Raw genomic sequence first — 72,089 nt, 5'->3', positions numbered from 1 at the left:
GAAATAAAGACATCAAATGTACATCATTGCTACACAGATAATCATCCAATCAAAAGGATGATGGCTCTATCAGAATCATCAGTCTACACTCAGACGATTGTCTGTCCTATGTACATGAAAATGAATTTATAGAGCTGAGCATGGGAATGCCCGCCTCAGCTAGATCATGAAAATATTATGAAGATAATGTATTGTATTGTATCTTATTACAGGTCTCCTCCCAGCTTGAAAGAACTTCGGATCCTCATAATAAAGCATTTCACCCGACATCAAAAGATTAACGACCTCATGCTTTAGGGGGCAACTGTTATAGACATTTTTGGGCACTACAACCCCAAGCATGAAATGTCCATAAACTAAGGGCTCCTAAGTCCCTAAAAGTGTTGTTCTAACCCTTAAAGGAACAAGGTCAAGAGATTACAGCTTCTCCCAGAAGTTCTCCATGAAAAACTGCTCAGAATTGGTCAAAACAGGATCATTTCAGCTGCTCCACTGGCCAAGTGCATTGCATCTCACCTAAATACACTGTGTGGGTGCATTTCATTTCAAAAAGCCCTTCTATGGGGTGCGATGGGCGAGAAATGACAAATGGCAATGTCATTCCGCGAGGTGGAGAGGCAATGGAAGCTTCCAGAATCTTCTCCTATGACACTTGCCTCTCTGAATTCGACCAAGGATGAGTAAGAGATCATCAATCTCCAAGTGGAAGCAAGAACTCTAGAGGGAAGACACTAATCAAATCATAAGCTGACTCATCTCCATTACAGATATCTATATATGGATCCCTCATCCCAGAGATCCAGAGGCTGGAATTTTGCATATTGTAAGGAATTGTTGTTGGTTTTTTGAGACGAACATCAAATTGTTGGGTGATCTAAGCTTTGTATGAGGTGAAGAGGGGCTTCCTTGCTGAGAGGTTGATGCTGGGTCAGAACAACTGGTTGTAACTCCTCTTGGCTCTTTCTTGTTTATCAATAAAAGCTATTCAAGTTTTCCTCCATGCTCTTGTGTCATTGATGTTTGCTACATTTGTATGGTCAATTTACATCTGATCCTAGATTGTTTATGATTATAGATCCATGTCTTTGTATAGTGCTATGCTACTGTGATCTTACAGGTACTTTGTGAAGCTGGGCGTGAAAGGGAGTAGGTAGCTAAAGACTATCAAAGAAGAGAGGAATCAAATTAGGAGATTAGCGCAAGACAGAGGTTGGTCTTTCTGTTCCTCTCTATCTATAATTCATAAAGGAAAAACGAAAGTAGCTTTTCTCTGTTTGTTTCTAAGGCAGTTGTCACACCTTAGTGGGATAGAGCAGTTCTATATAGACACTTTTCCCTGTAACAATGAGGTATCACACTCGGGATGTATTGCAAACAAGTTAGTGACAACTGCTTTGTTTTACGACGCCGGAACACGTCTATAGCCTAGAACCACTAAATGTTCTCGTTAATGACAATGCTCCATTAGGTAAATTGATATTAATTTTAAGTTCATATTGCTTAGGAATTTGCCTTTCAAGTTCATCACGTGATGTATTCTGAAATTCCTAGGAATGCAACTATCATGATAAGCATTCTTTCCATTCAATTTAACAATGAAAATCCTAGCTACTTAGGGATAGAGCAATCAAATTTCTTTTGATCAAAGAGCAAAGAGCACAATCTAAATGCAATTTCCCTACTATTCCTATCAGCACACACAAATTTTTTCAATGCAACATGCATGTATTTATTTTTGATTCCCTTAATGTGAATATGAACAAAAAGGAAATATGCACATACAATCAATCAATCTTTCATATGAACGAAGAGTTTTACGATAGTTCAAATTCGAAGGAAGAGAAGACTTTACGACACTTTCTTTCGAATGAAGATTAATCAATTATATCCTAACTTTGACTATTGATCGATAATGACAAAGAAAACATGAAGAAACATTAATCAATCCTATCAAAGTTGGGCTAGACCAGGAGATAAAAACTCTTTTTCTAAGACATAACATTCATTGATCAATCAACAAACAGTCAAACAGAGAAAATTTGGCAAAAAACTCTTTCCAAAGGTGGGAAACTGATCCTAGGAGGATCAACGCAGCCCAAAGTGGGAGACAGTGCGCTTCAGAGCACTGTCCCTAAGCCAGGGATGCTCTGCAGCGCACTGTGTCCCTCACAAGCCTGCGCTGGTGACAGTAAGCCATTTCAAGAGGCAATTTGACACAATTTTGACCAATTTTTCAATGTAAACAACTGAATTACAATCAATGAACACAAATAAAGTCTACAAGGATGTCTTAGGAGGTGGATAAGCTACTAGGAAAAAAGATTCTTCCCTAGCGGAGTCGCCAATTTGTTTTGGAGAATTTAGCATCTATGGATAAACACTAATTCACTAGACAAGTAGTTGTGCCTAGAACAACAGTTTAAAGTGTTTTAGACTTTTCCTATAAGCAATAGATAAGAAGAGAGGATAGAAGGCCTACCTGTAGTTCCGCTTTCCTCTCGTCTCCCTTGTATCGATTCCGTCGCTCCTTCCCGTACTTAATCCACTTGAAAAGTACCCTGTAAACATAGCAAAAGACAAAAACCGATCAAAGCATACGATCCATTGAATATAAATGAAAGGAATCAAAAGCAATTCATACATATAAGCATTATGAAAGAACACATCATATGGAAAAAGGTTCAAACACTTTATTAGATAGAAGACGGAATTACAACCATGAGTTTCTGATTCAAGGTCATTCCTTCAGCTTGGATCCCATCCACATCACATCAAAAACAAGACAAGCTTGTGGCATCACATCATTTTCTCCAAAGTTAAGTCTCATAGCAGCATTATTTCCTTACAATTCAACATAATCCAGCCCCTGATCATTTAGATGACTGGTCAATTTATAGGAAGATGAAGGAGGTTTTGTCATTAATGGTGACATTGAATGACCTTCCATACTTAGAATTACTTCCATGGAGGAAGGGATGAGAGGATAGGATGCTCCTTAACTCATTCATCATCCATTTTTGAGCTCATAGGAGTTGATAAGACAGGGAAACTTCTAGATGACTCCGAAAGATAAGAATATTCCCCAAACCCTATGTGAATTTCGTTGATAAGAATATTCCCCAAAGCCTAAGTGCTCTGCAGAGCACCCTGGCAGTGGACTTAACTGCTCTGCAGCGCATCTTCATAAGGGCTTACATGTGCTGGTCCCTCTAGAGGCAATTTCTGGATGTCTTCAAGTCATGAAACTGTCTAAGAAGGAGGCATTCAAAGGATTGACTTGTTTAGGGCATGAAACAACTGAATTTAGGGTTTGATGTGCCCTAAAACACTGATCTGAATGTTGGGATTTGACATGCCGAAATGGATCTGTAATAAGAAGGAAGGGTGACTTATCAGACATTTGTAAGTGTAGACAAGGTACAAAGAAGTGGTAGATTATTTTCATGCTTTTGGAGGACCAAAATCTCCTCAATGGGGAGGATTGATTTAGGTGGCTCAACACACAGGCAAAAGTCCAAGAGGACTCAGAAATGGTCAAAATTAAAAGTGGTCATACTACTCTCAAACCAACACCAGATCGAAGTGCTCTTCGCCTTGAGTCTAATGGTGTGAACAACACTCAAATCCAAGCTCATATGAGGGAGAAAGAGCTACTCAAAGTTTCGGTCAAAGTTGGGTTGTGGGCCAGGTTTAAGTGTCCTACAAATTGACCGAGTCCCGGACATGGAATCTAGATCCCGAGAGTAGGTGAATTTGTTGGATACTTAATTTGTCTAATATCCCTTATATTAGACAAAACTGAAAATGGTATTATTATCAACAAAAAATATATATATTAAATTAGGTGGCGGGTCATGACCCCTGCCACTTCCATCGGACCCCACATGTATTATTAAAAACATTTTCGATTAAAAACATGGGCCGACGGCCATGACCCCGCCGGAACCTCCAACTACCATACCCAAACTTCATTAAATATCAAACGAAGGTGGGTGGGCCACCTCCGGTGGACCCGGCACACGCCCCCACCACACCAAACATAACATATAAAAGTTATGGGTCGACAGGAATCGAACCCGCCCAGCCATGTGGTCGGCCCGCTCCACGGGCGGCCTAACCCAAACCATGTAAATCCAACTCAAAAACGTTACCATCAATGCAAACCACATTTAAATTAACACTTTGTTATAACCGTTGCAAAGTCGCGCGGTAAGATGCATATCATAACGGTTAACAAAATGTTATATTATTGCGTTCTATTTTGGAGAGGGTGAGGTTTGAACCAAACCCGCCTCCATGTCATCCGTCGGGAGTTACCAATGGCCACAAGGGCCACACCTTGTTTAATTCGCCACCCAGCTGGTATAAAAACACAACGTTTAATGCAACGAAAGGAGGAGGATCTACGGAGCAAAGAGTGCGCACTACAGAACCATAAGTGATGGAACCAGGAGCAGAAATCTGACACAGATGCCGAGGCAGAAACTTGACACGATTTTCGAGACAATATTTTTTTAATAAATTGCAGGTGGAACCATGAGTGTGGAAAAGAGGCAGGCAGAACCATGATTGAGCCCAACTTTCAAGAGGGCGAAATTTTTCCAGTGTCCAAATTGGACAAAATTTATGTCGATCCTACACCTCTCAGCGACACGAACCTGAAGGCATAGACAAAATTTTGATATGAGCAGCAGATCTTCAGATGACTCGGAGGAGGGAGTGTTTGAGGGATCTAGGGGGAATCTAAAAGATTCCTGTATCCCCATATTTTCACTTTGTTAGAATTCAGAAATTTGACAGTCGATTTTACACTATTCGATGCCACAAATTTGATGGTGTAATCATATTTTCCATTTGATCATTCAATGTTTCGGCCACTTTTCAAAGTGGAGTGCAGGTGTCAACATTCAATATGTGAGCAACCATTTCCATGATATTCGACGCCACGAGATTGATGGTACAGCCAGATCCAACAGTTTATCATCCTCTTCTTCAGATAACTCCTTGATGTGAGGTATATGCAGTGTGATCATGTACTTCTTTGTCTCTTTGCTTGAGATGCATTGTTTTGTATATATCCTTGTTTGATGTTTGATGTGGGATCTTATTTTTTTCTTGATGTGAGATGTACATATTGTCATGTTTTGATTGAGATCCCTTTGTTGCCATTTTGACGGGATACTCATGTTGTTGCCATGTCTGTTTGAATTGAGATCCCTTTGATGCCATGTTGGCGGGATGCTCATTATTATCATACATGAAATTATGTCATCCTGATAAGAGTCCTTTTGTGAATGAGAGTTCCTGCAGCAGAACATCTCGTGGAGCCACTCCTGCCTGAGGGCATACTCCTTGCATGATAGAAAACACATGCATGTGCATCATCGCTCTTTCCAACACTTAATGCAGCGGCCTACACCATCTTGACACCAGGCCTAGAGACGCAGTCCACATTGGAAGAACTTCGTTATCAACGTCTTGTGTTTTATGTTGTTGATTCTTGTCATGTTCTTTCTTCTTTACATCATGCATATATGTTCCTTTATGCTCTTTTAAATGTAATTCTAACAACATCACGGAAGTAAAAGATCTTGGTTAAATCCGGGAGTTGAGTCAATTCGAATCAATATACAAATCAGGAAAATATTGGTTCACAGTTGCATCACAAATATATTCAAAACAACACATATTGCACTTGCTATTTATCCATATCTATTACAATGACAATGCAACATAACCCATTAATTGGAAATAGTAATCATACAATATTTATCTTTTTTGTCTATAGTAAAACTGAATCTGACCCTCTATCCACATCCTCTCTTCCAAATGCCTCTCTTTCTTTTGGAGCAAGTTTCTTATCCCTCCATTACTACTGCATCCTTGCTCTTGCAATCAGTCCATAAATTTTGTTCCCTTTTGCTCCTTGTATTATCTCAAACAAGCATGGGCCTAAATATTTTCCTCAGACCATTTAATTTCATGAACCATCCCCTTTACTTCATGGACCACTCAACCTTTAATGTATATCGTCAAGTTCAGGTCTCTTCTTTGCATAATAAATTGTATCATCCCTACTAGGAATTCTCCATTCTTAGCTCTACAATCCATGTCCTTAGACTCAATGACCTTTTTCTTTTGTTATTCCAAATATTACAACATATGTACATTTTTTTACAATGTAGATCATACTGGAACCTTGGGTGAGACTGTCACATAGACAATAAAACTCCTGAAAACTAATAACCAACAAAAACCCTTTTCTATTGTCTATTCTTATTTGCTGATTTGATGCAAAGTGAAGCAAATGTCAAAATACTCTAACTGTTTACTTATTTGTTTTAACAAATAAATTATCTATCAAACTAATAACTGTAAATATCAATACACAACTAAACCAACAAATGTCATTTTGCAAAAAGATAGCTAAAAGTAATTATTACAAAAAAAAACTTGTTTTCTGTTATAGATCTGATATGAAAATAGATGATAATAGAAATAAACCCAAGAAATAACAAGATCTGAATATAAAAATCCTTAAGGTAGGGCAACACCATACAATCACTCTTTAAGGAAGGAGAACACTCCACAAGCCATATGCCTATTCATACAATAATCCTTGACATCTCTAAATGGGGAGTCTCTAGCCTCTATATAAGCCTTATGCATACAATACCATGGGTCATTACCATGGTTCCCTCAATACCATCTATTTAATACCATGGGCTTATTACATTATTGTTAATTACTTGTGGTCCCTTACATGATACGGGTTAACCACCTTATTTATTACTATGGCCCATCCCATTACTACATTATTCCCTTGGGTACCTCCCTCTGTATCCCATATTATCCCCCCTAGGTATACTACATTCTACCCCCTTAATATGTTTCGTCCCCGAAACATACGAAGAATACAAATAATAATATATACTCAAAAGAGTAGTCTACTGGTACCATGCACGTGCATCTAGCCATCCAAGAGAAAGGTGAACCCTTGATCTAGCTGGTGCCTCACTCACTTGAGATGGAAGTTGACCCTGACGGCTCTTCTGTGTTGATGTGTAGTAGGTGGATCGTCACTCCTCTCTATCTGTCATGCGGGGGTTGTTGTCCTTGTGGCCAATTCATTGCCATCTTATTGGTTGTTTTCTTGCGGGGTGATGTGGGTGGTGATATGCTAAAGTTTTAACCCACGATATCTTTTTCTTTAATTCACCACCTAATGGAGCCTGATTGGTAGCTGGTACATGTTGTGGCGTATTTTGTTGTTGATTATCTTCTAATATTACTTCAACCACTGATTCCGCATCTGATGTATCTATACTTGTAACATTTTCTGCTTCAGCCTCCTTGGACTCTACCTGTTTTTCTCGTACCTGGTTTGATGTTTGTGTTTGGTTGTCGACCATTAAAGGCTCATCATCTGATGTGTCAGTCCTTAGAACATCTTCTGCCTCAGCCTCCTTGGACTCTACCTGTTTATTGATGGAAATATCTTGTAATGTAATTTTCTTCCAAAGCTTCAGGAATTTCTTTTGCACATTAATATTGATAGTACCCACCGATTCCATCCAAGGGTATCCCAAAACAACATCCACATTAGCCATATCTAAAATATAAAAATCAGAATGCAATACATACTTGTCCATAGAAATATTCAAGTCGTTATAAACTTGCACCTGTTCATTATTAACCTGTGTGTGCTCCATGTGTTTTGCTGGCACTTGCAATTTTTTGCTAAATTGACATTTATGAGATTTTGCTTGCAACTAGGATTTATAGACACAATGATCTTCTCCTTCTGAATATATCCATGAACATGTAATAAGTAGATACCAGTAGAAAATAACCCCACATGTTTCTCATTATCTTGTTTTCTAGCATGAGACCATTGGTCTAAAATGAATTTTTCAAATTCTTCATCAGGCAGGTTGGAACACTTCTTTTTGTTAAGTAATTCCCACCATGTGGCCGCCTCATCTTTAAATTAGTCCACTACCCAAAATTTCCAATGTTTTCCCCATACTAACTTTATTTCTTTTATGTATTCTTCAATAGTAGGACCATCATCTTTTCCTGTAAAATATAGAATCGCCATGAAGGGTGTTTTGAAAAAAAAAATCACTTACTTGGCAAAAATTTGAAATGGCCACAATTTAGTCAATATTGCTCAGAATCCTTATTATGGCCTGTTTTCTGAAATGGAACAACCATTCTGCATCTTCCCACATGATAGAAATCCCGATCTAGGCACTGGAAATACAGATTCTAGCTGCAACAGTCCTGCCGTCACACAAAATTTCTTGAAAAAAGAGCTGATTTTAAATCAGTGATATCTCCCTTATCCGGACTCTGTTTCGGCCGATTTTTTTTCAAAGTGGGTATTTTTTCACCAAAAACCTAGATCTGCAATTAGATTTTGCAGATTTTGCACCAAAACATACAGATCTGATCTACAAACTCGCCGCCCCAAAAAATGTCTGCAACACCACTGATTTTTAAATCAGTGATATCTCCTTCATTCGGACTCTGATCCGACTGATTTTTTTTCAAATTGAATATTTTTCGCCAAAAACTTAGATCTGCAATTAGATTCTATAGATTTTGCCCCAAATCGTACAGATATGATCTGCAAACTCGCTGCCCCGAAAAACGTCTGCAACACCACTGATTTTTAAATCAGCGATATCTCCTTCATCCGGACTCCGATTCGATTGATTTTTTTTTTCAAATTGAGTATTTTTCCCCTAAAAACCAAGATATGCAATTAGATTCTATAGATTTTTCACCAGAACATACAGATTTGATCCCCAAACTCGCCACCCCGAAAAATGACTACAACACAGCTGATTTTTAAATCAGTGATATCTCCCTCATCTGGACTCCAATTCGGCCAATTTTTTTTCAAATTGGGTATTTTTTTGCAAGGAACTCAGATATGCAATTATATGCTACAAATTTTTTACCAGAACATACAAATATGATCTACAAACTCACCGCCCCAAAAAATTTCTGCAAAAAAAAAAATAAAAAAAAATCTCCGCTTTGCCCAAGAAAGTGCTCTGATACCACTTGTTATAGATCTGATATGAAAATATATGATAATAAAAATAAACCCAAGAAATAACAAGATCTGAATATAGAAATGCTTCTCTTCATTAATATCAAACCCTTAAGTTAGGGCAACACCATACAATCACTCCTTAAGGAAAGAGAACACTCCACAAGCCATATGTTTGTTCATACAATAATCCTTGACATTTCTAAATGGGGAGTCTCTAGCCTCTATATAGGTCTCATACATACAATACCATGGGTCATTACCATGGTTCTCTCAATACCATCTATCTAATACCATGGGCTTATTACATTATTGCTAACTACTTATGGTCCCTTACATGATACGAGTTAACCACCTTATTTATTACTATGGCCCATCCCATTATTACATTATTCCATTGGGTACCTCCCTCTGTACCCCATATTATCCCCCTTAGGTATACTACATATGTACATTTTTTATTCCAAATATTACAACATATGTACATTTTTTTTACAATGTAGATCATACTAGAACCTTGGGTGAGACTGTCACATAGACAATAAAACTCCTGAAAACTAATAACCAACAAAAACCCTTTTCTATTGTCTATTCTTGTTTGTTGATCTGATGCAAAGTGAAGCAAATGTCAAACTACTCTAACTGTTTACTTATTTGTTTTAAGAAATAAATTATCTATCAAACTAATAACTGTAAATATCAATACACAACTAAACCAACAAATGTCATTTTGCAAAAAAGATAGCTAAAAGTAATTCTTACAAAAAAAAACTTGTTTTCCCATTCCATGTAAATAAATACCAATAAAAATAGGATGAGCTAAAAAAAATGATATTATCAAAACATCATGTTTTTCTTCAATTAAGAACAATCTATAAAATTACACTTAGAAATTAAGATTCAATACTTTGAAATTAGAAACTAAAATGGAATAGTTTGGAATTAGTTTCAAAATACTTGGTCTTATTTTATCTTTGTTTTTAGCAATTAGTTAGGCCTAAACTTTCCTTGTATATATGAACTTGAGCTATAAATTCATCTTCTTCTTCACACATAACATTTTAACTAAATAAATTAAAAACTACATGCACACTAATAATGTTGCATTGTTTCTAATAACAATGTTTTTTTTCTAATAAAAATGTTTTTTCACCTTTTTCCATTAATATATTTTATTAATTATACTATTTTTTTGATAGTTTAATTATTTAATTGTTGCAAACTCTTTTAAAAAAAACCTATGTTATCATGTACCAATAGATTATAAGCAATTTGATTCTGTCTCCACTAAAGTTGTGGTACTTAAATCATGCATTTAATATAACTAAGTTATATGATCACATTCACCCCATAAAGGTTCTCTATTTTTTGCATAAGACGGATGTACTAAGTAGCAACACTGCATATTACACTTGCTATACCTGCCGAAGATAGCATATTGTAATAAGTTTGGGTCAAAATGCTTTGTCTCTTAATTAATTTACAAATTTTTAGAAACTATTTCCAAAGTTTTATATTGAAAATTACTTTTTGAATTTCTAATTTTTGATTGGTGGATGACTAATTTTATGTGGTTCGAAATCGATTTTTCACAATTAAAAATTGTTTAAAAAAAAACTTTAATTGCCAAGTGCCCTCATAAATTGATTATCTATTTTTTTTCAAATATATGATTTTTTACATAATTAATATTTCATTTTAAAAAAACATTTAAATATATGGATTTTTCTATAATTAATATTTTCTTTCTATTCATTATCATATTTATTTTTAACCATAAATATTTATTAACATATAATCATTTTTTGTTTGCTTTCTATTAATTGTTGTATTTTTTCTAATAACAATGTTTTTTTCCAATACAAATATAAAAATGTTTTTTTCACCTCCCCCGCCCCCCAACACACACACACACACACACACACATATATTTTATAGTTTAATTATTTAATTATTGCATACCCTTTTACTTAAAACTATGTTATCATGTACCAATAGATTATTAGCAATTTGATTCCCCCCTCCACTAATGTTGTGGTGCTTAAATCACACAATTAATATAACTAAGTTATATGATCACATCCACCCCATAAAGGTTCTCTACTTTTTGCTTAAAAGGTAGGTACTAAGTAGCAACATCGTATATTACACTTGTATATATATGTTGCAAGAAAGGTCCCAAATTGATTTGTATAAATTAAAAAGTGTTGAAAATTAGCAACTTACCAACTTTTAAGAAGTGGCAAAGAATAACCATGCTCAATTGAAAGAAAACAAACATATAAAATAATTTCTGAATGAGAAAACATTCACGTAACACAATTTCAAAAGTAGATTTTTGATCATTTGGAAAATATTACAAATCAAAGCCTCTAAGTTGTTTGATTTGAACATTGAGTTGACAACATGGATGGATAATCCTAAGATGCCTAAAACTTTTATGACTGTAAACAAAATATGTTGGCCTAAGCTTTATAGGGCATTGAAACCAAGATGTGCTTAATGAATTAGTAGATACTATATAAAGCTTAAAGGATCATATTGATGACTATACAACACATAATGAGAGGTTGATGAAAGTTCAAGAAGATAAATGTCAAATCAGTAATTAATTACATTAGCAGATTTTGTCATAAACACAAAGACAATTATAATAGAAGACTGAAGCCATCTAAGAGGATGGAAACAAACAAAGCACTAAAAGGAATCTAGTTGGAGATACCAAAGATCTTAGAGCAAACACTTATCCTTTGTTTTGACTCGTCACTCATCATCATAAGAGTCATAGAACAGGGAGACTTCCATATTAGAGGAATCTTATAACAAGTCCAATTCTTCTAAGGGTTGATACAAGGGAAAAAAGATCATCTAGATGCAAATTAAAAGAAACAAAATATAAGACCAATCCATCACCTTTAACATGAGGTGAAGATAGTCTAAGAGGTTGAGGCATGTCAACTGGGAATACGGTAGTATTTCCAATTATGTGATTGGGATGTACATGTGAATCCTCACTGTCATGGCCTCCGTTTGGTGGGATCATATCAATCAAACAAAGGGCATCTAAGATAAGAGATTCATTTGTGATAAGTACCATTATTTTTTTAGTGAAAACACTTGTCAATACCCCATTATAAGAAGAAGAGGAATGATGTCTATTATTTGAAACAAGCACAAATTTGGCTGGAGAATATGAGAAGAAGTTCATGGAATTTATAGAATATATGACCCACATCAAAGATGAACAACATAAAAATGAATTGATTACGAGTGGGTTAAAGCTATCTATGAGAGGCTAATCATAATATGGACCCAAAGATTTTGTAAGAAGTTATTCAAAAGAGTGAACATTGCAAGGACTATGAGTGAAACTAGTTATAATCCTAAAAGGGAATAAGGATTAATAGGGAGAGAAAAATGATAATCTAAACAAGAGTGATAGATATTTTTTTCCTTAATGTTACCCCTTTGATACCTTACTTTCTATTATTTTTAACACATAACATCTCAATTACGATGGATATGAGTACCCAACTAATAAAGTAATGAACCAAAATTTAGATCGCCATATAAATAACAATGTTCCACGAGAAGACGCCCCTAGGGAGGGCGACACCACCTCCATGTTTCCCACAGTTTGGGGATGAGGGGATACTTGGGGAAATGTTTCCCTATGTCCTCCTTTGGGGGAAACATTTCCCTAGTGTGGGGACATGTTTCCTCAAAAAAGGGATGTCTGGGCATTTCCCAGCTCTACAAGGGGGATGCTTGGGCATTCCCCTCTATATTTTTTGTCCAACAATCCATGAATATATAGAAAATATAGGGGATAGAGCTTTGAGGAGACAATGACCTAGGTAGTTAATTGTAATATTTAATTCTTAAAGTAAAAATGACATTCTCCTTTATCTTATTTTTCTATCCTTTTACTTAAAATTTTAGCATGTTTCAAGATGTTTGAGAGTGGTTCCAACCTTATTAGATTTCATATGGAGAAAGTAGAATTTTATATCCCATTCATAATTCAATAGACATAACAATTTTTAGGATTTTAGGATTGGGAGGATGATAACATGTCCAATGGATTCCATAATGATGAATTTGCATGGGATGAATTATTATCTTTGGGATTTTATCATCATCAATATTATCTTTATAATTCTAAAGATAGAGACTCCTATACTAGGGATCCTAACGTCCCCCCCACCCCTCTTTGAGGCACTCCCACACATCCCCCTTGTGCGCTTCCCCACTCCTACCCTACCCCATCTCGAAAACTTAGTGGAACATAGATAAATAGTAACAAATAATCTCATAATAATTGAACTATTAACAATTTTTTTACGAGAGATGTTATTTTTTGTAAGGGACATGCTCTCATTCATGATAGTACATTAAAAGTTTTTTTATATGAGGTGGCTAATTATAATGTTCAGTTATAGTGTCAACTTATTTTAATTTAATAAAATATATCTATCTACTTATTCATCTCTATATACTAGTGAAAGTCTATGAATCTATTAAACATATATAAGAATCAACATAAAACTACAAATCAATCAAACATATATAAGAATTAAAATAAAATTGAGATGCAAATCTTTTGATACTTAAAAAATCACAAAGTTTAAATAAATTCATAATGACATGCTTTTGTTCACTTTTTTTTATAGCACAATCTAACAATTCTATATTTTGGCCATTTTTTCATATATTTTATAGATAATTTCACTTAAAATTTCACCAAAATTTAGTATTTTATATTTGCACTAGGTAGTATGTACAATTTAAGCACTTCAAAGTTTTTTTAAAGAAGCTAAATCCATTTTATATATTCAAAAATACACCATTCAAACATCCAAATGTTTTTAAAAAAATACCAAATTTATGTAAAATTCAAAAATACAAATTTAAATATGTAAAATATAAAAAATTATATCACTAAATTCTTAAAAAAAAAACATTTTTTATTTATACCCATCAAATAACTTATTTTGCCTCCAAATTTCTACACCATGTAAAATACATAAAAAACTTATTTTGAATCCAAATTTCTACTCCTACTCCTATATAATGATAATTAAAATGAGGTTTTTTTTAACACTATAAAGGTAAGAATGCAAAACAAATATTTCTAAAAAATAAATAAATAAACTAGCAATTGTCCCAAAAGGTACAAAGAGAGGCCGATAGGATTAGTAAAAGGAGGAAACCTATATAGATAGGCAAGCATATATAAAGCTCAGTAGTGACGAAGGCACTAACCACGATGACCAGCGTGTACCAGCGGAAAAGTAAATTACAGTGTTTTACATGGTAATTGAAAAGCGGGGAATTAGATTTGCAAATATTAAAACAAATCACTTACATTGGTGGTTCACACTATAACTAAAACATTAACTAATTGTAAGTTGCTTTTCATAAAATTCATTTAGTATCATTTATATAGATGAACCAAAAAATAGGTTTGTGCAATTGGATGAGAAAGGGTTCATAGAAGTCTTTTTAAAGAGAGCGAAATAATGGACAAAAAGCCCACTCATTTGATTCCAAAATCCCAACAAAAAAACATAACAAAAACATAAGAGATAAACCCAATCAACTCCAAAAATGTGAATTTGCAGTCCTGCATCTCAAAATTGCAAGGCAGACGTTTACTAAAAAAAATACAACTGCTGATATTTACATGAACAGAGTAACAACCACCCTTCACAAATAACTTAATAAGTTAATGGAACATTACTTCATATATACATTAAATTAGTTGACTATATAGTGTATACACAATGAATACTTAAGAAAGCACACTACAGGACTGATTCCCATTCATTGTTTACTCAACAGTATCACAGTATTTCATGTTTTCTCCGTAATTTATGTTATGACCATCAGAAAGAACAGGGAAATACACAAACTCACTACTGATACACTCCTAGATTGACAACAGTATTAGCAGAACAATAATCAACCAACATATACTGGACAAAACAAAAAAACCAGCAAAGGGAGTGTGGCAAGTACTCAATAAAAGGTGATACAATGATGAATCAGCAAGAGAGTTTACCTCAACTTTCTTAATCACTTGGTTGCAAATATTTAAGAAAAGCACACACTGTTGCTTCGTGTGATAACTACGCGCTTTCTAAATATTAACACCATATTTGTGGTTGCTTGATAACTTTTGCTTGGTGTCCTAATTTTCTCTACCAATAGACAAACACAAGCTTTCTAAATCTTAACACCTGACCAATCAGACCCCTAATAATAACCACCTTCATAGCCCAATAAAATTATCCCAGACAAAAGTAGAACTTTTCAGAAATGTAAGATGATTATGCAATACACAAAATGATGAGTAGGAACACTGCCAGATGGGTAACAGTTCAATGCCAATTCAATCAACCTTCATGCAACCAAGGAAAACCAACTCACCTTTGCAGTATTGAATGCCACATTCTTGCAATGGGATATATGCTGACAGACCATGCAGGCAAGTCATATGTCAAATTATGAATGGTGGCAGTTATATCAGATCTAAACATCCGTGTTTGACAGACAAGCAACACATAGACCTAGTTTTCTTTCGTAAACATGTGCATGTAGCATCATCCAAGCAACGATTTTCAATCATGCAAATTCAGACTCTTTGGTAGTGAGCAATGCCTCATCCTTATAAAATGAACTTCAAACAATATTCCAAGTTGAATGAAATTTTTCTAATGTACACATTTTTGTGTTATGCACCTCTCATGAGGCCAACTTACTAATACAAGCATGACAAATATTGAATATCTCTAGAGAAGGACCTAATGAGAAATCCTCAGGTTTTTTCGCAAGGGAGGGCATTGCTGCTAATCTCAATTGCCACAAGGATCTTCTTTCCAATGTTGTGGCTCTTCTTCCTCATCTCCATTAGCGCCACCGTGCTTTCCTGTACAACAATTGTTAACCAAAATTTATAAGAAAAGGCCATAAATATTAAAAATCTTATACATTCATTTAACCACCATCACATTTATAACAGAAAAAGATGAAAGTTTAAGGATAAGAATTACAGTTACTTACACAGTTCCTCAGTTTTCTGAATAATTGTTCAGGGCGCATTTTTATGTTATTCTCTTTGCAAAATATTGTTTCCTGTGACTCAAGGTGTAGTTTATTTCTTTATTATGGTGGCTGTAATGATGGTTTCTTATCATCTGTAATCTTGAGATTATTGGACATGGTAAATTGATATTGGAATTGGATTTATGTCCATATCTGCAAATTTCTAAGCAATTGAGAGTTTTCGAAAACATAGTAATAGCAGTGTGCAACCCATTGTGAGTGTCTGGAGCATCTTCGAAAGCTGAACATCCAAATGATATAAAACTCAAGTTTGTGAATGTGATTTAAGGGTAAAATGCTGACATGTTTTTGTTGTTTAATGTAGAAGGAATCTTGCCATTTGGGCTCTAGAGCCCAACCTGCTCTCTCGTATTGCAAAACACAGATCATTTAACCAACAAAAAGCATAGATTAACATTTACAAATGCGGTCTCCATTGATCTATTAAAATAATACAGTTAAGGAAGCAGCTGATGTAAGTAAACCACGAGGAAATTTGATATCCAGGCAACAAAAACTTTCAGATGGCAACCAATGACACCATTTCATTTACCTTTCAGAAAGATGAACAGGACCTAAACTTATCCACATTATAAGCCAGCAGCTGTAATCTACAGTAAAGAATGTCGACTGAAAAAACCTGTCCTCCAAAATGAAAATGATAGCACTTCTAAAATCCGAGTAAAGGCCCAAGAGCCATATGTAGACAATATGAAACTAAAATAACTCAACTCAGAATACTTGGCACTCTAACATGCATCACCAAGCATGTGAAGAGCCCAGAATAAAAGAAATAGTTTATTATAAAGAAAACACCTCTACTGTCAAGAACTATCCTCATCTAATATTTTAATTGCAAATATGAATCTGAAATGCATGAGACATAAAATTCCCATAAATTCCAGGGATTTGTGGTGCTGGACGTGTGTTATTTCTTAAGGAAAACCATAGTTTCTGTTTCAAAGCTGCATTGGCAGAAGGTACCAACTACTGGGCAGAGTTAAGTGCATTTTCGATACTGGAAAATTTAACAATTAAGAAAGGTACTGCTCAAATCCAGATACTGGGAGATTCAGAGCTAGTTTTTTTTTTTTTTGACTTTAACGGTTAGATTTTTATTTAAAAGGCGGCAAAACAGCTGCCGCTTGCATTTACATTGGATTGAGTTTCTCAATTTCATTTCTCTCTGAGTTCATGAAGTCCACGATTCCATGATCAATCTTTGATTCAGGGTCGTCTTTTGGAGAAGCAACGCTGTATCTCTGCCGGATGGTTCTTTACCTTGATGTTACCAGCTGATTCTGACAACCTGAGTATGCCTTTCTGGAGCCTTCCTCTAACTCTGTTGCCAGAGGAGCGAATCGGATATGAGCTATTTCCACTTGGGAGTATGAAAATCGTTTTCCATCTCTAGTCTTCATTCTAACCTTCCAACGCCTTGATTTTTGTCAAAGCAATTTCCCCTGGAGCAGAAAGAGCCGTGCGAAATGGGCAGCTGTCCGATTGAATGTACAGAGCCTGACGTCAAAATTTTGCATTGCTGAAACACCACGATCGGCGTTGCTGAAACACCAGTTTCAGCAACTGATAAAATAACTGTGTTGCTGAAACACCAATTCCAGCAAGCAAATTTCTGGGTTTTCTGTGTTAAAATTACTGGTTAATCCGATTATGGGATGATGCAGAGAGAACCTTCCAAATTGGATGATAGGGCTCTTTGGCTTCTGGCAGCTCCAAGGTTGGCTTCAAATCAGCTTGAGCTTTGTCAAAGCAATTTCCCCTGGAGCAGAAAGAGCCGTGCGAAATGGGCAGCTGTCCGATTGAATGTACAAAGCCTGACGTCAAAATTTTGCGTTGCTGAAACACCACGAGCGGCGTTGCTGAAACACCAGTTTCAGCAACTGATAAAATAACTGTGTTGCTGGAACACCATTTCCAGCAAGCAAATTCTGGGTTTTCTGTGTTAGAACAGAATTACTGGTTAATCCGATTATGGGATGATGCAGAGAGAATCTTCCAAATTGACTGATAGGGTTCTTTGGCTTCTGGCAGCTCCAAGGTTGGCTTCAAAATCAGCTTGAGAATTAAGCTGCCTCATAATGTGGTAGAAGGAGATTTTCTGAAACTTAGCCAGCATGGGTCTTATTTTCTTTAGAATTCGGCCTAAATGAATCTGCCACTGATTCGAAGGAGAATTCATTGCTTGAATGATGAGCCGAGAGTCTCCGAAGACCGTCAAAGTTTGAATGTTCCGTTTTAGAGCCAGAGTCAGCCCCTGCCACAAAGCTAGAGCCTCAGCTCTATTATTTGATTCGATTCCCAGACCCCAATGGTACTTGAGTAAAGTAGACCCATCGGGTTTCAGCAGCACTCCACCTCCACCCGCAGCTCCTGGATTGCCTTTAGAGGCCCCGTCGAAGAAAAGACAATGGTCATCTAGTGCCGATCTCCACTTTAGAAATTCCTGTTCTTCCATACGGATTTCCCACTTAGCATGGCAAGTGGTTGGAATAGTAGAGATGGGTTGATTATTTGGAACGATTTCTTTTAGCCACAGCTCCTCCTCATTGTCCAGCTTTACTTCATTCCTTAGGGTTGGCTTAGCTTCCAAAGTCTCTCCCAATAAAGCTTTAATTTTGGATATAACATTGATTACAGTGCAAATTTCTCCTCTGAAGATTCTGTTGTTCCTTTCCAGCCATAATTTCCAACATATGTATTTAGGGGTCCACATCCAAGCAGTCCTAAGGAGGTTTTTATTGTTGGTGCAGATTGGAGGAAGCTTGGCCCACTCGTAGAACAGGGATGGCACACTTCTTGGTAGCTCAATCTTGTCCGCCCTTGAACTCAGGACCCCTTTCCAGACTGCCTTGGCAAAGGGGCACAGCAGCAATAGGTGTTCAGCTGTTTCTTCCTCTGATATACATAATGGACATCTGGAGGGCCCTTCCATTCCCCGTTTTCTCAGATTGTCTCCTGTGAGAATACTATTATGAGCAAGTGTCCAGCAGAAAAAGTCTATTTTAGGGAGAGAAGGAAAGTTCCATATGAATTTCCATTGCGTTGGGTCTGGAGGGACATTCGGGACAGTAATTAAACTTTTGTATCCTTCAGCTACCGAGTAGGAGCCAGTATGGGAGCCCCACCCTCTTTTATCCTTGGCTGTTGCTGATAATGGAGATTTCCCTTGCAGATTGTCTAACAGTAAAGAAGCTTCAGATTGCAAATGGTGTGGTACCTCCCCGAGATTCCAGCTGTCCCATCTTCTTTCAGCATCCTCCGTCCAGTTGGTTATGTCCCATAGAGTTTCCTTGTTGTTGGAATGCAACCATAGCTTAATATTTGCCAGGCCTTTTATACGCTGAAGAGGCTGGTCTCCAAGAATCTGATCATTCCAAATTCTTATTTTTTTCCCATTACCTGGGATCCAATAGAGGTTGAGGCTGAAGTTGTCCAGAGCAGCGATACAAAGTTTGGATATTGGGGAGCCTTTGGAATTTTTTGGAGGAAGATCAAGACATCTCAATCGTTGACCTTGAAAGTATTTCTTCCACAGCACTTTCTTGCTCCAGCTTATTTTTCCTGCCACAATATTCCACAATATTTTTGAGCCAAGAGCGAGATTTTGGGCAGCCGAGTCTCTAATTTGCAGACCTCCTTCTATGAAAGGTTTCTTAATGGTATCCCAATTTACTAAATGAAGCCTTCTTTCGTTGTTTTTTCCCCCTTCCCACAGAAATCTTCTCAGCATACCATCCATTTTACTGAGAAAGGTTTTGGGGGCGAGGAGAATGGAATGCTGAAACAGAGGCATGCTTGTTAAGACAGATTTTATAAGGATAATTTTCCCAGCAGTGTTCAGCCAGGAGGCTCCCCAGGCCTTAATTCTGAGTTTGAGCTTGTCCAAAAGGGGCATCCAATGGGAAACTTTGGGGATGGATCTGAAAATTGGGATCCCAAGATATTTGAAAGAATCCCAGTCTTGACAGATTTTCATTTCAAGAAGCCTAGCTATATCAGCAAGGTTTTTAGCTGAGCAATTCCAGCCATAGATTGTACTTTTTGAGTAGTTAATCTTGCTGCCGGATGCTTCCTTATAGATGTCCAGTTCCTTTTTGAAAGAATTGGCCGAAATAATACTCGCTCCACCTAGTAGCAGAGTATCGTCGGCAAATTGAGCATGGTTTATTTCTTTGACATTTTGCACCATTCTGAGACCTGGCAGAATTTGGATTTGCTGACAGTAGTCGAGCTGGAAACTCAACACTGAGGCTTGAATGGCATAGAGAAGCGGGGACAGCGGACAGCCTTGCCTTAATCCCCTTGAAGCTGTAAAAAATTCAGTTGATCTTCCATTTACCAGCGGAGCAATCCAAGGAGAGGCGATGCAGGCTTTCACCCAATTTGTGAATTTTGTTGAAAAGGCCATTTTTGTCATAACTGCAAACAGAAAGTCATGCCTCACCCTGTCAAAGGCATTAGCCAGATCTAGTTTTATTACCATTCCTTTCTCTTTTCTCTGGACACTTGAATGTACTGCCTCTTGAACCAGTACAATATTATCCAGTATCTTTCTCCCTTTGATGAAGCCTCCTTGGTTCTCCGGTATGATGTCCGGCAATATATTCTTGAGGCGCATGGATATTATTTTGGTAATAAGTTTATAGCTAGTATTACACAACGAAATGGGGCGGAATCTACTGAACTCAGAAGCTCCTTTTTCTTTCGGAAGCAAAGCCAGGAAGGCTGAATTGGTGCTGCCTCCTATCTTAGTACAAAATTGGGATTTCCTTACCATTCTCAGAAGGTCTTTGTTGATAATTGACCAGCAAGACTGAAAGAACCTGGCAGTGAACCCATCAGGCCCTGGCGCTTTATCCGGGTCCATGCAATCCAAAGCTTTCTTGAGCTCATCCATGCTAATCGGGGCAGTCAGCATATTATTGACGGGTTCTTGCACACAGAAGGGGATCAGATTGTACGGATATGCTTGGGGATCTATAGGCTGGTAATCAGGAGCTAAATAGAGGTCTTTAAAAAAGGAGAATGCTGCTCTCTTTATGCCCTCAAAATCATTAACCACTGTATCTTGGTATCGGATTTCTGAAACATTTTTGTATTGCTTTCGGGCTTCGGCATGTTTGTGGAAGAAACTAGTATTTTTGTCGCCGGCTTGTAACCATAAGTTTCTAGATTTCTGTCTCCAATACTCCTCTTCGTCCCTACTGGCTTTATGAAAGGCTTTTTGTAACTCAACTTCTTTTTGGAGCAGACTTTGGGTAATATCTGAATTCTCCATTGAGGATTGGAGGGCAGCAAGATTTTCTATAGACTCTTTTCGATTGGCAGCAGGAGTTTTCAAAGCTTTTGCCCATTCCTTGAGCTTTCTCTTAAGAGCCCGCAATTTTTCTTCCCACACGAAGAAAGGGGAACCCTGAATTTTCCGGTTCCAGACTTCAGCAACCACCTCATTGAACCCCTCTTGCTGAATCCATAAAGGGCTAAATCTAAATGGAATGGGACCAAGAAATCTATCCACGGAGAGTTCCAGACTTATGGGTTTGTGGTCAGAGGTGCAGTTGGGCAGAATTTTGGATGAGGTCATTAGGCCATTAGTGAGGAAGGAGGTTTGGACAAGGAATCTGTCCAAGCGAGCTGCTATATGGCTGGGACCTAGTCTTTTATTAGACCAAGTATATTTCCCGGCTGAAGGTTTGATGTCCTCCAAATCCCAATCGTTCATGATGTCTTCTACCCATTCTCTGGCAGGGTCCCTTACAGGTGAACCACCTTTTTTCTCTTCAGCAGCTAGAGTAACGTTCAGATCCCCTGCAATAATGATATTTCCTGGATTGTGCAAAACAAGAAAGGACTGGAGCGAGTCCCAGCAAATTTTTTTCTCCGATGGCAAGACTGGAGCATAAAGGTTAAATAAACTTACTTGTTGACCAGAATCTTTGTGAAGGAGTTGAGTGAAAATCCAGTGCTGGCCACTTTCTTCTTGAATCAAGTCGTATTTGGAGCTGTCCCAGAAGGAGGCGATCCCACCAGAGGCACCTCTAGCACTGACAGCTCTTCCAGGGCCTTTGCGCCAGAATGTTTTGCTGGATTGGAGGAGAAGAGAGTCCTCCATCTTTGTCTCCTGGATGAGAAGGATTTCAGGCATATGCAACCTTACAATGTCTTTCAGGGCCTCTTCTTTCAGCCTGCTACCTAATCCTCTGCAATTCCAGGAGACGTATTTCATTATTTACTGGAGAGGGGGGGAGTGGCTCCTTTTGGAGCCTTGTTATTCTTGCGCCCGGATCTGGTATTCATCATTCCCTTGAGGGTTTTCTGGGAACCTTGGAGAACATCCATGTAGGTTTTCTCCTCTCTTTGTTTCTTCTTGGATTTTCGGCCCTTGGATGTTTTGATAGGAGAGATTTGAGAACTGTCTGATTCAGATTCTCTTTCTTCTGATTCTTCTCCTGATTCGGAGGCAAGACTAATGTGTTCGTCATCGCCTGCTTTTCCCCCTTGATCTGCCTTGGTTAGTTGGGGATTTGATTCTTCTTCGGATTCTTTCCTTTCCTTCGGCTGACCTTCAGTTTCTTCATGTTTCTCTGAGGCCTCCCCCTTTTCAGCTGTGGATGGGCCTTCATTTGAGACTGGTTTGGTTTTGTCGTTGGGCTGGGGATTTCCCTTTGATTCTGTCTGCTTCTTCTCGTTTGGCTTTGAGACTACCTTTCCTTTTTTTATTTCCTTCCATCCTTCTTCTTCCTCTTTATCCCCTGATGGTGCTTTAGGGCAGTTTCGTTGAAAATGGCCATGTTCATGGTAGATCCTGCATTTAAATGGGAGTTGCTCGTAGTCTAGCTTCTGGTAGTGATGCCAATCTCCCACTGTCAACTTGATAGCTTCCGGTAGCCCAGCTTCGAGATCCACTTCCACGCATATTCTGGCGCAGGTGTATTGGCCCTTGTTATCAGCTTTGTCGATGAATCTTCCCAGTCCATTTCCTATCTTTTGCAGTGCTTGGTAGCTCCAACAGTGTATTGGAAGATTGGGGAGCCGAACCCAAACAGGGACCTCCTTTGGGACATCGACTGAGGGGTCAAAGTCGGGTGTCCATTTATTCAGAAAGAGACCTTGGTTTCCCATGAAATATGGGCCATTTCTGAACACCAAATCTCGGTCTTCCTTGGTAGTGAATTCAAAGATGAAGTAGCCCCTTCCAATCGGGTAGCTGATTACATTGTTTGGGAGCAGGGGTCTCCAGTTTCTTTGCACCCATTCATCAGTCGATTTGGTTGTTGGCCATCGTCCCATAAACTGCCCTACTAAACCTCTGTCAGCCAGGGCAAGGGCGATTTTGATTGTCTGGTCTTCTGGCAGAGCAATTTCTGGGATTTCTTCTAATTTTTTGATAAACTTCGGAGCTTCAGGCTGCATTCGTTTTTTCCCTCTCTGCGTAAGGATCTTCTTGAAGGCTTCTGCAGGCGAAATCGGAGGGGTGGGAGAGGGCTCCGCACCCCCTGGAGCAGCCATGGCGGCGGCAGCTGGTTGAAAACCTAGCAGAACAAGTCCAAACCTAGCTGGTTGAAAACGCGCGCGCGTTAGGGAATCAAAGCTATTGTTATAACAATAACACAAGTCTTCAGAGCTAGTTATCAACTGGGTAAATGATAAAAAAAACAATATGCAGATTTTGACCCTATCAACAGTAATAGAAAGAATTAAAGAGCTGAATGAAAATTTCCCTGATTTTGACCCTTTTAGCATTAGAAGGGTGCTCCTGCATCTGCCAAACACAACATGAACAGGGTGTTTAAGTGGCAGTTTGGATAATCACACAAATGATGAGACTAACAGAATCTCATTTGTGAGGGTTTGTCCACCAGTGTGAACCCCAGAAGCAGAGCAAATTTTGGTGCACATCCAAAAAGGCTACTTCTGAAGAACTTGACTCAAAGAAATTAAGAATGTCAAATATTTCATGGGTACAAGTATTGTGCACTCCCAAAAATGTAGGGATTCGCAAGAAATTGCCCGACAGATCATTTGGAGCCAGTTACGATTCTAGAAAAGGGAAACGAAAATGTAATAAGAAATGGATACAGAGGGTTTTGAGGTTGCTAAATGCGAAGCCCACTCCCCATGATTACTAATGTTCTAATGTGGTGTCAAGATGAGAATGAGCACGAAAACAAGAATGGAACAAGAAATAGGTCTCTGGCCACGTTTCCAGTAACATAGATTATTACTGCGGCTTGAGCGAGAAAAACCATAAGCAGAAAGACCACAACGATTTAAAATTCGCCAGTGACCAATGTAGACCTCCCAAGTGAAGGTAAGAATGTGGGTGCCTAACGGGCATGGAGTTATGTAAGCCCAAAATCAAATAATTATTTACCCGCGAGCGAAGAATAAGACACCTAGCAGATTTTAGATCTGAGGCTTGCCATAAGTGGAGATGAAAGATCTACCTAAAATATGAAATGTGATATAACACCTGCAAACCTTAACCGCAAAACAAACACAAACTAACAACGAACGAGAACTGGCCTTAGAAAACCCACATACCTTCTTCTGCGATCTTTGCCTTCAACACCTCCATGTCTTTACCACTAAACTGAACCCTCTCGATTCTTTCTCGAGCCCAAGCGTTGGCCTTCTGCTTTTCCTCCTCCGTTAGTTCACATCTCGGATTAGAACCTATTTTCGCATTCTTCCCCCGCGCCTTCTTCTGTTTAACCGCAGAGGCTGGAGCCTTACAGGACTCGACCCCATTCGTAATATCACCGAGAGCAGTTCGAGGTGCAACCCCTGCGCGCCCATTCTTAGCAGAAGAAAATGTCCCACCGAATGCCCCCTTAGTATGATTCTCCGTCTTGCGAGGGGCGATAGGGCTCACCAGTCCAGAACTTCGAGGTTTCGGCTTGTTCGTGATGTAGGCTCAGTCAGTGAGGCGGCATCCATGAATACCTCCGCCCCTGAGGCCGATATGCAGGTAATGGTGTCGTAAAAACCCGCTAAGTCGTTTCCTGAACGAATACGGGAAAAAATGCCCACTCCGCCAGGTGTCAGATGAGAATAAAGCCTGAACGAAGACGAAGCTAATTGTCAGTTCGCCAGGTGTCAGCGTCAGAATGAGAAGGACGACGAAAGGTCCCTTTCAAAGGAAGGCCTATCGGCCTAATTATTAATTTTAAGAAATTATATTTAATAGATATATTCTAAAACCACTAAGGTTGGAACCCAAATATTTTACAATATTCTAGTCCTCAAAGTTCGACAGCAAGATCACATTACATAAAGTAATAATAAATATAAATAACCAACCGAACATAATCAAAAACCTAATTTGATTAGATAGCATTAACTCCCCCAATAACACACGCAAGCACTCTCTGCATCTTTCTCACCAGTTAGACCGGCGGACTCGTTGACTGCACGAAGGAATCCCCAACCTCGATGTGCACACTGTCTCGGAAAGCTACTCGTTCGCCCACCGAAGATCTCCATTATAGACCTGCTTCATCATAAGGTAAAGTTTGGCGTGCCGCGTGGACTTATTCTTTGACCTTTTTGGCCAATAAATTTCAATCCCCGAACCATTCGGTCATCGAAATTCTCCCCGAGATCGCTCTGTAATTCCATGCCATTTGAGCCCTTAATTTGAATTGTTTCTTCCAAGCACTGTATTTTAATTTTCCCCGGTGAAGTGTTTCAGTGTTAGTGGATCTTCCGCTGACAATCGAATCAGGGAATGATGGATCCGGAGTTGATGAGGCTGGCACAAGAGCAGATGAGCAAGATTTCCCCCGATGATCTCATGAAGATGCAACGACAGGTGAGTTCGCTGACTAAATTCTCATTTTTATTGTTCGCTTGAATCAATTTTGCATTGGACTCTCCTTGGTCCATTGCGTTTGGGTTTTCAGGTGTCAGATCCCTAATAAAAAATAATTCTATGCTTGTTCTTGAAATTGAAGTTTTGATTATACCCAGTGACCTATATCGACTGTTGTATATAAAACCACCCTTAGATGGGCAAACATAGATACCCAATGCCTTGTGGGTGTGTTCTTATCTTTAGTTAAGCAATAGACTAAATCTGAGGGTTACGCCAAAATTGCCCAAAACTTGGAGCTGGCTTCAGCCCTTTGAACCGCATCCTATTTAGGTCGGGTAGAGCAGAGCGAGAATGGAACCCTGGTGGATGCCTTAATACTTTCCCGACCGCACTGGTGGACCGAGGCCAAATTGGCAATAATTGCCACTTTGGCTTCTTTGAATCACCAATTAGTAATGCAGAAGTGTAATTCGCTGATGCTTCAGTCACTCTGTTTCCAAGACTACAATAGGAAGCATAAACATTTTTATTCTGCATATATATAGGAGCACCTCTGTAACGACACAATCCAGGACTGTATATGAACAACTCTCAACGGTATGAAACTACGTACAAAATAAGTGACATTAAAAGGTGATTGAGCTGTCACCCTTTTCAGAACACAGCTGATGTTCTGTTTACTGGTGCAAAACCCCATGTGCCATCATCTCTAATTTGAGACCATCTTGATTTCAGTAGTGCACTTTGCAACCCCACTCTATTCATGTTCACATTCTAATGTAAAGAGTCCCTATACGAGCCAATCCTCAATGAGGCAAAAATACACACCAAAAAATGCAGCCGGCACTGTATGGACTGCTCTTTTTCACCTTCTGACCTTCTGCCAACTGTCATTTTTTTAGGGCCTTATCCATTGGCTTTAGAGAAGAAGACTTTATTCATATGCATATTATGTTGTAAAAATTCCCTATTATAAGAATATGAAACATAGCGACTTAGCATTTCTATTGATATCATTTAATATCCCTATTATAAGAATATGAAACATAGCGACTTATCATTTCTATTGACATCATTTAATATCTTTTGGAAACTGCGAAGGTCTTTGACTTTGGTTAGTGGCGATGGATGCAAAAGTTGTGATAAAATCAATAGCAAATGCATAGTTATGTTTTCAAGGCTATAAAGAGTCACATCTCGAAGGCTTCTTTGTTTCCTCAATTTTTTATCACACGACAATACCCATTTCATTAGTTTTGGGCGGCAACATCAGTAAACTCTGCCACAAATATGTTTCTGAAAATGAGGTCAGTGCTCAGCCTGCTTTTGTTCAACTGCGACAACTCCTGACTAAAGGAGTGTTGCTGATTAAAGATGCCAAATTGCCAGACCTGCCTTTGTGATTTTAAAGCCGTTTTAGTTGCTCTAAGGAAGAGCATATGAAGTGCATTGTATATACCCTTCTGTTTTCCTTTGCGTTTTGCTGCTGACTACCTAGGCACGAGAATCTGGGCTTTTACTCAGCTAGCAAGTTAATCTTACTTTGGTTCCTTGAAATGTAAAAATAAGAGATATTGTAATACAATTTTGGTACTAATACATGCAGCCTGATGTTGATATTGGAATCACCATAGTTAGGGTTAGTCCCAGTTTGTTTAATAGCTCAAGCAATCTTTCTCCTTGTTTTTTTATGTCATCCTGTAGCATTTGATCTTAACAACTAGGTTAACTTTCATGTTGGGCCACATATAGATTTACCTTTCATGGATCTTGGCAGATAATGGCCAATCCAGACTTAATGCGTATGGCATCAGAGAATATGAAGAATTTGAAGCCTGAAGATATAAGGTTTGCAGCAGAGCAGATGAAAAATGTACGCAAGGAAGAAATGGCTGAAATAAGTGACCGCATATCAAGGGCTTCACCAGAAGAGATTGAAGCAATGAAGGCTCGTGCAAATCTCCAGTCTGCATATCAATTGCAAGTAGCTCAGAACCTAAAGGATCAGGTGCAACATAAATTCATTATTTCAGAAATGGTTTCTTTGTTAGAGCTTGAATTTTGAAGTAAATTAAATGTGTAGTGATGAATCTTGCTGCTTCTGACAGGGAAATCAGCTTCATGCTCTAAGGAAATACAGTGAAGCAGCAGAAAAATATTTGCAAGTTTGTCCTGCTCTTTTAACTTGATTATATTTTTGATAGTGGCAGATTAACCATGGATTGTATGCTTGTTTAAGATGGTTCTTTCTTGTTTTCCCATGCCTTCGTTAACGTGATGTGTTTTTTCTCTTTTGCTTCTCTTTGAAGTAATTCCCTTTTTGATAGGTAGTTTTTCTGTATTTGAATTGTCTATCTGCAGGCAAGGAACAATCTGACAGGAATACCCTTCTCTGAAGCTAAGAGTTTGTTTTTAGTTTCTTCCGCAAATTTAATGTCCTGCTACCTAAAGACTGGGCAGTACGAGGAGTGTGTACAAACAGGTTCAGAGGTATGGCTTCTGCAAACTGTGGAAAAATATGACTTGAAAAATAGCTATAAATGGCTGCTAGGATAGGAAACAATGGATTGATGTAATAAATTTAGACATAAGCAAGGATATAAAAGAATCAAAATTGGGTGAACTTTTCTTACTTGAATGAGATTCCTGTATTATATTTTATGCCTGCTTTCTTTTGGTTGCAATCCTAAATTTTACTGTTTTTTGAGGGATGGTCTTATGCATTTCAATTGTTAAAAGCATAGAAATCTGCATGTGTCTTCCACACATATTACCTAGCATATCCTGCTGTGCTCTCTTGGTGTGGAAGTTAAATATCTGAGGTGGGAGGAGAGTCGAGACATTGTATGATCAAGGATTGATGAATGCTGGATAGGGATTGGTGGATGCTGTCCAAGGGATAAAAGATCAGTTTTTCTCTCTCTAGAAAAGCAACAATTATACTCCACACATGTGAATAAATTATAATACAAGACCCCAACTGTTAGAAATATTCAAATGGTGGATGCCTAGAAGGGTGTTGAGAGAATCAATGATATATTTTATTCAATCCAATAACAGGTAGTAAATTCATGTGCATATCGAAGGAGAAGCCTTGTAAGGAGAGACTTGTGTCCTTATTACATCATTATCATGTTATTACAATCAATGTTTTAAAAGTCGGAATTGGACTCGGAAGTGGCCAAGGGTTGGACTTGACTCTTTGTTGATTGGAGTTTGCATACTATAACTAAAACAAATTAGGATTTTATTTTCCCCATTTGACTGTTATTGATTCAAGATGATATTCCAGGTGTTTTTCACTTCCAGGGCCACTCCACGATAAATATACTAATAGTGATTTCCTGTCAGTCACTGGAAGATGTTAAATTTCTCTTTTGCTCTCAATCCCAGCCCCAGACCCTGCACAGCCTGTCCTAGATCTGCTTGGACACCAAACTGGCTGGTTCTGTGTGGAACTAGTTCCTGAAATGGCTTGAGGTTTGGTTTGGTGCCTTTGGAGGTCTGGCCAGCTGAGCTGTCCAATTCTAGTTCTAGTTCTAGTTCGGTTGGTTTTAATACATTGATTACAACCTTGTCCAACTCCAAACTCATACTTGGTCCTAACATTACACTTTATTACATCACTAATTTTATATCTTTAATATGAATGACCTCCCAGGACCTAAGTCCTACAAAATAAATATTATATTAGTTTGTCTAACACTCTCAATATTTATTTTGTTATCAGTGATTCCCAACAGGTTCCTATACTTCTCAAACTTTCTGATCTTCTGACATGCAAAAAATGAGCTCTATTTCTTTCTTTGGTACTTGGTCCCTGATGTAGTGATGATGTACTTCTATGTGTTATATTTTTGAATGGAATATTTATTCAGGTGATGGTAAGATATTAAGCAGACCCGCACTCCTAAGCAAGCCAGGTAGCTGAAAAGTAAAACCTATGAAAACAGCTGATTAAGGAGCATTAGATCTACCAACACTTAACCAAAAAATATGGAAGCAAGCTAATACTGTAGCAATCAATCACATAATTCAAAACAAAAATTACAGTAGCAATTTAGCTCACATAAAACAACTTGAATGATTAACAGTAGCTTACAATAGTTCCGAGCTTCATTCAACAAGTCTGACAATGTCAAACCCTAACCCTTAGTCAGCTAGAGAAGTGTGCCCAGCCCACATAAGAAAATTTCATAGAATAGAACATTTGCTGGGAGAGAGTGGATGCATGAAAGCGAGTGACTCTCTCTTCCCAGAACCTGGGTGCTACCTATATTTGGAATCACTCTAATACATGCACTTTAGTGAAATCTGGAAAAGCTAAACTAAAGAGAAGCATTTTCTAATTCTGGAAATAACTAAAACCTGCAACCATCTAAGGTTGTCACATGCAAGTTGGAGGCCTTCTTGGGAAGGCCTAAAAGGAAGAAACCTAAAAATCCTATAGAAAGATGATTCTTAAACACTTGTGGATCAGCACTGTGGTGAGCCCTTGAAGATTGGTGATACCATAGGAAAGCCTGGAAGAAATGAGATAATCCATAGAGGTAAAAGTTTTGCAGCCCTTGGGACAGTACTCCCCACCAAAAGCTTTGGATTAGTGTTACTTGGGAGCGGGAGCAAAAGCAGGGAGCAGGAGCGAAAACGGGAGCGGGAGCGACATTTTCAGAAGCTCCCAGTTTGGGAGCGAATCCCGGAGCTTTTTTTATATAATATATATATTATTTATATTTTGATACATATATGTCAACAAAAACATGTAGAATAATGAATTAGATATAAAAAACATAAAAAAAACATAGATTGAACCATATAACAACAATCATCTAGAAGTTACAGTCTTCATCAACCACGTCCACAAGTTAGTAACATAGTGACATACAACATATTGAGTCTCATGATTCATCAATCTTAAAGTTTCAAGATTTCAAAATTCAATATATAACATTTATCATCATTGATCAACAAAGTTGTACTTGTAAGCTAAGTGTAACCATTACAACAAATAATATCTAACATGCTAAGTAACCTGACATGGGGATTCAGGATTCGTAGGATACGGGGATTCGAGTGTCGGATTCGGACACGTTGACCCCCCGGAACAGGACACGTAGGATTCGTTATATATATATATATATATATATTAAAAATTAGATACTTCTTACACAAATTCTAATTAATGATACAAATTCATTGATTTCAAACATAGATCTTTATCTATAGCATGTCTAGTACATACAAAATTCAAATACATATCAGTGGTCACATAAATCATGATTCATAAATGAAAGACAACTTACAACTACAAGATAGTAAGATAAAGACACTGACAGCTGTAGTTTTCTCATTAAGTCATCAAATCAAAATGTGTTACATAGGTAGTGCTGGTGCAATGCCAATGGCAAATAGAAATAGAAAATATAAAACAACTACAGGTATACAAGCCTCAAGGCAATAGGTAGCCCATGACTCATGAGTCATCATTAGAATCAACATCAATGTCCTCATCATCATGGTCACCACTGCTCTCCTCTACATCCTCCTCCTCCCCTGTATCCATAGTCGCCTCTGCATCTGCTGGTGTGGAGGATGACCCCTCTAAAATATCACCGTCATCAAATCTAACAGGCTCTAGCATTGGATCATTGAGATCCATGTTGGCCAATGCCAACTCAACATTGCTGTCCAGACCCATATCATCAGGGAAGACATCCCATATCATCAAGAAAGACATCTTTTTTTATGCGCGCGGGTTTCAATTTAGGGGATTTGAATCCCAGAATGGGGACATATCGTGTCCTAACGGGATTCGTACAAATCACGTTAGGACACGACGTGTCCCCTTCTGGGATTCGAATCCCCAACGAATTGTGTTCGATTCGCAGGATTCAGACACGTGGCCCCTTTATAACGAATCCGGTTACTTAGCTTGGAGTTTTTTTTGGTAAGCCAGCAAAAATTATGTCATAGAAATAAAAGCACATTTCAAAGTAGCCGAGGTCTGCCAGAAAGGAAAACAGACCTCAGCCATGAATTAATCTGTAGAGTAAAAAGGGACTCATAGTTTGAAGAGGTTTTCTGTCATAGCCATGTGAGGCATATGATTGTCTAGTTTAACAAAACTACTAGTAAAAGATGAGTTAACCATAAAAATAGTAGTGTAAATATTTAAGTAGAACTGGTGTCCTCCAAAGTGGGATGTACCCACAAACTCAATAGCTTCCTTCGACCTTGAAAACCTTGTGTGCTCCACCCAACCCTGGAATTTAGTCTTTTTCTGATTAGTAGAGGTATTTTGGCATTTTTTGCTTGATAGAGATGATCAGATCACCAACACCTGCTTGAGAATCAAGGGAGGTGGATTGCAGATACCTTTGCTTAGCCATGTGAGCAGTTCTCTCAGCTGCAAAGCCCTGGCAGCATCAAGAAGGCCTATGAACTTTTTGATTATGGGCAACACCCATTTTGCTCGACTTTGGTGAGTTGAAACCGACCACAAAAGACTCTGGTGCAGACACAAGGTAGATGGTGACCAAAGTGATTGGGACAGGGCCTAGAGAGGCTTGAAATGAATCCAAAGACTAATGGGCGCAGTGGATGCAGAAGGTGGCTCTGGGACCTTGAAGAATCGAAACCCAGAAACTGGACTGACTGCCCAGGAGCACAGTGGATGAGCACATACCCACACATACCCACAACAGAGAATGCAGTCAGAGCGGACAAGGCAACCTAAGCACGGAACCAATTGTCTAGGGGCCCAGAAACAAAAACCTAAGTTTGACAGAAGATTTGGGTATGGCACATATGAAGTTTGAACCAAGTCTCCCTCTTATGGGCATGATGGTAGTTGTACTTTCCATCGCACTTCCAATTGAATTCATCCTTAGCCAAAATGAGGCAGAACAAGTGGGAGTGGGAGTGAGAGAGCATAACAGAGGGGGTTTATTGTTGTGTAGCAGCCTAAAAATCCACAGGTCTCAGGCAACTCTCAAGAGAGTTCCTTCTCCTTTGTACTTGCATTATTTCCATTCCAGAGAGAGAGAGCAGAGTAGCATCACCTTCTAGCTGGGTTTTCTCCTGTAAGTTTTTCCTAGAGCATATCTTGTGTTCATTGTAGTTGGCGTGTGATTGTAATTTATTGTTCTCTGCTTTCTGCATTTTGTCTATTACATGCATAGAAAAACAGTAATTAATAAATATGGACTGTTACGATGAACTGTCCAATAGAATATTCACAGCAGTTTACAGATTGTCTTGACAGGGATTCATTCTCTATTCTGAGTACTTCCCATCATTGTATCTCATAACTGGATAATAAACTTCTGAACACTCAGGTCCTATATTTCAAAAATTAGTTGTTCTTTTTATAGGAGCTGCTTTTGCAGTCCCACTTGCGTGTATTGATCCTGATATATTTAGCAGTCCCTTTGACCAATTTTGGTCATTCATTAGACATTATATAATTATCATATCTTCTGCTTGATTTTCGTCTTCATTGCTCTGTTGTTCCTCGGTGACAGGCCCGGGGCATCCACAGCTGCTTTGTCTGAATCAATTTTGCGATCTGCTCATTTGCGTGACCCTCTCCCTCAGGCTCTTCACCTTCTTTAGTTCCTAAAGTCTCTGTTTTATGTTCGTTATCTTCTGAGTCAAATCTTTAATTTCAATTTTCACCTTGCATTTTTCTTTTCTCCCTCCCATTGGCATCTTGCTGGCATCAGAGCTGTTGTTTTAGCTTTATATCTTCCAATTGGGCTCTGAGGCTTTCCAAGTCCTCAGTTATTCTGATTCTTCTAATGCCTTCTTCTGTGCATCATTATAGCACAGACGATGAAGTTTTCACCTTGCATTTTTCTTTTCTCCCTGTCGTTGGCATCAGAGCTGTTGTTTTAGCTTTATATTTTCCAATTGGGCTCTGAGGCTTTCCAAGTCCTCAGTTATTCTGATTCTTCTAATGCCTTCTTCTGTGCATCATTATAGCACAGGTGATCAAGTTTTGCAAATTAAAGTTCGGTTACCTCTTTGTCTATGTGTTCTATTCAAAGTGGAAGGCTCTGTGTTTATCAAATTCAATGATAAGTGGAAGTTTGCTGGCATCAAGCCTATTTCATAGATTAACTACTTCATCCATACCGGCATTCAAATATCATGTTACCCTTGTAAATGTGATGGAATGAAAGGACTTTAGAAAGGGTTTTATTCATGAGGTAATCCTTATTAAGATAATGCTCGACAGGATGGCCTTAACTTTTGTGATGCTGATTATAATGGCTGAATCTCCTACACAGTTAAGATCTTTAATATTGTGCTTTTTATGCAAATCAAGTACTTTGAAGAGTGCTTAGACTTATGCTATATTGTCTGATGTTGGACAAAGTCTGTTAACTTTAGGTATGTTCTATGCTAGAGCAATTTATTTCAATTTTCACAGTTAGCTCAATATCTTTTCCGGATTAGCAATCACATCAGCATTAAAGTAAGCTGTAGATAGAACATAAACATAAATCGCAGAAGACAAGCCAAGACAAGAGGACACAAGATGTGGCGCTAGCCAGGGACAAACCCCAATGTGGGGAACCCCTGATCAATTCTTCTTATATGTTCTTCAATAGTTCAGTGTAGAGACAGAGAGATAGTATATTTACAACAGAAGTCAACATTTTGACTTAGAGCATAGATCTTCTCTAAGAAGATGATACATGATATCAGTTGAAGACATGCTGCTTCAACTGATTCTCCAAGGTGACTCCTTCACCTATCATCGTGCTGCATCTCGTCATCATGTTGTACTTCACCCTGCTGCACCATGTTGCACCTATCATCACAATGCTGGACCTCATGACCATGCTGTACACATCATACCTATGCTGCAACTCTTCATGCTTCACTAACCATGACTGTACCCATCACTGTACTGCTGAGCTCTTCATTGCACTATGCTGCACTGTACTTGCGGCTCCCATTGCTGTACCAATGCTGCACCATGTACCATTGACCACCATGCTGCTCCATAACTTCTGTCATGCTGCCATACTGCCTTAGTCATGCTGCCACACAACCTTAGTAGCTAGATAGACTATGATCCCACAGTCCTAGGAAACACACAATGCTGATCTGTGTGTTATAGGAGCTAGGTATGGGTAGCAGTTCCTTTATCTAGACTGCTGATAAGAACCTTTTGTGACAGCACATAGGATCTCCTCATCTGAAGAGACCTCTCTCTTTAATTTGACTGGTCTTTAGGACAGTGGACAAAATGTGCACCTAAAACACAACAATGTCTCTTTCTTACAGCAGATAGGTGTAGAAGACTGCGTTTGCTGCTGTTCCTTATTGTGACTGGTTAGGGCACCCATGTGCTACAACAACCCTCAAACAGTCACCTAAAACATCCCTCAAAAACTGTGGCCTTGTCAAGGGAGGGTCTCCTCCATTCGTGTCACTGTTCTGGGTACTTTTCAGCCCAAGAAGCCTCCACGCTATCCCTATTTTAGTTAGGCAAGGCCTGCGGCCTACCACAGGGATTGCTGTCACCTATTAGCCAACCAAACAGTGTCACCCTTACCTTAAAGCTGCCCACAAACAGTTTACAATTCTCCTTACCTAACTTGGCCTCTTTGTAGCATGGAACAACCCTCCACACAGTCACCAAGAGGTTCTAACAGCCCTAAAACACCCATGCTGTCCCTACCTTCTTTGTTGGTTAGGGCAGCGAGTTAGAGAGCCTCTTTACTGCCTCTTTTCCAGCATCTAAGGGCTGTCTCAAACAGTGTATAGATTAGGGCATCTAGGGTATGATAAGACTGCGTTTAGGGTCAGCTGTTAGGCCTCCTTCACCGTGCTAGATCTCCCTTTGAACTGCGGCCAAACCTTCACAAGACCTGTGGCTAGGGCATCCTTCTTTTACAGCGAATAGGGTCTCCTTCTACACCTGCATTTAGGGCTTCCTCCTCTTAGACTTCTCTTCCACTAAAACAAGTGGAGAGAAATTAAGAGTGAAGTGTGTGTGTAAATGACAATCAAGTCACCTCTTTTTATACTAAAACGTTGAGCACATGTGGGGTTTATTTGGTTTCTAGCCGACCTTGATGAATTGTCTTATAACACAAATAAATTCATATCTGCATGAATACTTATCGGAATTGGATGATCTTTAGATCAATCCTACACCTCTCGATGAGAGGGATCCAAGAAAAATATCAGCTGCCATAAATAAGATGACCCACATGGAGTTTGGCCCTAGTTGCCAATTTTAACAAAGTCCCCATGCAAATTTAATTCATATCATTCCTCCCTAGTCCTTGATAGCCCCTCTGGTTCTTGTTGTTCTTGTCATAGACATTATAAGTTTAATAGATCATCTTTGGTATTCATTAGGAAGTAACTGTTAATACTTTCAAATGTCTAATTAGCAGCAAAAGTGAATACCTCATATAGTTGTCATTTTATTTATTATATGGTTCTCAACAGTGATTTTGAAGGAATAAAATTACTGAGGGAAGGATACAAATTAGGAATTTTTGAAGGTCATAGTTGTTGAATTAGCATGAGTAGTTATATGTAATATGAAACATTTCTTCATTTCTTGGTTATAAGAGTATTTTATTTTTTGGCTGTTACAGGTTCTGGCATATGATGCAGTGAATGTTAAAGCATTGTATCGCAGAGGCCAAGCCTACAAACAAATTGGAAAGCTAGAAGTAAGCAGTAGACATTTTGTTCAATATGGGCTTGATTATTTTAACTTATATTAAATGAATTCTATCTCTGAGGATTTACAAGTATAACATTGTTTCAATAAAATTTAAGAAGGAAAATAATAGAAATGGAGGCAAACACATATGACATGGCACCCCAAGGGCCGAAGTTTGCGTGCCTCTGATTTTCATCATTCTAATGGTAATCTTATCTTTTGGACAATAGTTGGCTGTTGCAGACTTAAGAAAAGCGGTGGAGGTTTCTCCTGACGATGAAACAATAGCACAGGCTTTAAGGTTTTCAACCTTATGACATTTCAGTACTTGTCACTCTTAGTTCATATATATTGGAACTTGGTCTATGTTGTGGTCTTCTTGATAACTAATATAGCTTGGCTGAAATATGTCAGAGAAGCAAGCACAGAATTAATGGAGAAAGGGGGCATTCAAGATCAAAATGGTATGTTGTAACCATATGGAATATTTCGTAAGGGGTTTGGCATTAATGGATTGTATTATTTCTCTCGTAATTACAAGCTTGTCAGATATATGGAGTCCATTAAATCAATTGTTCACTGTTCTTTTTCTCCAAATTCTGCATTTGATTCGATAAATCAACAAATGACAGGGCCTCGTATTGAAGAGATAATCGAGGAAGAAGCTGTTCAGCCAACTGCTGAAAAGTATCCGCAGTCGGCTCCTATGGTGACTTCTGTTACAGAAGATGTAAGTGATGATGAGCAGGGGTCAGAAGATCAAAATGGGTTCTCTAAAGATAGCTTTCAAGCAACTAATGCGCCCAATGGGCAGATGTATGCTGAGAGCTTGAGGAACTTGACTGAAAATCCTGACATGTTAAGGTTTGTCATCTTGCATATTTATCTGTACTTTTCAATTTATTTTGCTCGTTTACTGTTTTTTTCTCTGCTTGTTGTAGGAGGCTCCAGATATATGGCTTTTCTCCACCCTTTCATATAACCAAGGAATATTTTTTTTTTGTTCTGGGGTTGTTGTCCTATGAAGAAGTTTGGGGACTGAGTAGATGTTTTCTCCAAACATTGGCACTCTGTTATTCATATTCAAGTCTTATGTGCAATAAATTAATATAACAAGAAATTAACATTGGTAATAGCTTCAAGCAACCAGAATAAGGGTTTATGACAGCATAGTTACCATGCTCTAAAGTTCAGGAAGTTTGCCATTGAAAAAAACTATGGAAGCGTTGAAATAGAAGCAACAATAGAAAATACAATATTTTTGGCCACATCATGATATTGCTGAATCTACAGAATTATTTTTCAGAACTCACTTGCCAAATGCTGATTATGTGCCTGCCAATACTGAGAATAAAATCAATCAAACTCGGGATCTTTTCTCCAGTCCTTACCTCTAATATTCCCTGCCATTCTAAATCCTCTCTAGTCTACCAAAGTTTGTTCAATGCTGGTTCCCATACTTGCATATAAGACATTATAATTCAATCTATGGTGGTAAATACTAATACTGAGACAGAAGGAACTGCTAGACTAAAATGGGACTGGCTGTAGAATTCCTGCTGTCTCAGTATTAAAGACTAGCTGTAGAATTTCTATCTTGTGGAGGATATACTGAAAGTCATCATAAAGACTATTCATATCCAGGGTTGCGGGGGAGCGCCACCCCTATCTCAAACCCGCTCCTGAAGCACGCTCTGGGCGGGAGCGTGCTCTCTAAATTTTTTTCGCTCCCTGCCAATTCAGGAGTGATAGAGGGAGCTATTGAAGATTGGAAACAAGAATTTGGCCCTAGTGTTGATATGCAGTTTATGGTAATGTTCAAGTAAAAGTGACATTCTCCTGAGTAAAAATGACTCGGGATGTTTGAGAGTGGTTTTGACCTCTTTGGATTTCATATGGAGAAAGTAGAATGTTAGATCTCACTCAAAATCCAGCAGACTTACCATTTTTTTCAGGATTTCAGGATTGGGGATATTGCAATGTTTCCATTGGATTTTGTCATGTACTAGGGTATGGAACTTGTATTTAATCAAGAGCACCAAGCCCTCTATGTGGGGGAGACTCCCAATAATCAAGAGCACCTAGGGTACTAGGGTATGGAACTTGTATTTAATCAAGAGCACCAAGGTTGTTCGACTATGCAGGAGGAGACTCCCAATAAAGCACGAGACAAGAAATTAAAACTCGTAGCAAGAGGGTCAAGCAATAGTTAATAGATTTACTTGTGTTTTCTAGTTTCTAGTACTTTTTATAACTATTGACTCTTTCATATTTATTATGATATTTTTGTAAACAATATATGACAATTTAAGTTTGAAGTTGGCATTTATAACTCATTGGTAATGAATTATGAATATGATGCTTCATGAAAGTTGAAAGTTGAAACATTTCATTTCATGTTAGATATTCTTTGTTATCATTTGGTTACTTGGTAATGGTAATGGTTACAAGTACAAGTTACAACTTTTGTGATCAATGATGATAAATGTTATATATCGAATTTTGAAAGCTTGAAACTTTAAGATTGATGAATAATGAGACTCAATATGTTGTATGTTATTAACTTGTGGATGTGGTTGATGAAGATTATAACTTCTAGATGATTGATGTTCAATCCATGTTTTTATGTTTTTTTATATCTAATTTATCATTTTACATGCTTTTTTTGACATATATGCCTCAAAATATATAAAAATTCGCTCCCAAACCGGGAGCTTTTGAAAATGTTAATCCCCACTCCTGCTCCCAAGTATTCTTGTTCATATCATTCCCTATATCCTCAATATTTCCTGCAAGTCATGGCACCAAAAACTGCACAAACAGTTTATATATAGCATAAATAACTTCATGCATATGAAAAGGAGAGGGTACTTATCAGCTGCATATTAAATTTCTTTCTAGAGTGGATTAGAATGGCCTCATAGCATAATTCTTGCTACCATTTGTTATCCTATTGGTGTATTTCATTCTTTCACTCCTTAAGACACATCTTTAACTTGAGCCGTCTTGTGAAGAGTAAGTCAAGATAGACTGGTAGCCTCCGAGAGGTTGATGATAAATCATCGTAGACTTAATTTTCCAGTAGTTTGGACAGGTTATTGAGTAGCTACCTCATGCTGAGCCAGAAGGCAACAGGTGACCCTCTAGGACAAACCATTGATTTATTTCAATATTTTAAGTAACTGGTGAGTTTATCTTAGTTTAAATACTGCATGCTAATCTTCCTCTCAACTCTGTATTTTGTTATGTTCTCCTGGGAGCTCTTTGTCTCTTGATAATCTTTCATTTTGAAACAACCATTTCATTCATCCACACAGCTGGGATTAGCCTTGCTATGTATGTTTCTCACCTTCTCTTGATTGACATTGGCTTGTTGCAAACATGACTATCTTCAACGTTAAGTACATGGTGAGTAATTTTTGTTTGGTGCACATCTGGGAATGGGCTTTGAATTAAACCAACTTTTAGTGTAATGTATCCATTGCTAATGATTTATTATCATATTCTTATCAGAAGACAGTATCTACAGCTCATGAGACTTGACTTGTACATTTTTACATCATGAATATGGGATCTCTAGAAGTGAGATCAATACAGCAAGCAAAGCGGATCCTAGCTGATGATTTGTTAATAGGTACCTGAAAAATTTGGGAATAATGTGTAATATAATAGTGAAAATTTTGCCCTAGATGATCAAAATCCTTTAAACTTTAAGTAACAATACTGTAATAATATCAGTAGTGCAATTCAGCTGTCTGGATCAAATACTCCAAATTTATTCCACAAAATTCCAATGAATTTTCAATTCAACAGTTCAACATAAGGAAACCAATACCAATTCGGATGGGCTACAACAAATTATAACAACGTTCCACAGGGAATAATTCTACTTCTAAATGTATCAAACTGATTTCTATTTAGTGACCAGGATCTAGACAGAGACTCGGAAAACTGAACAGTTGTAAGCCGACTTAGCACTGGACGCGTCCCAGACTCACCCTTCTTTGATGTCCTCTGTTTGTCTATTTAAACCATAAGGTATTCCCCTTAAAACCTACTGCGCTGAGCTTGCACTCACTGTCTGTCACGGGTCTAACTGTTAAGACCACTGCAACCTTCAGGAGGGATTCTGTACTCGTCTTCAAGAGGACTCATTGATCTCCCGGACTGTCTTCAGCGTGACTTGTTTTCCGTCACGTTTGACCTGTCACAGAATGTATTAAACCACAATTTTATCCACTTGGACCATCCACATGTCACAGGGTTACTTTGGAATACTCAACCTGAGCCAGGACTTTGTCTGTCCTTAAACCCTAAAACTACTTCAGAATGACTTTGCTTCTTACAGGAATTATTCGCAAACCTTAAACAGTGACGGTGAACTCAGAAAACAATTGCTTTGTCTTCTGTCCTGGAAGGAGGCTGATGAACTTGAACCGATTTCCAGTGATCTTCCACAGAAAATTTCGCTACCTTTGATGCTTCAATGCCCAGACCCAAGAATCAACCTAGACCAAACCCTCGCTGCCTTACAAAAGTAATTCTGTGCCAAACAAGAGCCATAAATAATTTGTTCTCTTCCAGATCATTTTTCCTATGCGCAGACCAGAAGAGGAGAAAATGGAAGATGTGTCAACTAGGTCGGAATCTTTCACCACCAAAATTGACAAGAAGAAAGGGGTTCTTAAAACCCTCAGAGCTAATGCTCAAAACAGAATAAAATGATCCACACTTCATGCTCCAAAATGAATTCAATCTTCCTTTATTGATAGGTTTCCTTGAGGGGTTTCATCTTCTTAATTAGTCCAGTGAATCTTACTCAAAACCCCATTTCTGGATTTTTTTGCCCAGTGGCCCCAAAACTTGCCCAACAATGGGTATTTTGGGGTTTTCCCCTTTTTAGGTGGACTATAGCCTACGGGGAAGGATAGGCTAATGAGTCCCATTTGTCCTCAATTCGTAGAGGACATTACAGAATTGAAGAATTTCAATGTAATTTAGATATGTTCAGCAGTAACGATTATACCATTATTATATTTATACAATCATCCTGGCTTTGTTTTCTTTTCTCCTTTTCATGCTTTCTGCACTTTATGAGCATCCAATAATCTTGGTTCTATTTTCCTTTATTGCCTTGGCCTTTTTGGTAATTTATAAGCATTGTAACCTTCTCATTGCTTTCATATTTTGTTCTCTGTTTTCTATGTTCATCTTTCTCATTCTTATCTAGTTTCTTTTTTCATTTCCCCTTGCCTTTTCCCACTCAACTTGCAGCGGTAACTTGTATTAAAAGAGAATTTATTTTTGCTGTACATATTTGCCAATCCTGGTAAAAACATAAAGAAAATTTACAGTTCCCGTCCTAGAGATTATTTAATCAAATAAAGATGATTATTGTAACAAAATACAGCTTTCCAAAAAAATTCCTTGGTTAAATAAACAGATCATTTCTTACTGTGGAGGTTTATGCTAAATTTTTACCACGAGCTTCCTTTAAACGATAAGTTTAGCCTGAAGTTTAACAATGATCTTCAAGTGCTTAATGTATGCATTTTCAATGTTACATTAACATTTATCAGTATTTTTTTCTAAGAAATTTTGTGGTCATTGAAATTTTCTCTTATTGTTATTTATTTATTTTGTAAATTACATTCTTTTTCATGATGACTACCCCCTATGGAACATGCTTTACAGGATAAAACGTTTTAAGCTTTGAAACATTTCAGTTTTTCTATGCAAGATTTGCAATATACTTTGAAATGATTTGCTTATCATCTAGTGATGTTGCAGAACTATGCAGAGTTTGATGAAAAATGTCGACCCAGACTCCTTGGTTGCACTAAGTGGAGGTAAATTGAGCCCTGATATGGTCAAAACTGTATCTGGTATGTTTGGTAGGATGTCACCAGAGGAGATCCAGAATATGATTAAAATGTCGAGCACCTTATCAAGACAAAATCCATCTACTTCATCTAGATTTGATGACATCACAAGTGGACATTCAACCATGGATTCATCTCCACAATCTGTTTCAGTAGATAATGACCTTTTTGAAGAAAATCAGAATAGAGTTGGGGAGTCATCTACAAATTTGAGTTCCAGTGCAGCCTTCTCAGGCATGCCAAACTTTTCTGCAGAAATGCAGGAGCAAGTGAGAAATCAAATGAATGATCCAGCCACAAGACAGGTCTGTTGGATTTTCTTTTGCCTGAATCACTTCAGCATATACAGTTTAGCTTTAATTGTTCTATAAAATTATATTAATTTATGGATGTGACAGGTTGCATGGTTTGTGTCTTCTGAAGCTGTTCATTTTTTGAATAGCATGTTTCTTTTAACTATTAAAATTTTCAAAATATGTACATACAGATTATTTTAAACAAAAAAGTAGGCCACAACAGCGGCCTCGACAAGTGAACCCTGAGAAATGAAAATTGTCCTATCTCATACTACAAAAGATAGGTTTAGTAACTGAGCGAATACAATTAACAGTCATTGTAAACACTGAAACATGCTAGCTGCCCCCTTCAATCAGAAGAGTCTAGAAAATTAGAAACATATATTAAGCTGCTTTGGGAATTTTAACTACATCAGAAACATTGTTGAGAAAATTCACACTTAAGGTTTGCTTGTAGTTGATTCTTTTACAGGGTCTATGATACCTGGATGAAATGTGAGATATGTTCTTCCTAGAATCCTAGGTAGAGCTATAAAGAAACAGGTACACTGCCACAAATAAATCTAGAAAGGGATGCAATACATCATTCATGGAACACATAAATGCTGCTAGTGCATTACATAGACTAAAATGCATTACCAACCATCCACATAGACCTTGCCTTGTCTTGAAGGTGGTCCTCTAGTTGTTTTCTTCCTTTACTTGTACTTGGGATTTAGATTTGAGATCCAACCTAGTGAAGTACTTGACATGCTGTAACTAATGTAGCAAGTCTTGATCTTGGGTGGAGAGTCTGAGACTTGAGGGTAATGTTATTCAAAGCTTTGTAGTTCCCTCCTTTGGTGGGTACTGTGTTGATAGGTGATTCACAAGGTGAAATGCTTTGTTGAATTACTCCCTGTTCTAGTAGCTACTTCAACTGTTTCTTCACTTCATCTTCTTCTAGGATGGATTGCTTGTACAACCCAATGTTTGGAAATGGAGAGTCAGACAACAACTGTATCTCGTGCACCACTTCATACTTATTTGTACACTTGTGAAAGCTCCTCCCACTAATGTTCCTGCTCTCTCATATATTACTGTAGAGATGCCTTTATTTTTACCTATTCATCTAATGGTTGATTATCTTTTAGGAAGAGTAATACAAACTTCCTACTAGATAGATCTTGAATTTACCTTTGTGTGCATTATTTATGGACTTTGCATCCTTGATCAAGTGGTATTGATGTGTTCTCCTCGCGAAGATATCTTTCTCATGTTCATGTAGGGGTTTCCAAATGCTACACTGGATACATCAAGTGGTACTATATCTACCTCCACTTCATCGTTATAGTTTGTACTTATGGCAAATTTGATCTTACTCTGTTTAGTGACCCAGAGTTCATTCTTATTAACCCATCTCCATGGATATGGGTGAGGATGGTCATGAACTTCCAATCTAAGCTTGTAGACCAGATGTTTTGCTCTGAGGTTGGCCTATGAACTGGAATCAAATACAGAATCCACCTTTGTTATCTTGACTTGCATCTGAATATGGAAGAGTTTAGTCATCTCCTTCTCTTCCTTGGGATGAAGCTACAAAGGTTCACCTAATTTTGTTTTGTAATTTTTAGTGTAGACAATCTTTTCATCTACAATTGAGTTGCTCTCTAATTGGTTGCTAGAATCCATAGCTAGCATGTTCTTGTTCTTTTCATCTTTCTTGCGGTCCTTTGGGTTCATCTTTTTTGGCGTAGCTTCCAACAACAAAAACTACAGGCAATGTGGACATGCAAAATCTTTTGGCATCTGACCAGGCAGCTATAGAACCTACTGATGGCATAGCAGTAGCTACCTGGGTTCCAACTAATCTTGGAAATGTGAGAATTTTATAAATAACTGCAAAGACTGGTTTTGGAAACTCTGCAATTGTTGACTCCCCTAGACCCCCTACTCATCTAGCTTGCTGTGTGTGTATATGGCAACTGATGATCAAGTTTTTGGTCTGAAGACTGGCACTTGTCACAATAATATTTGTTATGCTTGGTTTCCTTTCTCCTTCCAACCACGGTGGGTTGATGTCTGTTATGGTTATATTGTGTGTGTTCATGGGTTTGTTCATTGGCTCAGAATATGTTAGATATTCAAGGGCACAAACTGCTTTCATGTTTCTGGAATTGTTCTCTGGATTTTCTTTGTATTGCATGCATGGATCTTGGGTGTGAAATTGTCTAGTGCTGTACCTTTTGGGAATATGCTGGCTTTAGTCTTTTTATGGGTTGGGCATTCCCATACCCTTGGTGCTTATTGGCAGTTAATTTGAATACAAGAACATGCAATTGAAGACCTTGTGAAAACAAACACAGTTCCCATCCAAATTCCAGAATGGGCTTTTGTACATTGATAGCCTGTTGCCGTTTGTTGTTTTTCATTGAGCAGTACACAAGATGCAGACAAACAACAATTATATGGCCACAAACCCAAGGTCACATTCTAGTGGGTATAGTGCATTTCCTAAACTGGGAGGACAGTGGAAACACTACAATTAAACCAGGAGGAGTTGGTATAGGAACTGACACAAGGAGAAATGGAATACATTAATTAGATTATTGTTATTTTGTTTCCCATTAATAGTAGGGTAGTTAATAGATAATATATTATTGAATAAGGGAGACAAGGTCATACTTGTTCATCCCCAGAATGGATCCAGTTTGCCTATAAAGGGAAGTATATTACATGTTGTAACTTGTATGGTTGCTTTTTGACATTTGCTTAGTATAAACATTGTTTGCTTGCTGACATTTGCAGTTTTGGTGCCTTTTTCTTTGTTCTCTCACTTTTGGACCGACACATTAGTAAGGCCTGCCTTAAGAGCATTGGGACTGTTGAGAGCAAGACGAGGGAGCCATGGGGTTTATAGGAGGCTCTCTGCTCATAGTGTAGGATCCCTCCCTAGAACTCCAGTAAGTTGCACAAATGTGCCACATCCTTCTGGACCTAGAAAGTTATTTGCAAATAAATATTTTTTTAATTTTAGCCCTAAATGAATTTGATGGTTCAAGGGAGTCTGTCTCCTAATAAGGCCACTTTCTAGGGAATAGGAAGGAATTGGCTACAGAGCTTAGACACCTTGTCCTAAGAAAACTTCACAAAATCACAATATCAGAATAAATGATTCAAAGTTTTCTTTGTTTCACAGATAGAGCATTTTCCCCTGCGACAATGCCATTTGAATTATCTTCTGCTCTACTGCCAGGTCCCCCAAAATCAGGTGTTAGGTGAAGACTTTCTTTGATTCACTAGTGGCTTTGGTGCACTTTAAAACACGCCTTTGTTGATCTGTTGCTATATTTAATGATTTAATCCAATGCAATCTGTCTATTATTGGGTCCCTCGAGCTTTGTGAACTTTGTAACCTTCAGAAAATGACAGAGCATGGCTACATAAGCTTGAAGTTCCTTGTCAAATAGGTTGAACTGAATCTTTTGGCTAAGCTATTGAAATTCATCCTTCACAGTGGCACTTATGCCTGACAACTGTGAGTCGTCTCCCACCCCATCTTAGAGCGTGTATAAATACACACTCACCATCATTTGTACAAATACATTATTGTACCATTGGTTACGTGTTCTCTTGTGTGATTCTTTAGCATATGGGCACCTACATCTTGTGTTTCTATTATTCATGGGTTCATCTTCTGTTCTTTGCATGTGTTTATGGTCTATGTGGATGAAGGGTTTTCTGGTTGGTTCTGTAACCTGTTCAATCCTTCTTTATCTCTTGTGATCTCAGCATAGTATTAGAGTGGGTGTGAACTTCCTCTTCCTTATTCAGCAGTCACTTTTTATGCTTGGCATTCTACATGTGATTGGTATTTATCCTTTGTTGCCGCAGTCATTGTATCTTGAGTGCCCTTCTGTTGGGCTGATCTTTCTTCCCTTCGAACACTTATTACATGACTCTTTCACGCATATTCTACGGGGTTGTTTTCATATATTTGATGGGTTTATATCCTTATTTTTCATGCGCACTCGCTAGGGTTGTTTTTTCCCTCCTATTGGAGGTTAAACTGGGGCTGTTGCACTTGTTCCCATTAGGGGTTCTTCTCACTCTTGGTGATATTTTCTGTATCTGGAAGAAGGGTGAATTGAAGATGTTTTGGGGCTGTTCTATGGGTTTTTTTCCTGGCTGGAAGATTTCCTGTTTAGGGCTGTTTTGTGTCCATATTCTACCTTAACTATGGAAATTCTGTCACCTAACACTATGGCTTTGTGTGTTGGCTGCTCATGTTGGTATTTTTTGAAACTGTAGTCTTTTCCAGCCTTATTTGTAGCCTTTTTGAAATTTTTTGGTGGATATTATTGCCCTAAGGGTTGCCATCTTGCCTTTTCAAGTTATCTCATTTCTCCTAGGATTTCACTCATCTTCAAGTGCTTACTACAACACTGACCCGTGAGTGTATAGATCATCTTATTTGCACAAACTTTGAAGGTTGTTCAGGATTCTTTCCCTTTTAGGGTTTCCAGGAGGGCCCACTTGAAATTATATGTTCTGAAGAATTGCTTGGCACAGGATTTTCTGGGTTATTCAGTTAATATGTGAGATTAGTGGCTGGTGGCATTTGCCTTAAGGGCCATTGAACTAAGGTTTCTGGATCACCTTTATTATAGGGCTTTAAACCCTTCTTGGCCCCTTTAGTGGGTTTTCTTGAAGACTCATTGAAACTTCATCTGCTGGACAAGATGGATTGTTCTTATGGTGCACATAAGGTTGTGTGGTTTGCACATTGGACTATACTGGTTTTAGATGGAGGCGTTCTTGGTATGCACTCCACCTTATTATTTGGAGACATTCTTCAGCGTTGGTACTTTTGTATTAGAAATTGCTGTTGGTGATGTGAGTCCTACTCAGCAAGCTCTAACAATCCTATGCTGCCTGTTTGCAAAGGGTCGCTACTCAACTCCTTTGATGCAGTTTCCACTCACAGGTCTACAACTTCATGGGCTGACCTATCTTCTGTATTGGCTTAAAAGCTATCCTAGTCAACTCTTTATTATATTATATCTAGGTGGTTGGGACCAACCTAGATTAATAGGCACGTAAACCTCTTAGGGTTGGTGTCCCATGTTAGAGTGTGTACAAATATTTTGTTTGATTAGGAGCTAAGTGCTCTCTTATGCCCAATCCTTTAGCTATATGTGTTTTTCTTGTTCATGGTCTTCTCTTCTGTTTATGTGTTTGGTTTTATACTGATTTAGGGTTTTTGCTGTTGGTTCCATTTGATCTTCTTCGTTTCTGTTGTGATCTCAACACTTTGACCTTTTCTGCCTAGGGTGTTCTGACTGGCAACATACCTTAATAAGTTAATTATCATCTAGAGTTAACCGTATTGGAGTTCTTGCAAACTAGCCAGTGAGAATTGGGCAGCTTGTCAGCCATCCAGTTAAATTTATTGCTTTCCTTAGCATCAGTAGGCGCATAAATGTTAGCAAGGTTGAGCATTTGACCATGTAAGTTAAACATAATTTGTACAAGTCTCTGTAATGGGTTTGTGCCCTACCCCACAACTGAAGCAAGGCTGGTAAAAACTAAAGCAAACAGTCTCCCACTTGGCATCCATATAACTAGAAATAATTTGACCAAATTGGAAATAGCATTAAGGACCGTTTGAAGTAAAAAGACAGTTATCTTAACTTTTGTAAACACAAAATATCTAAACTAGGGATCTAATTTCTAATGTTATGAACTATGGATTTTATACAGGGATGGATACCTTCTTGACATTCATGAGGTCATATTCATTGTGGATTGGTAGTGATTTAGTCCATATTCTCTTCAACACTATCATAACAACCTGGTCAACACCTTGTAGGGTTTTGGTGAACCTGCACCTCTAAGCCTATAAATTTCTATCCAATTGTCCATATTAGGAGCCTTGGGTCATTTCAAATATTCCCCAGTTGCTGAAACCATGGGCTTGCTAGAAATTGACACTGTTGTAGTGGGCCACCATCATTTTGTTGCTTTAAGAGTTCTACTTCTTTTAGGTGACATGAACTCACCTTTGTTATTGCCTTGAGAGACATTTTGAGCTTGGTGCTGAGGAGTAGAATTAATAGAGCTGTTGGGGTATTAGGTCTAACCAATAGGTACATAAATGCAACCTAGAAAGCCTTGAAATTGCATAGGCGGGTTGGGGAATTCCACCCACTCAGAACAACATAGTTGGGCAGATTATTTGGCCGTGAAATTCTGACCCATGAAGTAACACTACCAAGGGTGGTCTTAGAGAGCCAGGGGCCATGGGGCACAACAGCAAGTGTGAGTTTTCTTGAAACAAAAGTAGAAAAAGGCCTTGTGTCAGGGTTTAGGGGCTCGGAGAGTGCCACCATGTGGCTCCTGGACTTCTTAATCCATCTCTAACAATGGCCAGACAGAATCTGGTAGACGGAACATTGAGGAGTTTGCGCTTTTTGAACATGTCACATACACCAGCATGCTCAATAAACATAAATATCCATTTTAATGTCATTAGGAGTAGTTCATTACCTGTGGAAGGTCTTCGATACAATCTTTTGTGGGGCTTTTTGGTGGAACCATTCTCATAGTTAGAAGATGAAATACTGTTATGGATGACAACCATGTTCTAATGATCAAATGGCCTCTCTTCGGTCATGGGATGCAATTAAGATGCCCCTTGGCTGCCTTGGGATAGGTGTAATGACCACTTGGAGACACCACAGGCTAACTAAACTGTCATGACAAGTAATGAATATAGCAATGGACAAGGGATGCATATATACCTGAAAATTTGTTGTGGCTGTAATAAGGTTTCCAATATTTATAAATTCACAACATACATTGTAGGTTGCTGGATTTGTCTTTCTTTTATTTGATGTTATTCTGAGCATGGTTCAAAGGTTCCAAGTTCCAACATTTTATTATTATTGTTATCACTTTTGTTTATTTTCACTGATACCCAAATATCCTGATGTGGCAAGTTCATCTTTCTTCAAGCTGGAAGAGATTACAATTAGAATCGTCAGTTTACAACTTTCAATCAGAGCTCTTTGGCAAAGAGTTGTGAGTAGGGTGCATCTACTTTGCCAAACTAACCTGGACTTGCACCTGGCCCCAGCCACTATTGCAAGTTCAGATGCACAGAAGCATGCACAAGCACAAATGTCATTGGAGAGACTTGAACCCTAGTGGGGGTTGAACACAACACCTTGCTTTCACCAAGCCAGCAAGCCATTGTTGATTCTATATATATATATATATAGGTTGTTTACCTAGAGTTTTTTGTTTTTGTATTCTGTCACTTGCAAGGTCTTCGGATAACCTGACTATGATACACCATTGTTAATCCCTTGATATCTAATGTAATAAATACTGCATTTTTAACAACAAAAGATTGATCAGTGCTTTACTCTGTGCACCACGAAGTCTAGTTTCACACTTTGGCTCTAAGCTATATATTGTAAAAATTAGCTTCACAGTGATAGTGGTCCTTTCCAACTTTGTTTCTGATGGACATCTATAGCTTAATTTCTTTTTAAGTTATTTGTCATCTCATTACTGGTGTTTAAACTGTAGGTGGTCTGTTTATAGCTTATTGTTAGTTCAAATTATTTTTCATACTAAAGTATGCCTGTTTGCAGATGTTTACGTCAATGATACAAAATATGAGCCCTGAAATGATGGCAAATATGAGTGAGCAGTTTGGGGTTAAGCTTTCACGTGAGGATGCAGTTAAGGCACAAAATGCTATGGCCTCTCTTTCTCCCAATGATTTAGACAGATTGGTATTGGGCAATCCTTTACTTTTTCATTATTTGAATTTTGATTGTTTTAGCTGTTGTTATCAATGCGTGTGGGCTTAATGCTTGCAATTAAATGTGGACTCATTCTCAGTGTTCTCTCTGATGGGGCAGAGGAGCTTGCATATTCTTATCAGTTTCACATTAAATTTAATAATGTGTCAAGGTTGCCAATGGATATATCTCTGTCCATTTTCAACTTTTTAGCTTTTTTATGTTATTGGTGCTTGACCATTTCAAGAAATGGATTATGTTATGTGTCCTGATGAGGTGGCTGTTGTGACTAGACAATAGCTTAATACTAAATAGTTTGTAACGAAGTACTGGAAATGTGTGTATACAGATGAATTGGGCAACAAGGCTTCAGACTGCAATTGACTATGCTCGAAAGATCAAGAACTGGATACTAGGAAGGCCAGGTCTTATTTTTGCAATTTCCATGCTGCTTCTTGCTATTATTCTTCATCGGTTTGGATATATTGGAGACTAAGAAACGATACATCATTTGGATTTTCAAATATTGGTATGCATCATTTTCTTGACTGTTTGATACCTTGATTTCATTTTGACATCGCCTAACTTTAGTCAACTGGTTATAACTTATAAGTGACAATTGCTTTCTAGCAAACCGGTACTAACTGATAACATCTTTCTCTAATGATACACTGCTGGAATTTCGTTGCTGTAGATGTAGTTGATGCGTGCTTAAACCAATTGAGGAAGCTACTTCAGGCATGCATTTTGATCCTTTATGACCTTATTTCCAGCAATGCCAGCCGTATAGTTAACTGAGAAATGCTGGGAACTCTGCTGGAATTATTTGTCAACAAGGAAGCAGTTGACTTTTGCTTGTGGATTGTACTGTGGTACATGGTATAAATCTATTAGCTATGTCGATTATTTTTGGCATCCTCATGCCTTTTATTAAAAACATACGGATGCTTGAGAATGATGTTTTCCTTCGTGTTAGGTCAGTTTTTGTCCAAATCATGTGGCACCTTTTGGTTAATAACATTATCCACATCAATTTGTACATGGAATCTTCTTACGTTTATTTTTATTTTTTTAAAATACATTTTAACAATAATTTCCATTTATCTGTATCATCAAGGGAAGGGCGCAATACAATGTAATTTATCTAAATGAACTACTACAATGAAGAAAGAAGGGAAACATGCCCTGAGATCAAGAACTTTTTTTCATTGAAGATATTTTGTTCTTACTCGAATGTTTGGTCTTTCTCCCTTTTACAAGTGAACATCAAGCTGAGATTTGTAGATAACAAGACTATTATTTTGCATTCCCGACATTTTCTAAAGGACTAAATTTAAACGAGATATCTGCATAGGTAATATTCACATAATCCATAAATATGATATACAACGTTTATCTGGATATTTAATATTAAATTTAACTTAAATGGCCATATTTTTCAACGTTCTGGTGTAGGAAACCTAGACAGTATGGAATGCAGGGGAAATACCAATGAAATGTTTCCTTCACATCCCTTGCATTTATAGAAATGTTATTTCCTTTTGGTTTTCTGTTTTTTCAGTTGGCCTTTAAAAACAATTTATTAGTTAACCCCAAAAGTAAGAAAAATAGAGGCGGAGATATCTGCATCACATTGTACATATTTGTATGGACACTCTTTCCCCTTTCAAAACATTATTTTTAGGCAATAGAGAATCTCTACAATGAAGAGAGCGAGCCATACACGTCAAAAAAAAGCTACACAAGACTGTACCAACGCACTGATCTCTACTGTTTTTTGGGATAAGAAAATATGTTTTTTTAGATGACTCATTTCTTAGAGCGCCAAGCGCATCTTATCAGCAGACTTAAAACTCCAAAATTCATGACATTTAAAATTTAACTGACCTTATGCATATGGTTAACAAAAAGCACATGATTCAGAGCAGAGCCCGAAAATACATCACTCACAAAGAGCACCTATCACAAAAGTCCAAAAATACATCTCACAAAAAGCACCTATCACAAAAAACATCTAGCCTAGACGTCAATTTTTTGAACATATGAAAAATAACAAAATACAAACACGACATATTATCAGTTCGCTGGCGTCAGTTGCTGATAATTCAATGTTTTGGTGAGGACTTTTCGTTGTGAGCAGGAGGTGCTTCTTCTACAGACCAGAGGCTGGTGCTTGAAGATGCCATCCACAATAAATCCCAAATAACTATGTATATTCTTCTTGAAAGCGTTGCAGTACCCTCACTCCTTTCTGGGGACGAGGCAGTGGTTTTTTTCATAATTCTAATGAAAATGCAACTTTGAAATTTTTGTAAGGCAATATTTTTAATGCACATCATAACATTACATTTCACGTATAAGAACCCATCCAACTAAATTCATTGACTCAGATTTACTAACTAAACAACATAAATTCAATTAGTGACTTGCCATTTTTAGCATGGAGTCAGATCCATGATGAACTTGAAGTAATAGTTACAGAACAAGAACTAAATTCCTCTTCAATACTGGATTTAAAATGCATCGAAGCATCGAATCTCCACTTTAAATCCATGACAAAATACCTGTCCATTTGCTACTTAAACGAGACTGCATTTTGTACACATTTGTTTTTGCTGTGGTATTTACAAAACAAATACAAATTTCAAATATCCATTTTATGCACGTTGAATTGAAACTTTGATACAATTGATTAGTGAAGCTCACACTCTTGTGAAACAGATGAGCAAAACTGGAATTTACTACCTGACTTCCTTGAAGTACTCTCCTTCCCTTGAGTCTCACAACGCTGCAAGGGATTTCACATAAAAAAGAGTTCAGTGCACGAATGAAAACAAAAATCAACCACACTAACCGTGGTAGAAATTGTACCTCCACTAATCAGAATATATCGGTGGGGATGTGACCACTATTAAACTTTTGGGGGAGCAGAAGACCTCAGCCAACGTTGAAACAAAGTGCCTTTTTTATCCTTTCTCCCACAATCTTCGCCCACTTTCTCCGTTAAAAATTCAGGGTTCAAGTGCAAAAATCCCAATGCCATCTTTTTGTACCTTCAACTATCCTCACCCCTTGATGTTCATCTAGTTATTTATTATTTTTATTGAATTCTTTTTATTCATTTTACTGTGGCATGTTTTTCATTTTCATATTATCTATAATTTCCATATTTTAGATTATTGACCCTCCTTTTTATTTGCCATTTTATCCTTTTATTGTTATTATTTTTAACTTTTAACTTTAGTAAATTTATTATTATAATATATTTTTTAAATCGAGCATTTTATTATTATAGTTTTTTTTAGTTTGAAGGTAACAATTTAGTTAGTGAATGAGTTGTTTACATTCATACTTTAAGTGGTTTACATTTGTAATATTTTGTGTTTGCATTTTGGTTCAACATGATTCACTCGACCATTATTAGCAAATGGAGCCTTGAGGCCACCACCTTGTAACTTCTCAAAAATATCACCATGGCCAATTATGTCCTATGAGGAAACACAACCATTGCGTCATTACTTTTCACTAATCACAAAGGGCTGGTGTCCCTTGGAATATATATGGGAGTAAGATACCCTATTATCTCCCATTTGTTGGTCGAAGTATTATCTTTTTGTTTGAGTTCTATGCCCATAGGAAGGCTTGGTTCGATAAGAGACTATCATGTCACTGTACACATGTTCAATACAAAAGTCACATCTTTGCTCGACATACACAATCGATATATTCATATAGAAAATCCAAAGGCACCATGACATCCCCATGTATGGTGGGATCAACCATAATTCCATGATGAAATGTGTAATTACATTATATTAACCACATGGATTCGACTTCAAGGTGTTACAACTTCCATGTTATATCACATCATATCCATAGTGTATCACTGCATCATAATTAATAGAGTTAAAGACCAGCCTGTTACTCACCATTTTGTGGGTGATATCCCTAGGAGAAATTTTTTGTCCAAGAGGTTGATGCAGCTAAAAAGAAAAGAAAAAACATAATTTGGCTACATTCAATAGAAAAATATACCACAAAATGCAAAATATGGCCAGGACAAACACATTTAGCGCATGGGCAAAAGCCAATACATGAGCTCTACTCCATCGTCATGGCCATCACCTTGGTTCCTACAGGTTTTATTAGCCTCTTTCATCATATAGGAACCCATGATTATCCTAACCCCTGGTGGGCAATGAACCGCTCTACCTTAAAAGGGGGTATCCACTGCTATATCTCACACATCATGCTCTTATCCTTTGAGCCCCGGACAATTAATCAAAGAAAAATCATAAAAATGTAAAAGACATATAAAGAAGGCTGGAAAAATCAACGCAGGGGCACTTCATGTATCCTGATTGCTCCCTCTTATACATTATATACCCAAGTGTGGACTTCCCTTTATTGGCTACCCTTGTTCCCCAATATGTGGTCCAGGGTTGCCACTTTTCATCCCCTACTTCATTCACTTTTCTATCACATACCACTACCTTTTCAAAGATGTACCTTGAACATATTATCCCCTTTAGAAGTAGAAGCCACCTAATAAGTGTTAAAATTGGCAATTAGGGCCAAACTCCACGTGGGTAATCCTATTTATGGTAGCTAATATTTTTCATGGATTCCTCTCTTTGAGAGGTGTAGGGCTATTTGGGCATGATAGGGTTGTTCTTAAGCTTAGTTTGCAGGGCAGAAGAAGCCGTAGAAAAGAGGAGCAAGGGTTTGTTGTTTAATGACTGTTTGGGGCACTGATTGAGGGGACTGAAGTTACAGTCCACTGTTGGGCTAGGCCGCAGGCCATAGCAGTTGGAGGCCTATAGGAGCTGCGTTCAGGGAGGATAACAACCCTATGAGGCAGCGTATAGTTGGAGGGACTATGTGAAGGAAAGTCGTTGTCAATAGGTGCGTTGTTGGGTGTATTTAGGGTGTTGTAGCAGTCAGAGTTTGTGCCCTAACCAGTGACCAGATTTGCCAAGAAAAGCACCAGTCTTTGCAGCATGTAAAAGGTGCCTTAATCTGTGATGCAACGAAGGAAGGAGGATTGCAACCTCATTGTGTCATCTTCATGGTGAAGATCTCTGATGTCTGATCTCCTATTTGGCAAGTCAGTATTGACTTTAATTCATTGTACTCTATCTCTATCTCTCTGCTGAACTATTGAAGAATATAAAAAGAATTGATCAAGGGTTTCCCCACATTGGGGTTTGTCCTTGGCTAGTACCACATCTTGTGTCCTCTTGTCTTGGCTTGTTTTCTATTGTTTATGTTTACGTTCTATTTGCATTTTACTATCATGCTGATGTGATTGCTAATCTAAAAATTGATATTGAGCTAATAAAGAATTTTGAAGTAAATTGCTCTTAAACATAGAACAGACCAAAATTAACATGGTATCAGAGCTGAGGTGAAGACAAAGCCCAAGCAAGAGTGAAAGGGCAATCACCGAAGACAATTGGAAGAACAAGAAGTGTTGGATTGTGTGAAGGGTAAAATCTCTGAGCCTCCATCAAATGCACCCTCTACTACAAAGAACAAGTACAGCAAGGGTGAAGTCAAAGCGAAGAAGATTATCAGAGATTCCATTGACAAGCGTCTGGTGGCCTACATCTCTGATTTGAACACCTCCAAGGAAATCTACGACAGATTGGTAGGCATGTTCAAGGTTAGTGATGCAAATCAAATTTTGTTCATTAAAAATAAGTTTAAGGATATTAAGAAGGGCAAGGACGAGGATATTCAATCCTACTTCTTAAGGATCACTGAAATCAAGAATGATTTTCTATCGATTGGAGAATTCATATTTGACAGGGAACTTACTATCACTACCTTCGGAGGGCTCCCACTCGAGTGGTATATATTTAGAACCACTATTCTCAATAATGATCGAATTCCGGGATTTGAAGAATTGATGTCAAGATGCATTCATGAAGAAACAAGAATGGTGGAGCAAGAAATGCCTTCTAATAGAGGCAACCCCACTGCTTTCTCCGCTCATGCCATAACGAGAAATAATGTAGGGTCTAAAGGTCACTTCAATGGAAATACTAGATCTCAGGGTGGAAGGAAGAGCAGGTGCTTTGTTTGCAATAAGTTTGTCCATTATGCTAGGAGTGTCCAAATAGAAGGGACACATCACATGATGATGATCACAATCATTCCTGGGGCAACTTCAACAACAACGATCGAAGGAATGACAGGTACAATGGAAAAGGAAAAAGGAATGTAGGTCATCAAGGAAATGGTCGACCCTCCAAGAAAGTCAAGAACTCCAGGTATGAAGAATCAAATGTTGTTTCCGATAAACAAAAGGAGTATTATCTTATATCAGCTCTCTCCACTACCTCTCCTTCGGACACTTTGGGAAATTGGCTTATTGATAGTGGTGCTTCAAGGCACTTCACCAGATACAAGGAAGCTCTCTCTAATTTGATAGAGAAGGAGACAAACTTGGAGATTATTCTTGGAGATGATGCCACCAATGCCGTAAAGGGTGTAGGGAATGTTACTCTTCAATTAAATCAAGGTAACACGATTCATTTACAAAAACTTTTTATGTACCTGATCTCAAGAAGAACCTGATGTCCATTTCGGCAATGGAAGACAAAGGTTACAAGGTGGCATTCATTGATGGAAATGTACTTGTTTAGAAAAGGAATTTTAAAGATTCTTTTACTCTTGGGTTCAGGGCTGGCACTTTGTATCAAGTTGCAGGAAGTCCATTGGGGACCATGTCTTGTGAGCTATTTGGACATGTGCTGGATACCACCGTGATTCTCTGTGACAACCAGACTGGGATCCGATTATCAGAGACTCCCATATTTCATGATCGCTCCAAGTGCATCGATATCAGGTACAATTTTATCTGGGATATGGTACAACGAGGAGAAATAAGGCTCCATCACATTGGGACTGATTTGCAGGTTGCCTATATTTTGACGAAGCCCCTGGGAAAGGTCAAATTCTTGACTTTTCGAGATCGGCTAGGAGTCGTGGAGAGACCCTCCCGTAAGGGTCCTGTATGATATGGATATTGAGCTCTGGGGGCTCTAGGGGGCTTGGGGTACTTCTTGGAGCGATAAGCAACCATAGGGAGAGTGGTTCAACCTTCCCCTAGTGGTTTTCTATGTAGGCAGGATGAGTGGTTCATCCTTCTCCTGCCGAGACACAATCATAGGGTGAGTGGTTCAGCCTTCCCCTTGTGATTTGTTGTGTACAGGGTGAGTGGTTTAGTTTTCCCTTGGGATACCCCCGGTGACATGTAAGCAGGATGAGTGGTTCATCCTGCTGAGACATCCTACCCATGCAGTCTGAGACTCATGGGAAGTACCTCTCATCTGGCTAATGAGTAGGGAAATGAGGATAGGGGCCATAGTACTATCGATGGATGCATCGTGTACTACCATACTTCATATGTTAGAATGATATTGATATGGGATCAATTGGAACTGACTTCGGGTCAGTAAGAGTGGTATGAGACACTCTTTATTTGGAACTGATTTTCGATCAGTGAGAGTGGTATGAGACACTCTCTTTATTCGAAACTGATTTCAGATCAGTAAGAGTGGTATGAGACACTCTCTATTTGGGACTGACTTCGTGTCAATAGAGAATGGCATGATACATTCTCGATCACTTCTTCTTCTTCATAGTTCAACAGAGCAGAGCAGTGCAGGGCACTACATTGATGGAAGAGATAGTACATATTAGTAGATGGAGTTCTCCCTAGTTTGAGAGGGAGTGCTAAAATTGGCAACTAGGGCCAAACTCCATGTGGGTAATCTTATTTATGGAAGCTGATATTTTTATTGGATTCCTCTTTTCGAGAAGTGTAGGATTGATCTAAAGATCATCCGATTCCGACATGTATTTATGGAGATATGAATTTATTTGTATTATTTGACAATTTGTCAAGGTCAGCCAACAAGCAAATTACCCCAGCTCAACCTCAACGTTGCATTATAAATAGAAGAGTCTTCAAGTCATTTGAGACACACACATCTCTTGTGATCTCTCTCCACTCGTTTGGGTTTGGTGGAAAGAGAGGTCTAGAGGGAGAGCCCTAACTGTTGTCCTAAAGGAGATCAAGCCACAGTCATGAAGAAGCCCTAGACGCAGCAAGACAAGGTGCCCTAGCCACAGTGAAGGAAGGGTTCTAGATGCAGATTGAAGGAGATCTAGCCACAGTTAATTGATGCCCTAATTCGCTGTTAAAAGATGCCCTAAAACACAGCTAAAGGAGACCCTCATTCTCAGCTAAAAGGAAACCCTAAGCCGCAGTAAAGAGTAGCCCTAGCCACAGTCAAAAGGAGGCTTATACGCAGTCCATAAAGGCCCTAAATGAAGGCCCTAATCCACAGCATAAGAAGGCCTAAAGTCGCAGTTTGTGGAGCCCTAAAACACAGCTAGAAAGTGACCCTAAGACGCAGCAAGAAGTGTGGACCTAGCCGCAACAAAAGGAGTACTACAACAACGTGAAGGATCTGTGATAAAGCCACATTGCTGTAGGTGACAACGTGGTCTATTTCAGGGCTATTTGGGCATGATAGGGTTGTTCTTAAGCTCAGTTTGCAGGGCAGAAGAAGCCACAGAAAAGAGGAGCAAGGGTTTGTTGTTTAAGGATTGTTTGGGGCACTGATTGAGGGGACCAAAGTTACAGTCCACAACTGGGCTAGGCTGCAGGCCATAGCCAGTGGTTCGAGGCTTGTAGGAGCTGCGTTCAGGGAGGATAGTAGCCCTATGAGGCAGCGTATAGTTGGAGGCACTCTGTGAAGGAAAGCTGATGTCAATAGGTGGGATGTTGGGTGTATTTAAGGTGCTATAGTAGTTAGAGTTTGTTCCCTGACCAGTGACCATATTTGCTAAGAAAAGCAACAGTCTTTGCAGCATGTAAAAGGTGCCTTAATCCGTGATGCAACAAAGGAAGGAGGATTGCAACCTCATTGTGTCATCTTCATGGTGAATACTGATGCCTGATCTCCTATTTGGCAAGTCAATGTTGACTTTAACTCATTGTACTCTATCTCTATCTCTTTGCTGAACTATTGAAGAATATCAGAAGAATTGATCAAGGGTTTCCCTACATTGGGGATTGTCCTTGGCTGGTGCCACATCTTGTGTCCTCTTGTCTTATACTGTTTATGTTTATGTTCTATCTTCATTTTACTATCATGCTAATGTGATTGCTAATCTGGAAATTGATATTGGGCTAGTAATGAATTTTGAAGTAAATTGCTCTTAAGCATAGAACATACCAAAAATTAACAATATGATACTTGGTTAACCCCATTGGAGTTTGGAGACATTAGCACATGCCAACGACCATTATAGAAGGGCCTGCCATTATGAAATCCCCACATGTGGTTTATGGTTGGTAAGTTCTTTTACTCGATTTCTCTAATGACTTGTTGTACTGGAAGGCTAGGGGACACATTGGATCTTATGCAGGATTGCAGATGGTCTCCATCTTGGGTTTGGTCTCCTTATATGGGGTCCTAACCTTTTAGAGGGATACATAGGAAAATGTAGGGTGTGCATTGAGAGCCATGGGCCTCCACAACAGTAGACAACACTCCATGGATCCTTGAGGATGTTCAGAGATTGCTCGAGATTCACCTGTTGTACGAGGAAGATGCACTTGGTTCACCTTTGCCCAGCCAGCCCCATAGATGTACCATGCACTTGGCAGTTGACCAAGGACTTGTAGGATGATGTGTCATCACCTACACCATCATCAGAGCCTTTACAGATGATCTACAGACCTCTTAGACTTATTTAGAGACCCATGAGATTATTATTGTGCCCCCACACCCACTGGGAGCACCACATGTTTATTGTTTGGAGAACAAAGGGCCAATCTCTTGTCCATCACTTTTGAAGGTCCTATTATTCGTTATGTCACCTAAGGACCTTATCATGCCTCTTGGAGGACCCTAGGACATGCATTATTTATCATTTAACCTCCTAAGAGGCTAATTATTTCGTTTGTGAGCTAGTTTGGTGGGCTTGTCACCAAAAGTTAGGTTATTAGCACATTATTTTATTTTTGGGGCTTATGTAGGCCTAGGAGATTAATTCAAGCTCCTCATTACTATATAAATACAAGTGAGATGATTACATTTTCCCATCATCACTTTGGATTAAATCTCTCCTCTTTACACAATTTCACTTTTTCTTAGACGATGAATTAGAGCTTTATGGATGAATTTTGATGTTTGGATTTGGTTTATCTCATCTTGGACCCTCTCTATTGTCAAATTATTGATGGTTGGATATGTTCTATTACATGTAAGTACAAATTTTTAAGCTATTGTTATTTTACTTTGTCTTATACATTAGATTGATATTTCACTCTTTTTAGGGCTAATTGTTGCATGCATTTACTGCTTAAATTATGGAATTTTGTCTTTATAGAGCATCTCTCAATGTATGGGCCATGTAGTTTTGAATGAAATTTCCTAGGGATAATTTTATCACTGAATTCATCTTGATAAGCCATCACCTTTTGCAAGTCGAAGTATAAAGCTGTAAGGTTTCTTCCCTTTTGCATAGAAGACAAGAGAAGTAGTCTTAAGGCCTCCTTGATTAAGGCATTGATCTACCAAGAGGTGGTCATTAAAAAATTAACTATTTTTCACCTTCTTCTAGGTCTAGCTAAGTTGGGTCACTTAGGGCATCACTTTCCCGACAAAGTAGCCCTATAAAAGGTTCGATCTCCTAGTCTCTCCTACGTTGGTGTGTCCTCAATACCTCCAATTTTGAAGCCATTCCGACGGTGGAATTGCGAGATAACCCAAGCCCTAGCTTCGAGATCAAACTTTTCCCTAGCATCCCCAAGGCTAGTGCCTCGTAGGATCAATTTGACACCTTTAAGTGAAAATTATTGCTTTGATTCTTTCCCCCTCCTTGTATGGGTTAAGAACATCATTTGTTGCTAAATTCTTGCCCCTTAACCTAGGCTGGGGCCACTTGGTCCTGTGTTGTCATGCACATTTGAAAAGTCAAATCTTCAAGAACCATTCAGAGAGTCAAGTTCAATAAGGATTTTAGGATTGGGAAACTCCATATGGCATATTCCTCTAAAGCTAACCCTTAAGTTCTCATCTACTTCTCATAGAAATCTTTGTACCTTGCTTAACAAACAAAAAAGTTTTATCCTTGAAACCCCTTCTAGGAAAAGGATTATAAGGGTCACTTAATATCAATTGGTTGATTAATCCTTTACAAGTGACCTCCTATACATACTGGATCTCCTCCCATCGGTGGAATTCCGTAAAGAATAGGGAGTCTTAGCTGAGGTGACAGTGGGCTAAGCCTCCATCATTTCCCTTTAGGAATCCCTTTTTATGACCCCTGCTAGTTTGAGTGGTAACACAACCTAGATCCATCTTAACCCTGGATCTATCAAGCGCTGAGAGGGATCAAATCTCTCGAGGTGAAAACCTATTTTTTGAGTGCAAAATTTGAGGAAAGGTTTGCACCTTGAGAGATTTGATCACTCTCGACGCTTGATAGATCTGGGGTTTAGATGGATCTATACTGGTTATATGATACTATATAATATCTATATTTTTATCTGTATCCCTTTCTTATTCCCTCTCTATCTCACCCCCCAAACATACACACGTTCTCTCCATATTTATATCTCTCTATCACCCTCTGTCTTAAATTTATTCTCATGCATCTCGTGATATATATATATATATATATATATATATATATATATATATATATATATATATGCTCGATTATTAGTGGTTTATTTTTGCAGTTACTAGATAAATATTTGCAAATATACTTATTCAGAATTCAAGAGCATTCACACAATATTCAAGAACCAACACATGAAGACACCAAATATAAGTGGAAACCCATTAGGGAGAACACTACGAACTTTTGGCTGAAAGTGATGTGAAGGAAAACTCCTACTTCCCAATTACCCAACCTATAAGAGGCTTCTACCCCAAGGAAGCTCCAACTCCCACAGTTTTTTGCATGCTACCATGCACAATTTTTTTTCTCCTACCTCAATAGGCTACAAAATGTTCTTTATCAAGCTACAACTGGAAAGGAGACTGCAATTTCCCAAGCACAATACAAATTCAAGTGTTCTGGTTACCTCATATAAAATTCCGCTGTCAAGTCTGTTGCACACCTTCTCTACTTCTTTTCCACAATTATGTTCCTCTTCTGTTGCTACTCGTGAACCCTCTCATACAAACGACTTAGCTCCAAAATTCCTTTTTCCATTCAACAATGTAAATTTTATAAGCATGGCTCATTCGCTGTCTGTATTCTCTTGGGAAATGAAATGAAGCATTGCCTCTTGGTCTTCTAAAACTATTCACTACCTGTCTCTTCATTTTCAAATCTAAAGAGCTGAATTTTGTAACATAAAACAGAGCTGAAATAATATAGCTCAACAATAATGATTACAATAGACAAATCATATTTGTATTGGCTACATTTTCCTACCTTGTACCATACAATTTTCTTGTTTAATGAAATCATATGTTTTCCAGCTTGTGTTTCAATATATTTCTCATTTTTCATCAATGACAACCAATCAATAATGTTTAGTCTTCACACTAATTATCATAGCCTTTGCACTTCACATCATTTTCAACCTTTGCATTCCAAGCAATATTTCAACATAAATTAATATTAACACAATCAACACCAATCAACACCAATCAATTAGATCAATGACCTTAACATGATCATTTGACATAAATGCTAACATTATCAACATTCTCCCCCTTTGGCATTGATTGCAGTCCGAGAATACCTTTGTTTATGCCTCTGCCTTAAAAAAAACCTTCATTACCTCCCCCTTTGACATCAATGGCAAGGGATTTTAACGCTAACAAGAGTAAAAATTTCTTCTCTCTTGCAAGTAGAGGCTTCGACAAACTTATTAACATGTAATCAACTAATTCATAAAAGCAATCAAGGCCTCAATCCATAAAAGCACATCCATTATTAATGCCAAGTATTAATGCAGTGTCAATGGGCAATGTGGTGTTCTTTAATTGCAAAAGTTGCTCCAAACCCTAAAGCTGCTCCAATTAACATTATGAGCACTGCTCCAAATTGTAAACTCTTCAAATGCTTTATATTGGAAAAACTACCATATTTCTTGAAATATATAAATATATAAACATAAATGACTATATGAACACATTATAGTATACATGTAATACCATTGTAATATATTAAAATAATTTTCCTTCACTGCTCTCCAATAGAGATACCAATGTTGTCCAATATACAAGTATTACTTCAAATAATAACCCAGAGAAATAATAAGCTGCTCCAAATAAACTTTTAGCAAGAGAGATAATAAGTTGCTAAAATAAATAGGTTTCTCCATAATATTGAACACATAAGAGTGTGATAGACTTTTTGCAAGAGAGATATATTTCGTTGTTCGAAAGAAATAAATAATAAGTTGGTATTAATGCTGCTTATATATCCAACGCTGCTTCTAACACTCCTAGCAAAATTAACTCAATGCTGCAATCCAACTTTGTTTGGAATACCAAAAAGCTGTAACACTGATGCAATATCAATGCTGCAAGTTATTGACGTCACAAGAGGCTCCATGTTAACGTTCAGAGCATATGTTAACATTGGGGCATAAATATTAAAGCTGGAGCATTTGTATATTAATTTTGGAGCATGTATTAAACATTGGAGCATCACTGTAATAATGCTAAAGGCATTTATATGTATAACGTTGGAGGCATTTGTCACAATGCTGGAGGCATGTATGTATTAAATGCTGGAGGAATGTATGCATATAACGTTGGAGGCATTTTTAATAATGCTGGAGGCATTTTTAATAACGTTGGAGGCATTTTTAATAATGCTGGAGGCATTTTTAATAACGCTGGAGACATGTATTTATATAACGCTGAAGGCATTTGGAATAATGTTGGAGGCATTAATATTATATCATATTGTAAACCATGTATTAATAACATTTTCAGCGACAATATTAATGCTGCCAATACATTATTAACACCGCCAACTATTAACACCACCAATACTGCTGTACAAAAAAAAGCCTAACAATAATACTAATGGTGTTGTAAAAGCTGCATTAACTTTTATTCATTCTTTTCATTACATATAGGAATGATTTTGAGCACTCAATTCTCTTTGGCCTACCATTTCCTTCCTTGAAGTGTTTGCCATACTTTTTCAATCTTCTTGATGTTTTAGGGTTCTTTTTCATTTTTCGTGCTTTCTAATGTATGCAATTACTCAATACAGGTGATGCCTTTTTCAATGGCATTCACTAGTGACTTTTTATTTATGATGGGATGCTTTAGAATTTTTCTTAGTATTGGGTACCTATGAAAAGTAGTGACTGTAGATAATATGGTCTGCAACATTGAATGATTATCCATTTACTTGTTATGAGATAGATGAGCCTTATTTTATACAAGACTTGTTTGCATAGACATGGAAAAATGCTTTCTCTAATTGAAGCAAATTCTTCTTTTGCAAGTTTCCTTGGGTTAAAATTGGTTTAAGGTTTTTAGCATAGCCACATATCAAGAGAATGCCTCTTTGAATTTAAATGTTTAGATTTAGAGCAGTTAAAAACTCCTTGATTCTACACTTAAATCCTTATGAGATTGTGGATCTTCATATGATATAAAATATATTTTCTTCATCTATGTTGCTAATGCTTTTCAAGGGATTTCTTTTATTAATGATGAATACACTTTTTTCTTTTTGCAAATAGAATCCAAAACTTTGTGTTCATAGTAACGACACTGAAGGATTTAGAGAATTCCTAGTGATGCAATGAAATGTACCAATGTAGATTAATCATTCATTGACTTTAATCACTTGTTGGCCTTCTGATTGTAGAACCCATTTAGTAGTCTTCTTCAATAGTAGTTTTTGCAATCATGGAGAATATAAGCATACAATGATCCTTTACGCCAATGTTGTACTTGATTATTTGATTATCTGCTAACCCTTCTCAATAGAACTTGAAAATAATATGGTCAGATGATGACCTCATGATACTTCATGATGAGAACTAATAGTAACCAAACATACATATGTATAAGATGCACTCTTTTAGACTTGATGCCACAGTGCTTTTGCTTTCATATAATTGCAAAGGTCTCATGTTTTTGCTTACTTCATAGACCACATGTCAGCTAAAAACATGAGTCATCATAATGTACATTGATGCATTCTATATATATATATATATATATATATATACATTTAGATTCATTAAAAGCTGAAGAATTTTGAGAAAATTACGATGATGCCAATATACAATGAGTTAGACTCATCTTTCAACATGATCTGACTAGATATGAAAATGTCTAACATGACTATGTACATTTGAGAATATTTATTTACATGCTTATATACATGATATATACATATGTACCCCTTTTTGTCACAAAATTTTGCATTAAAGAATGAACTTTTGAATGATGAACCTGATTGATCTTTCTCATGAAGAAGATGACTTGATCTCACAATTTGATGATGGTCTCTTGTTCTTGTTGCTTATTGATTACAAATTATTGACATAATCATATGTTTCTTGTTCCTCTTCTTTACTCCTTCCTGCTCATGTAATCTCCCCCTTAGATTGTTCACTTAATTTCATATTTTCTATAATGTTTTAGGTTCTCTGGTTGAAGTCACATTAGTGAGAAGAATCTGACGGGACTATCCCTAATTTGTTTCTTAGATATTCAAATGGTTATCTAGCAAGAGGCTTTGTAAATATATATGCTATTTGTTATTTTGTGGGTATGTATTCCATGTTCATTATTTGCTCAACCCCTTGCTCTCTGAGAAAGTGGTACTTAATAGGGATATGTTTAGTCTTTGAATGAAGCACATGATTTTTCGAAATGCTTATTGAACTTGTATCGTCACATTTGATAGATATAAGCTTATTGAAGTTTACCTTCATATCCTGAAGTGTCTGCTTCATCCAAAACACTTATGTGCAACAAGATGTGTTATGAAACCAGCTCACAAAAAGATAGAAAAGATAGATGAATGCCTTATAAATAAGCCTCTTCGAGGGGGCAACCTCCTTTACATTATACAAATGAATAATTCTTGGATGATACAAATGAAAAGACCTCCTTTCTATATACAAGAGTCTAAGGGGTCATAATATAATCAGAGCCGACATAACAATAATAATGTAAGGGCACAATAAAACTAATAGTGGGCTTCTATGGGGCACAATAATAACAATATGGGGACTACATGGGCACAAAAATATAATAAGGGGGTTGTACTAATAACAATAAGGGGTTACACTAGTAGTATAGCGACCTAACATGCCCCTCTCCTTCAAAAACTGTTGTCCTCAACGCTTGAGTAGTTCTTGATGCTTCTGTATAAATTCTTGTCCTTCCATGTGGAATCTTCAACGGGTAAGTTCTTCCACTTGATGAGATACTCTGAAATTGATCTATTTCATAGCTGTCGATTTCTTGGTTCTGTGACTGCTTCAGGTTCCAATATGATTTTTCCTTCCTTGTCAAGTTCTCGCAATACTGTTTGAACTAGGATCTTCTGCAACTTTTGAATGAGTTCCCACTCCTTTGGGCATATGGATATCTGTAAGGCCTGATGTTTGGAGGAACACTTCCTGGAATCAAATGAATAGCGTGATCATGATCACAAATAGGTGGGAGGCCTTTGGGAGTCTCAAATAACTTTGAATGATTGTCCAAAACGTTTTGGAGATCTGGAGAAATACATGATTTCTATGTGGGATCCTCAACATAATTGTGCAATTACTCCCCGTTGTTCTTTATTTAGAATCTTTGTCATGATGTTAGAATTGATTATATTTCCTGGTATCCCTTCGATACCCCTCAATTCAACTTCCTTTCCTTCCCAAAAATATTTCAAGAAAAGTTCTTGAAAATTAAAAACTATCTTACCCAAAGATTGTAGCCATTGGACTCCTAGTAAAACATCAACACCACCCATTGGAATGGAAAACATTGGGCTAGTCAATACATATTCTCCCATGGATAGCTTGACATTATGGCACTTTCGAGAGAAATTTATTGTTCCTCCACTTGCAACAATCACTTGACACTCTAGTGCTGGATATAGGAAGCAATTCAATTCCTTGGCTATCTTACAATGAATAAAATTATGGGTACTGCCCAAATCAATCAACACTATTACCTTTTTCTTCTTGATATGTCCTATCTTGATAGTTTGAGGAGTGGTAATTTCTTCCAATGCATTACAAGATATGGTTGGATTCATTTCTTGATGCTCGATGTTATCTTTCACTTGAACATTTTTCTTCTTGATATGTCCTTCTATATTGATAGTTTGAGGAGTGGTAGTTCCAACCAATGCATTACAAGATATGGTCGTATTCATTTCTTCTTTCTTGATGTGATCTTTCACTTCTTGCACCTTTTTCTTCTTGATATGTCCTTCTATATTGAGAGTTTGAGGAGTGGTAATTCTTTCCAATGCTTTACAAGATATGGTCGGATTCATTTCTTCTTTCTCTGGGGTGGGTTCCTGGTGTATATCCTCTTATTTTGATGTTTCTTCATCCTTTTCTTCCTCCTCTTCATAATCTATGTAAAATAATTTCTTCTCAGCACACTTATGACCATTAGTGTATTTTCTATCTGATCTGAAAATGGAAGGTACTTGAAAAAGGGTGCAAGGTATCCATTTTCATTTATGTAAATGAGTGCAAAAATACTCCAAGTTTAAATCTGAAAATGTGAGAACTTCTTATTTCTAATACAGAGATAGACTGTAGGGGCATTTACTAAATATGTCACCTCTAAAGAGAGGATGAGATCCAAAATCTACCTGGCTCTCTACAGACTCTGCCTAAAGAAATAATAGAAGTAAACACTCAGATTTAATTTAAAAAACCTTGCTTGAACTTGACGTTATGTGGAATTTTAGCTTGAAAGAGGTGTATGTCTTTTCTTCTGTTTATGTGTTTTTGCTGAAACTTAACATACATATCAACAACATAATTCAGCCATAGAATATCAAAACACAACAGAAATATAATATAGGAGTTCACCCCAACTCTTGGGCTACATCTCCTTTGAGCTTCGTCAACAGGACTAGACTATTTGGGATTAAGGTAATTAAATTCTTTTACAAGCTCCACACTTAACCACAATGAATCCAAAAATGATTCAAAGGGTTGAGAATACCATTTTAAATCCCTTTAATGGCTGTCCAATTCCTGCAAACAAATTAAGGCTTCCATGGATACACATCCTTCTGTCGGTGCACTAAGCTTCTCTGAGCTTCTAAATGGCACAAACTCCCTCAGATTCCTATTTCTGTCACTGAAACCACTACTTCTATATCCAATAATGATCAGACACCAAATACCAACTGATTATTTTCTTACATCAAGCACATCATCCCCAAAAATGGCTCTCCTCCACGATTTGCCAAGGGTTGCCCACGACTTCACATCAACTTCTCGAGCTGTAGAAGTACTCAAAATGATCTGAAACCACTTCCATTGGTTCCAAAATTAATGAAATAGTCAAGATAGAGTTTTGTTTCATCAGAAACGGCCTTCGGCTGCTCCGGTTTCACCTACACACACTATTGGCACCCCTTGGCACTAGGGTCAAGGAAAACTTCTCTGCTAAGTTTTCAACCTCTAAAAGTCTTTAATACTTGCTGAAACCTTTGTAAATGGATTCAGAATGATGTTTTCAGTCAATAATGACCACTATTTCACTGCACATGTCCTCTAGCTCCCCTGGCTAGGCCCTGCACTGCTTAAACAGAGAAACACAGTCCCATACACAGCCTTCTCCTTCAAGGCCCTGATGGCTCCTTCATCTTCTTCGTAACTTAAGCCTCTGAAGATGACCTATGTTAGACTTCATACCTGCTCCATTGAGTCCAGAAGGTTGAAGAGACCACACAAAAAAAAATTCGCTCCGAAAGGATCTCCCATGTGAAAGATATGAGCAAAACAATCTTTTTCCCAATGTCAGGCAAAAATCCCACTAATTTTTGGCCAACTTTAGTTAACTACCAGATAACACCGCCTTTTTGGAAATCCCGCCTAAATTGGCGGACTATGCTCCAGTTTAGCCGCGCGGTTAGTGTGGCAATAAATGTCAGGGGGGTAGTGGTCACATGGACCGACTACCCCATCGCCGACAGAACCGTGGAGTTAACAGTTATATATCCGTGGCATTAAAATTACTGAAACTTCCACTGTGCAATGTGACCACATCCCAAGCCTTAACCATCGGGGTTAGGTTCTATCTGCCAAGCTTTTGGGTCCTGGTTCCATGCGTGTGGTCACATGGTTAGGGGTTGGCCCCTTTTTTGCCCAACCGAAACTACATTAACATTTAAATATGTATGTGCCCTCATACATGCTAAGAACCAACGTGCAGCTGGGGCGGTCAGGCTTGTTGCCTGCTAGGTAGGAGGTCTCGCGGTCGAATTCGACCAAGACCATAAAATTTTTCCATACAAACTTGCAACTTGGGGCCACGTGGCGGCCTCCGGGCAGGCCACTTGGCATCCTTTGATTTGCCCAAAAACAAAATATTCCTGTGAATATTTTGGGGAATATTCCAAGGAATATTCTTCAATTTTTATTTATTTATTTATTTATTATTATTTTTTTTTAATTTTTCCAAAAATGCAATTTTTGCAAGTTATTGGACAAATTTCAAAATGCAATAACTTCTCCATATGATGTCGGATTTTTGAACCGTTCACGGTGCTGGAATCAAGAAGACGAGACCTATCCATTCGTTCAGGTTCCAACCCAATCTAAGCACTTTCAAATTTGAGCATTTTCGACACTTGGACTTGAGCTCCTGATCACTATCACAATTGTAACAAAGCCCTTTTTCTCTTTTCTCTTCCAATTGTTGTGGTGTAAAGCTTGTAGGTTGTGGAATGTTAGCAGAAAAAAACACTTTCGTAATTATAGTTGTGAGTAGTGGGATTCCATGTTTCCATAATTTCGCTTTCAATTTTTCTTGCCAACCTGAATGCCTTCTCCAACGAATTAGGTTCCCAAAGACGAACCTCGTGTTGAATATTATCCTTTAAAGTCCCTATGAAGACAACAACCATTTTCTTCTCTATAATATCATTTACCCTTATATTCAATTTTTGGAAGTCTTCATGTGATCTGCAATTGAACCCTTTTGTTTGAGATTTATCAATTGGCTAAAGAAGGTGTTTCTCTTTGTATCCTCATAATGTGCTATCATTTCCTCTGTGAAAATTGACCATGTGACAAGTGGTTTACGAGAACAAAGCCCTTTATACCATAAAAATTGATTCGATTCTAAATAATTAGATGCAATAAGTACCTTTTGTAACAGTGGTACACCATGTAGATCAAAATATTTCTCCATCTGTAGTATCCAATTTACCGGATCCTTTCCATCAAAATTCCTCATATCACCTTTTCTTGATTTTAGGAGCTCGATCTTGAAACGACTGTAACTCTGTAATTTTGGATTTTCCAGTTCTGAAATTGTGATCTGCAGTAGCCATCTGCGTCCTCTTTCCAACGCCACCAGTCTGATCAAAATTGAATTCTCCAATGAAGAGTTATGCCAAATCTCCCACGATGACCTGAGTATAGTCTAGTTTAGTAGAGCGAACTTTTATGACGTACCGCGAGTCATTGTTTCAACCTTAGGTTCTGAAAATGATACCCAAACAAACTACAACCCGTCCTATTTCTGTGACTTCTTACAAAAATTAAATCTGATGCTCAGAGCGAAAGTTATGACGATTTTCCCAAGATGTTTCGTTTGGAATGCAATTCAGGGGTTTGCAAAAACCCTAAATTCCTTAGTTTATATCTTCGAAAATATAAAGACACAGGATCTGAAATTTGGAGCCGAGGTTTAGACTGATCTCTTCTCAAATGGTTTTTTTTTAGATTTTGAAACTTTGTAGCGAAAATTCCACGATGACCTGTTTTAGATGAAATTCTGGAGCTTGCAAAACCCTAAATTCCTCAGATCATATCTCTGAAAATATAGCGAGAAAAAATCTAAAATTCGGACGCAAGATTCAGCGCGATTTCTTCTCAATGGGTTTTTTTTTTAGCTTTTGAAACATCACAAAAATAAAGTTATAGTGAAAATTCCACAATGACCTGTGTGGAGCATCGAAACCCTAGAATCCAAAGCTCTGATACCAAATGTTATGAAACCAACTCAGAAAAGAATAGAAACGATAGATCAACACCTTAGAAATAAGCCTCTTTTAGGGGGCAACCTCCTTTACATTACACAAATGAACAATTCTTGGATGATACAAATGACAAGACCTCCTTTCTATATATAGGAGTTTAAGGGGTCATAATATAATCAGAGCGGACACAACAATAATAATGT

General features: G+C 37.9%; 1 protein-coding gene and 1 long non-coding RNA gene across 3 annotated transcripts; one reads left to right on the top strand and one right to left on the bottom strand.

Annotated features, from left to right (window-relative positions):
• Positions 1 to 15,734: 15,734 nt before the first annotated feature.
• Positions 15,735 to 25,248, bottom strand: LOC149230062 (uncharacterized). The gene is made up of 2 exons (XR_016247344.1): positions 24,737 to 25,248; positions 15,735 to 15,995 (listed from the first exon to the last, which is right to left on the bottom strand). It is a non-coding gene; the product is annotated as an uncharacterized LOC149230062 (long non-coding RNA).
• Positions 25,249 to 25,520: 272 nt separating this feature from the next.
• Positions 25,521 to 51,779, top strand: TPR7 (Tetratricopeptide repeat (TPR)-like superfamily protein). Of its 2 annotated transcripts, none has more exons than XM_089378839.1 (13): positions 25,521 to 25,700; positions 25,887 to 26,006; positions 27,787 to 28,017; positions 28,118 to 28,174; positions 28,371 to 28,499; positions 36,635 to 36,712; positions 36,936 to 37,006; positions 37,120 to 37,169; positions 37,338 to 37,569; positions 42,496 to 42,892; positions 50,524 to 50,667; positions 51,026 to 51,205; positions 51,371 to 51,779. In XM_089378839.1, exons 2-12 carry the CDS (start codon positions 25,923 to 25,925, stop codon positions 51,170 to 51,172), a joined length of 1,620 nt encoding a protein of 539 aa, XP_089234965.1. In that variant the 5' UTR covers positions 25,521 to 25,700; positions 25,887 to 25,922; the 3' UTR covers positions 51,173 to 51,205; positions 51,371 to 51,779. The 2 variants fall into 2 exon arrangements, with proteins under 2 accessions (XP_089234965.1, XP_089234966.1); XM_089378840.1 differs by having other exon boundaries at positions 25,879 to 26,006.
• The last annotated feature ends 20,310 nt before the right edge of the window (positions 51,780 to 72,089 follow it).

Source organism: Pinus tabuliformis, chromosome J (genome assembly GCF_031772625.1).
Source record: "Pinus tabuliformis cultivar Carrire ecotype Pingquan chromosome J, CPIR1, whole genome shotgun sequence".
NCBI lineage: Eukaryota > Viridiplantae > Streptophyta > Pinopsida > Pinales > Pinaceae > Pinus > Pinus tabuliformis.
This window is presented reverse-complemented; position numbering and strand designations above follow the sequence as displayed.

Excerpts from the sequence above, each read along its gene's own strand:
- TPR7 (XM_089378839.1), top strand. The coding sequence starts at position 25,923 with ATGATGGATCCGGAGTTGATGAGGCTGGCACAAGAGCAGATGAGCAAG. Across the intron at positions 28,500-36,634 it reads GTGTACAAACAGGTTCAGAG|GTTCTGGCATATGATGCAGT; the intron begins GTATGGCTTCTG and ends TGGCTGTTACAG. Across the intron at positions 50,668-51,025 it reads CCAATGATTTAGACAGATTG|ATGAATTGGGCAACAAGGCT; the intron begins GTATTGGGCAAT and ends GTGTGTATACAG.